We start from the raw sequence: 71,017 nt of genomic DNA, 5'->3' as shown, positions 1-71,017 counted from the left end.
ATATAGTAAATTCTAACAAAATCAGGCTGGCACGGAGAGCACAGACCGAAGGCAAACCTCCAGGAGGCTTTCAGCAGTCGCAGGGCAGCAATAGCACTACAGAAGCAATTAGTTCCTTAAGTTCTTTTAGTGCAGGGCCTTTGGAGGGGGTGGACACTAGATTAAGCCCTGCTTCATTTGCCTATTTATTCAGCTGTCAGAAAGCTGAAAGGGTTAAATGGTCTGTTGGAGAAGAAAGGCTCCCAGAGGCAGCTCTGAGTGACCGTCCCCAGCGCGGGGACAGCCCCGGCGCAGACAGCGCTGGCTCCATCGCCGGCGGCCGCTCTCTGCAGCCCGACCTCATGCATTAAACAGTTAAAAAATGCACTTTCCCCCCCCCTTTCCCAGAAGATGCAGAGCTGCGAGGTGGGGCGGCAGCACAACCTGACTCAGCAAAGGCTCCTGATGTCAGAGCAGCCCCATCGGTGCTGGATTCCACCCCAGCAGAGGCGAGCAAAGCCCGGGGCAGGCTGCACCCAAAGCCAAAAACACGCTCTGCACAATTAGCCCAAATTCAGAAAACGAGGGTTTCTGAGCTGGGGTTCATGTCTGACACCGGGAGAGGCTGTTCCGCAGAATGGACTCCCTGTCTCTAAATAATGGAGAGATTCAGCTTCACATTTGGATCTGGTTTGTATTTGTTCCCTTGCTCCCCTTCCCTGCAGCCGTGCGTGCATCCAAGCCCTGCATCCCAAGGCTGTAAAGATCCCGCGCTGCCCTGAACGCTCCAGCTTGTATTTCCCACATTTCATCAGAGCTACATTTAAAAAGTTAACTCTCCCAGTGAAGTTGTTTTCCTCTGTATGCCTCGACGCACACACTGTGGAGCAGTTTTGTCTGTACCAGGGAAGGTTTTAATTACAGAATCATGTTTGTGGTGCGTGACCAGTTTATCCCCAATATAGGTCACTAATTTGGATTCTCTTTTGGCTAAAGGATCCCTTAGTGCTGTTTACTGTGATGTCTGACAGCCTATATCCAACCCCAGAGCTTTTGCTCTTTCTCTGTGTTGAGATACAAATTTCAGAGAATCTGTTTTCAAGATCTAAGAAATGTGTGTGTTTGGTTGGTTGTTGTTCCAGGATTTTTTTTGCTTGAAGAATTAAAAATGTAACAGATTCAAAGTGTATTTAGAGACAGAGCTCATATACAATCACACACAGAGAGGAGGAATGCCAGTGCTTATGGAGTATGATAGCTCAAAACACAGAGAGAGCATGTAATGCAATTTTGTTATAGCATATCATTGAATTTTGTTAATATAATAACCTGAAATAAAGTATTAAGACAGATTGACATGCCTGGGTAGCACAGCTGAGGATTCAAATATTTAAATCTAACATGTTCTAGCTTGTTCCTAACTGAAATCAATGGAAGTTCTCTTTCACAGCTGATTGCAGTGGGGAAAAATGGATCCAGTTTATGCAGAATAATAACAGGAGGAGGAATGGGCAAGTTCAGCTGAGTTTTCAAATGTTGATTTCTTAGCTCAGATCAGCTCTAATTTCTGTTAGTTTTTTTTTTGGGGGGGGGGTCTTTTAGGGGTGTTTCTTCTTTGTTTTGGTTTGATTTGATTTTTGTTAGAGGAAAAAAAGGAAGATGTTTGGTTCAACATCCATAAATAAAATAGAAATCATCCCAATGCAAGGAAGGAGAGGGGAAAGAGAGTGAAAAACCTGTTTTATCTGCATCTTCCCTTCATGCCTTACACTTGCTTAGCCATTCTTTTCTACTTGCCACTTTATCTACCCAAAGGATAAGACCATATCCTGCTGGCACCCAGGGAATCTTTGGGTCTGGTCACAACTGACACTAAAACTTCAAACCATTGTTTTCTGAGCTCCAAATCTGAAAATATAAATATTGCTAAACAATATCATAGCCTTACACTCAATGTATGGGCAGTCACAATTTTGTACCAGTCACATATCTCTGTTCCAAGACCAACCTGAGCAGGTTGCCTGCTAGTACAATTTTTTATTTTTATTTTTCCAGAACTCTGCAGCCTCACGTTAGCAATTGGAGTCCGGGCATTCGTCCTCCAAACTCACTTCAAAACATTTTAACAACAAGGCAATAGTTCATCTTTCCATCGAGACAACAGAGATGCCCCAGTTAATCACAGCAGAAGGAGGCTCCAACCCAGATCTCATAAAGCTGAAATCTGTTGAAAAAGACTAAACTTATTTCAAAATGTTTCTGCAGAGGGTATTCTCCATCACCCTTCCCTAAGACCATCTCCTTTGATTGACTTAAAACATCATGAAAGTTCTGGGAAATGGAAAACTTCCATAAGAAGGCTCACACAAACACATTTAAAGCTAATTTAAAGTAAATGCAAATTTCCATGCTAAAAACATGCTGCTTCAAAATGCTTGCTCAGATTAAAAGCCGAGTTTTCAAAAATAAAGCTGTAGCAGCTACAAAAGCAGGCTGGAGAATTTTGCTGGAAATAAGGAGGAAACACCTCAGTTTTCCTTCAAACAAAACTGAACCAAATGGATTAATGAATGGCTGGAAAAATTGACAGGAACGATCCTGACATTTCCAATAAGAGCTTTGAAGGGAAGGAAAATGGCAATTCCCAGACCTCCTAAAACAACCCAAAGAAATCCTTTCTGTGATAGAAACCTGGAAAGAGGAAAAATGCATATTCCAAAATACTGCAACACCACTCGGAGAAGGGCAAGAGAAACCCATTCCACTATTTCCAGTCTCCTGACTGTAATTTCAACCTACATGATTTCAGGTTTTATCTGCAAGGCCCCTATGGTTTGTTTAGTTCAGATGGGGGGTTTTGTTTCTTGTTTGGGTTTTTTTGTTTTTTTTTTTGTATTTTGATTTTTTTTCAATTGCTCTTGATAAAAATCCTAACCCTTTCAGCTGCTGAATCCTTCCTGCACTGTGGCACTGCTCGCAGCATTCCCGGGAAGGTTCATCTTTTGTGGGAAACAAAGAGTTGGGGGAGGCAGATGGGAGGGAGCAGCCGCCCAGCCCTGCTCCCCCATCCAGCGACCAGGGGAAGGGACAAGCCCCTTGCGGGCTCCGACCTTGGCGAGGACATTCCGTTTGCAGCTTCCCGGGGAAAGCGAGGAGCCATTCCCTGCTCCGGACGGCTCCTTCGGGCTCTGCTTTTACATTCCAATCAGCTTCGCAGGGCACGGGGCTGGACGCTCACCCCAAGCCACGAGGCGAAGTGTAACTTTGTGTTCCTCAGCTGAAGGAAAACACTGGGAATACAAATTGGAGGCCAAATCGTTTCCTGGCTTTATTTCACTGTAAATTTAAATGGCCTTGGCATTGTGAAGCTCTCTCATTTATTTTAAAAGCAGAAAAGATTTATTCTACCCAGAAGTTGATCAGAGTGGGATGGAGAACAAACAGCACTTGGTTTGCTGTTTTCCTGACAGCCAAAGTCAGGGCTGCCTTTGGGCTGAATTGCAGAGGGCTTTGGGGCACTGTTATTTCCCTTCCAAAATAATCTCATTTTTTTTGTCCCCTGTATTTACTACACATCATCTTCTGACATAACTTGTGGTATTCTGATGTACCATTTACCTCTTTAAAACCCACCAGGTTTTAAGCAGCAGCTTTCAGAACCATCCCTGTATTTCTTGTACATGCCAAATATAAAGGTCCATTCATAGGAATTCAGGTTATTTTGGTGAATGTGGGGTCGATATCCTGGTCACAAACAAAGTGTTTCTATTGAGGACTATTCTGAGACACAAATAAACACTTCACATTAACCTTCTCCCTTTCAGAGATGGAAAAACAGGCTGGGGAAGGAAAAATGACCCAAAGACAAAGAACAGACCTGCGGGGAAGCTGAGCTTACTGCTCATGCTCCTGGCTGGCAGCCCCATCTCCATACCACTATTCAAGCTCTCCATCTTTGCAGGGTATGCAACTGGCATATGGAATTTTTAAAAGCAATTTTGTAAAGATGGGCTTCTATTTCTGTGCATGCCATAGCTTTTAATCCTGAGGCAGAAACAACCAATGCCTGAGTTTTGCATGCATGCATATGCATTACCTGGAAAAGGCAGGCGAATGTCAGTTTTGGGTTTCTACCAAAATCTTCCCTTAGCTGAATTTTTCTCAGAAACCAGAGAACAGACAGAAGCAGAGCCTTTAAAATATGTTTTCAGGATTTAAAATGCAAACTGCAGCCTTTCTTCCTTCCCCACATGTACTGGGGGTAAAATACAATGTCCTGAGGAACTCACAGATCATCCCTAGGTGGAGCGTGGAGTGGCTGAGGTGAACATCTCACCACAGAGGTGAATATTGAACTTGGGCATGAGCTTTCTGTTAAAAAAAAAATCATGTGCAGAGATGGACTGGAGAGAAATAAAAGCAGGGATGAGAGATATTCTTGACTGACCTGCTATTATTTGAATACACATACTCAGACTTACTCTGTGCAGAAAGGTTCCAGCCCCTGGGCCAGCGCTGGATATTAACGACGCAGGAGAGATTTCAAGCTCTGCCTTCAGGGTTGGAGCTGGACTCTCTTTTGTCATATTTTCATATCTCCTTTGTATGCAACCCATTAGCTTAGGCTGTGCAAAGGCTGTCAGGTGTATGAATAGAGCCACGCTCACACTGGATCCACAGGAGAGTGTGGCATCTCTGGGTTTTCAGGGATACTCAGCATTTAGCCAGGGATGCCAGTTGTTGGATTCAGTTATACACGGCTGAGAAATTCAGCCAGTGCCACAAACACCTGATTCACTTGTTTACTGCCCACTCCAATAGGAACTGGCCCTAAAATCTGGTAAAAGTGTAAACAGCCCTCCTTTGGTGGACTAAGATGGATGTGTGTTCATATGTGTTCTTTTAGGTGTTTATTGGCCTAACTGGCTTTTCATTAACTTAAGAGCTCTCTATTAATTTTAATATTCTGAGCATTTCTGACCTTGTAGCTGTATTATCTGATTCTCTCTCTATATATGTGGTCTAGGTCATCAACAGTTTGCTTTCATTCTCCCAACATTACCTTTTAAAATTATTTGAGCAGTCATACAAATTCCTACAGAGGAATTCTGAAAAAATATTGTAGTCTTGATCTTTTCTTGTCTAATTTCTGTGTAGAAATTAGACTTATTGAAATCATGCACAACAAAATAATGTTTTTTCTTTTTTCTCCTTTTGTTTTTTTTAAGCAGAGGACTATTTGGCAAAAAGTCGGTGGCTCTATTTGTATTTTTAGACTTCCATAGGGCTAAGTCCAGTTCTACTAAACCTTGGGGTCTGGATAAACTTTCTCCTTCAGACACAGGCTGGCGAAAGAAAGTAAAGGGGGAAAAAATCCACTTTTTTTGTGAGTGAACTTCTCTTTCCTGTTACTATTTACTCTGACTATAATGAATCACTTGTTTTTTAACCTTTTATTTATATCACCAAGACAGGGAAAGATATTTAAAGTATGGATAACCATCACTTTTCTATTTGTGGCCTATCTAGAAGTTTCCAATGCCTAGATCAAACACCCAGAGATATCGGTGTGGCCCAGGTGTCACCTCCTGCCCTCGACCTGCAGGAGCTGGTTAAGCTCTGCAGACTTCACTGATATCTACCTTTACTTCTGTGAGGTTTTTAATCTTACCCTTGGCTTGGCTCTAACTATGATCTGAATTAAGTGACAGAAAGGTGAAAGGAAGTGATTAATATTGTTTTCAGTGGTGACTGCACTGAGCCCCTCACTCTGAGGGTTCCTGAGCAATGGCATGGTCAGTTCTGCATCATGCAGGATTCAACTCTGCCAATATGCAAGTGGATTATCACACATGCAGAGAAAACAGAATCTGATGGGGAAAAAAACTCCCCAAGAATAAAATCAGGCCATAAAATAATGAATTTTCTGCTGGACTAGAACTGTCATGTCATAGGAAAGGAGCAAACTGAAGGGGCTGAAAATTCAACTCCTCGCCCTTCATCAGAAGGGCAGTGGGGATGCAGGAATGCAGAGCTCTGCCTGTCCCAGCTAAACCTAACACAGACCTTCAGGCATGGAAAACACCCTTCAGACCCTCCATATCTTTGGCTTTCTTCTCACAATCTTCTTGATTTGAAGGGGAGAAAAATCCAGTTGGCATTTGCAAATGGCTGTGATTCAATGCAGCGAAGGGTCTCTACCGCCGCCAGCCTTGGGAACTCCTTGTGCCATAATGAAATCACATCTGCTGCCGAGTGGGGAGTCAGTGAAGGATGGATGAGTGGGGAGATGCTTTCTCAGGCAGGCTGGGCTCTACTACTTCCCGAGTTTAACATCCATGTGCTGCACCATCTGGGGTGTGTGTTGGCCCAGGCATCTGCCCCAGTTACAGTGAATTTTGGGCAGGTGAAGGGGTGGATGAGGGTGGTGCAAGGACCATTTAGAGAGTGAGGGCTATGATCATTTTAGGCACTGTCTCACAAAAAAAACAGTATCACAAATGGATGCCCTGTTTCCAACAAGAGGCTACACCAGGCTTGGGAAAGCCCTGAGAAGTGGATATAAAGGCAAACAATGAATCTCATCACCAATTCATGGTAACAAGTGCCTACAGAAGTAGCACTCTTAACAAATTTCTCCAAGCTCTTAGAGCATCTTAAGAGCAGATCACTGTGCCTCTTGCTTTATGGGTCTATGGAGGATCCGACTGGGTAAGAAATGCACATATTTAAGTTTATGGGAAGATAAACCTAATGCTTAGTGCCCAGCTATGTACATATTTAGCTCTTCACATTATAAGGTATATTCCTGCCATATGGGGCATTCTGGCTGACCAAACCAGAATGAGTTCTGTAATTATTTAATTGCTGTATCAGGATGATACCTGTTATTAACACTATAAATAATAAACAATGTGTCTTAAACAATAAACCCCAAAGAGCAAGTCAGACAAAAGCATGAGAAGAAAAAGAGGGATGTAAAAATATATGTGTCTCTAGTAAAGATGAAACAGTGGCACTGTAGGAGTCAGGGAAATGGAAATACTGGGAAAATAACAGTGTGGTCCCTGGCTTGTGCTGAATCTGCACAAACACACACCATAAGAAATAGAGCATTTGAAATAGTCTCTGTCCTGAGGACTTAAAATTCACGGCTTAGGCTGAGTGAGAAAATGTTTTTATGATCTCTGTCTCTCTTATATCTCACTGAGGAAAGATCTTCCTACCTTGGGGTAGAAAGAACCAAGAGAGTGGATTTTATAGTCTCCAGCTGGATTTTCACCTCCAAACCCACTGAGAAGAGCTTGCTCACAGAAAGGGTTTGCAGAGGGAGGGGGGACAAGGACTGCCAGAGAAAAGTAAAGAAGCAACAGAGACCAATGCAAGAGAAAGAGGAAGGAAGAAGAGAGAGAGATCTCTTTTGAGGTAGAATGGAGAGATGCTTTAGGGGGACAGGCAGGGTATAGATGGCTGGGGGAACAGGGTAGGAGAAAACCAGCAGGGTAAAAGGCAGGGCTGGAATTGATAAAGAAAGGTTTCACTGCCAGTAAGAGTGACATTCAACTAATCTTTCCCTGCTGGCACTGAGCCGAGCCTGGACCTGATATCACCACGGGCAGGTCCTACATGGGCTCCCTGCCATGGCCACCTCTCCAGCTCTCCCTTCCTCTCATGCCTATGGGCAGAGCAAGAGAAGGGGCAACATTTACTGTGTTTTAATTTTATGTAACAAAAGAGTGGCTTTGATAGAAACCACTCAATACCTCCTAACCCCCCACCTCATCTCCTCTCCCAGACAATCTTTTGCCTTTGCTTTTCACTACCTCCACCAAATGAGAAAGCAGAAATTCCTGGAGAGCCTGGTGTGGATCCCCATTTGTCTCCCCACCATCTCCTGCCACTTCCAGCTCTTGAGACACTGGGCTACACCTCTAGCAGCAAAGCAAAGAAAGTGGTCTAACCCTGAAGATTTTCTCTGAGTACCTTGGGAGGAGCTGGGAATTTTGGCACTGAAAATAGGAAAAGAGAGGATAATAATTCCAATAACAACAATAATAATGTTACCTAAACACAGAATTCCATATGAATTAACTGCTCCAACGTCACCTGGTAGATGGCACGGAGGCAGGTGGGACAGACTTCCTCCTTGCTGCCTGTCCTCTAATGAAAGATGCACTTTAATGTGCTGATTACATTTGTACCAACTTCTTTTAAGTGTGAAAGAAATGTAGAAACTCCAGAGATTTGCTGTACTGCTAGAAAAATAATCTTTACTAAATAATTAGCTCAAAGCACTGATTTCTGGATGTAAGTCTTGTGGGGCTTACATGTCAATAATGCTAAGAGATCTTGTGTAGTAGTTTTGGAGTGTTGGGGTTACACCTTGTCCATAATTTCATCAAAATTGTTCAACAAAATATGTAAATTTTTATTCTAGTGTGCCAGTGATGACACATGGAGAAAGAAAAAGTAATTCTTACTGGGACAATGTAGATAGGAGTGCTGGTTTGTACTGGAAAGAATCAGAAGAAGAAGAGGAGGAAAAGAAGTGGATCACTGTGGTACATTAACTGTACAATAACTGCAAAATGGCTGCAAACAGAGGAATGGTATTTATAAAGCTGTCTAGTTTTGAAAAGATCAAAGGCAGAGGTAGAGAAATAATCCATTGGACGTGCCTAATTGCGAAGCGTATATTGCAGGGGGGAAAAAAATTCCCTGCCTGTTTCCCGTGTCTCTGCCTGTTCCCGGCTCTCGGTCTGTGCAGGGACTCACCGGGGAGCGGCCGCAGCCGATCCTGCCGCGTTCCCTGCACGGCGCTGCCCCTGCGACAACCGACAGCCCTGGAGAGCTTTGGAGGACACAGCTCGGAGCAGGTCACAGGGCCACTGGCTGTGACTCCCAGGGCTGTGACTCAAGGGACACATCAGCTAGTTCCTCTCGAGGCTCGCTCAGGGGAAAAAGCCTCTGGGATGCAAACGCCCAAGTGCCCTTTGGTGGATGATGGGAAGAGGAACGATTCCCTTAAAAGACGCCTCCTTCCCCTAAATGCTCGATGGTTGGGTGGGCTCTGCAGGTTATCCACCCCAAACTGCACCCGATCTCCTTCCAAATCCACCGACTGCTGTCCCCTCTGCCCTGGGGACCAGGGAGGGCGGAGGGCGCTGGCTCGAGGGGAGCTTTGCGGGCAGGGCAGGGGCAGGTGGAGGCTGGGACAGGGTGGCAGCAAGAGAGGCAGGAACAGGCAAGACAGGGACAGAAACGGGCAGGACAGGGACAAGCAGAGCAAGGACAGGGCAGGGACAGGCAGGGGCAGGCAGCGCAAGAATAGGCAGGGCAGAAATGTGCAGAGCAAGGGCACGGAAGGACAAGCAGGAATAGGCAGGGCAGGGAGAGACAGAGCAGGAAGGGCAGACACAGGCCGGGCAGGCGCCGTGAACAGTGTCTCTATCCCCGTATTTTGGGGCAAGGGCCGTGTCCTTGTGGGAACGGGGCGACAGAGACCCACCGGAGGTGGCCGCGGAGGGCAGGGAGGGATGGCCGCAGCCCCGGGTGGGGGGGATGGCGAGAGGCGCCGCGGGGCCAAGAACCCCCCCCCGTGCCCCCCAAGCACTGCTGTTCCCAGATGCAAAGGGCAGAAAGCGCCTTCTCTCTGCTCGCCCCGAGGGCTCCCCGGGCCGAGAGCGGGGTCAGCAGCGGCCGGTCCCCCCGAGGGTCCCCCCGGCCCCGGCGCTCCCGCGGCCGCCGCCCCCTCACCTCGGCAAGGAGCTGAGGCAGGAGACTCAAAAGAGCAATTTCACAATCGCCTATTAAAATGAGGCTGGGCGGAATTGCATTTCCCCGTCCCTTTAATCCAATAAGTCAGAACTTCTTAACTGATTAATTACAAAATTAATGAGTAAAATGGCAGCGTTTGGGTGAAGCGGGATGGTGGGGGATTTTATTTTTTTAATGTTGTGCTCTTTAGAAAGACTGATGGAAATAAAGTTACCTCAAAGCATCAGGGTGCTTTGATGCCTATAATAGCAATTTAGTTATTACATTAATAGATTTCCTCTTTATTTTAACAAGGCATTGTTAAATATGGTCTTGTTTTGTCTGAACGAGGAATACTGGAGTTTTCATTTCCCATTATACGAATTCTCGCCATGCAAAGAATTATTTTGCATTATTTCTCCACCTCAAATCTCAGTATTAAAGTGAGATTAACAGCGCATTTCAAGGGGGGGAGCAGAGACAAACCTCCAGAGCCGTGTGTCACGCAGTGTCCCATCACCCCGCCTGCAGCACCAGAGCTTGTGTTTACATACACACTTCTCCCTCTAGAAACAACAGCATCCAACTTACACAACCAACCCCCGAGAGGGAAACCTCTACTCAGAATCCCAAACAGACAGGGCTGATGGTTTGAGATGTCAACAAAGCATCAGGTCTATGCACACTAAATGTATGTTTTGGCCCCTAAAACTCCACCGGAGAAAATACAGAGGTGACGCTGCAGCAGCAAAGACACAGGAGTTTTACTCTGTCATAATCAACTCTGAGGTGCTTTCATTTCAGGGACTGTCATGACTGTCAGAAAGGAATCCAAGGCAGAGATGTCTGCCAGGGTGGTATCTGCAGGTATCTATGGTGGCTTTTCCCCATCGGGGCTCCAGCACAGGATGCTGCAGCTCAGGAGCTGCTGCAGCGTCTCGGAGCAGCGCCGGGAGCCAGCAGGATGCTGTCGGGCTGCTCACATGAGCCGAGTGTGTTTGGGAAGCTCCCTGGGATCAAACAGGCTCCTGCCTCCATTAGCGACTCATACAGTTAGGACAAATATTTAAGGAAAGGTGAAACTCAAAGTAGATGGGAGATGTATTTTCCTTCTCAAAGCACTTCTGGTAAATAAAGGAAGGGGAAAGAGGGATGACAGAGATGCTCAGTAAAGCACAAATGAGTGTTTGCCCCTTCAGCAGTTGCTTGGTGAGTGGCATCAGGCACAGGAAGGTGCCTGTCCACCCTACTGGGACCTTTACTAGTGAGATTGGCTGATTCAGTAAGTGAGAAGGGGAAACCAATACTGTTTTCCCCTATTCCTTAGAGTAAAGCAATCTCTACAGTGCTCACAGTCAGGAGCAGATTCCCAGGGATGGCTCAGGATAAATATATTTTCTAAAAAAAAAAAAAAATCAGAAAAATCAGAAATTCAGTGTGGGTTTTGTTTGTTTGTGGGTTTGGAGGAAGAGGGCACAGGGATGCTCCAGCCCACGGAGTAGGGCCCTCTGGCTCAGCCCTGGCTCAGTCCCAACTCATTCACTGTTCCCAAATGCAGGAATGACTGAGCTAAAACCACTGCTCAACTTCTGCAGTGAAAGCTGAGGGTACAACACCAGAATCCATGCATGAAACAAGGAAACACAGCTATGAACACCTCCGAGGGCAAGACATGTCCTCGTGTACCTGGACAGATGGACAGCAGCTCAGCCAGACCAGCTCAGAACCCACAGGAGCCATAGGAATTTAAAGATACTCTCTGTGAAATATTTCCATAATGTAAATTTGTACTGCAGGCTCTGAATGAGCAATGCAAGTTGTACAGACACAGCTGGGGGGATGTGGAGCACCCAGGGCATTACTCGGTGTGTGAACTCGCACACAGCGTGGCCATACAGATACATGTGCCACTCCCATTATACATTACATATGTCATAATGTAATAATAAACGCTGGTGTATTTAGTACAGCCAGCCAGACAGAGCTATAACGCTGCCCCAACACGTGAACAGTCTTGCATGCGTGGGACAGGGGCTGCAGCTGCCCCCAGCAGTGCCCTGGGGGCATTTGTGCCCATTTTCCCCCCTCCCCAGGTAGATCCATGCTTAGCCACAGGGTGCCCCAAACAGGCAGTGGGGAGTAGGGCAGGGGTGCCAGGCCTGGGGGTTGAGAGCTGTGCAGAGGGATGGGGGGAGCCCTGAGCATCTCCTTCCTGCATTCCCTCCCTCCCCCCCCCCCCCCCCCCCCGCCCCCCGTCCCCAAATAAACATCCACAAATGGGCTGAGTTGAAGGATTTGCAGGGGAAAGCAAAGCTGAAGGGATGGGGATGGGGAAGGAGGGAATTATGGGGACCCTTGGTCGTGGGACAGAATCAGCCAGTTGCCTCCAGCCCTTGCAACCCTTTTCCCAGCGTTCAGGGCCCATTCACAGCCAGAACCCCCTTCCACAGCCCTCACTGCAGGCAGAGCCTGTGCCCCATTTCCCAGAGCCGTTTACCAATGTTTTGCAGAAACCCTGTTAAATAAGGGGCAAGCAGTATTTAAACACAGCACTGTAATTACTAATTCCCCCCCACCTTTCCCTCTCAAATGTTAGGGTTTAATTGGCTCCAAGACGAGGAAGCTACAAGCAGTGTTATAAAATGAACTGACCCCACGAAATGATGCAACATCTGGAGGCAGGGCGGGCAGGGAGGCAAGAGCATCTCTGCAGAGCATCCGTACGTGCAGCCTGCACCTCTGGGAAGGGCCTTACGGAGCTGCATCCCGGCTTCTGCCTCTGAAATCCCGTGGTAAGAAAGAGAAGCCCCTTGGTGCTTACCTGCCTGCAGCGAGGCACGTCCCCATACCACCTGCAGAAGAGGAGCCCTCTCCTTTCAGGCAGCCCTAAAAGATTTCCCTGAAGTCCACTCGGGTGATTATTTTTTTAGAGCTAATCAAGGAAATAAAGTTAAAGAGGAGGAGAGTTCCTCTTGTTTGGGGTCTGATTTGGGAGAAGGAGGGGGTGGGGGGAGTTAAAGAGACCAGTTGCTGCCCACTGCTTTGACCAGTGAGGGATTCAACCCTTATTACCATTTTGTTTTTGTCCAGATTTGCAAGTAGGGCCCCCTGCATTCAAATCATCGCCCTCCATCCTTATTGTAAAGGACAGGCCTTAGTGGGCCCCCTTTGGATTGTCCTCCATTAACAATCCCTTCTTTTGTGGAGGTGTTTCTTTTTCTATTCACACACATCGCTGATGGTACTTCAGGCCCAGCTCTTAAAGAAACTGTTTGCAAAATTATACCTTTCCGCACACTACTCCACAAGGAAGCAGGGAACTGTAGTTAGGAAAACATTATTGAGGCTTGTAATTTAATTAAAAATGCTAAAGCTGGCAAAAGGGAAGGGAGAAAGGTAAAAGGAGCATAAGAGTGCAAAAGCAGGAACCAGGTTTAGTTTCTTTTTAACCTCCACAGTCTCTGAACACCCAGGGCTGGGAGTGTGGGGAAGTGCTCACACTCCTGCCTGTGCACACCCAGTGTGTGTGTGAGCCTGCACGGGAGCACTGGGTGCCCACGGCTGTCCATGTGCCCACACTCCTGGGCCAGGCACAGATGAGCCATCCAGATACCCTTAAGCAAATGATGTTTTTACAATGTGGATGCAAGCTTGGACATGCGTGGACAGAGCCCGGGGGGGGCACGGCTGTGCAGCGAGCGCCCGCAGCTGCCTGGGGCACAGGGCAAAGCCCTTGCCTGGGGTGGGCATGGGGGGGCTGCAGATGTGTATGCTGCCAATCTCCTCCTAAAAACCTCATGTTTCAGGAGTTTAGGCTGAAATACGGGTAAAGGAGCTGCATCCTATTCAGCCTCCTCACTATTAGGAAGGTTCAGAAGCACATCTGCAGTGAGGACACCCTTCCTTTGGTTATTGTTGTTATCCCCGTCACCAACAGATCTGTAAATGTTCAGAGAGCAACACGACTTTAAAAAAAAATCATAATAATTCAGCTGGCGAAGCAGGGCAGAGCCTGACCTCCGGCTCCATGGATGAGTGCTTCGCTGGGACCCCTGCTGAGCCAATGTGGACCTTCAACATCAACTCAGAAATTGGTGTGATTTGCCTGGGAAACCAGCAGTCATAGAGCAACTGGCCTTGACAAGATGAAGAGGAAATGTATAGAAGACGTTTAATGGGTCGCAAAAGGAGGAGGGGGGAGAAACTCAGCCTGGAGTGCCGCATTTTGTGTGTCTGGAGGGGCCCTTCTGCAGGAAGGGAAGAAGCAGAGCTGGGGAGGGGAGACTTTCTCAAGTTGGGCTTCATTTCCCAACCATCAGAAACCATCTGGGAATGCTCTGCTCTGCAAAAGGTTATTTGCCTGTCCCTGGCTGGGACTCAGGCCCGGGCTGGGCTTCCAATAACCCGGTGATTTCTTTAATGTCAGTGAATAGCTGAGGGCAGCCCGGCTGCCGGGGCTTTGTACGGAGACGCGCTGGGCCGGGATTATGCACGCCTAATCGCCTCATTTTCTTCGAGTGATCTGGATGCCGCACTCTTGGGCTGTGGAACATTTTATAAATAGCTGTGCTTGGAGTTAATATGATTTACTGGAGAAAGACCAGTTAAGCAATTCCCCACCTAAGTAGAGCAGTAATGAACAGGCTCTGAAGAAGATGCCTTCCCCACCGGCTTCAAGAGGGGGTGGTCAGGGAAGCAGGGCTGCAGAGGGGTGATGTTTATTTGTGTGCATGCACAGTGTCATTGATTTTTAATTGTATTAAAAGAATTGCAGTAGTCACAGCTGCCTCTAGGACTGGACTTTTCCCTCAAATATGTGTAGTAAAGCTGTGGCCTCCTCCTCCTGCTAATGCTTGTACAGCCACAAAATCCCACTGCAGGAGTGAGCCAGGACAGCAGAGCCCTGACCTACTGCACATCCCTTCCCTTTCTCTTCCCTTTTGCTTTCCTCATCCCTTTCCCCTTCCCTTCCAGAAGGCAAACCAAACCAGAAGATGTCTGTGCTGTCCTGCTCCCCATTCCTCCTGATCTCCATTGTCACAGGTTGCCAGCAGAGCCAGACTCAGACCTGATGGACAGGAGCACCACTTGGCCTGTCCTCTCCACCAGGAAGGGAACAGTGTCTCCAGCCTTGGTCAAGAGAGTCAGCAGTGCCTGGAAATCCTGGAGTGCCAGGGATGCTGAGGGCAGGGCCCCCTGCCACCACCACTGAAGCCCTTAGCTAAGCCCTTAGCAAATACTACCAGGAATGTAGTAAGAACAGCAGTGGAGCCTCATGCAGGGACCTCTCTCCTCCCCATTACCAAGTAAAACACTCTGAGACAATGTTCTGGAACTTGGGGGAGCATAGCTGGCATCAGAGATGCTCCTTAGGGAAGAAGTGGGTGAGCAGCAGGATAGAGACAATGAAAATGACTCTCTTAGAAAATGGAAAAAGGAGAAAATACATGAACTTCAAAGGTGGTGTTGATGTGGGGAAAATGTGAAAAACCTGTCCAAGGTTGGCCTTGGTTTTGAGCCACAGCCAGTGGAGGCTGGAGATGGGAATAAGGTGGTTGGGCCTGAGCTCACCAGCCCAGGCTGGCAGTGGGAGGGCAGCAAGCCTTGCCAAGGGCAGAATTTCATGGGGGGAGGTGGTGGCTCGTTGGTCATATCCCATCTGAGAGATAGGAGACACCTCACCCCATAATGGGAGAGAAGAGGGTCCCCATCCCCACCAGGATGGATCCCTCACCTCAGTTGTACCACTTTGGGCAGGGAAGAGCTGTGCACCCCACTTAGACCAGGCCAGGGGTGACTCCCAGGCACAGAAGAGCTCCCCCAGAGCAGCTCCCACTCCCCCACACCAGGGGATGTCAGACCCCACTCCCAACCCAGCACAAGTGCAGCATCCACACCCCACCACAGGCACACAATAAACAGGACCCCCCCTGCCCCCAGAGCCTTCCAGTCCCTGGCTGTGCCTTCTAGAGATGACCAGAAAAAAATTAGGCTGGAAACTGTCCTGGTGATTGATACAACCAAATAAATATCTCTAGGGAAAGGGGGGGGGGGGGGGGGGGGGGGCGGGGAAGGCAAAAAAAAGCTTTTCTGCAGCGTGGAGCCTGAGAGGGGAAGCAGGTAATTAGCTATGTGATGGAGCAATCCTCTCCTGCCGAGGAAATTCTTGACACCAGAATTCTGCCCTGAGAAACCAAGTGTGACCCAAGTGAGGATTTTTTTTCTCCTTCCCCTTTTTTAAAATTAAGATCATTATATGTTTTTTAAATGTCAAGCCCAGGAAGAAGTGGCGGGGGTGGGGGTTGGGGAGCTGTGGGCATTCTTCACTTCAGAAGCTTGAATGTTTCAAAGTTGCTGCTGTGCTGTTAGCTGATGGCTATTGTGTGTGTTTAAGGCTGGGGGGGCGTGAGGAGGGGGCTCGGACCCCCCGTTGGTGTGGATTTGCTGTCCAAAGACCGTTAGAAAGAGGCAAGAATGAATGAGATTGAATGGAATTGTAATGCACAAGGCCCTCCTCCTTTCTCAAGGAGCTGGGAGGCCAGGAAAGCGAGTCGTGGGGAGAGCAGGCAGCTTTCCTCCACATAGGAAGAGGCTTTGCAAATCAGCAAATTGTATATTTCTAGAGGAAGAGAGAAGGGAGGGGGGTTATTTATTTTTTTTTTTATTACAGATTTGGAGGAAAAAAAAAAAGCCCTGCAGCATCCAAGAAGACCAAAAGGAAACAGAGAAAGGAAAGAGGGAGAGGAGACTTGATAGAAAAATCTGATTCCCAAACCTCTTGTAAGTGTAATTACTTTCTAAGAAAATGAATTGCTTTCTTAAAAAGATTAAAAAAAATTGTAGAAGAATGTCTGAAATTATATCAGGGAGCAAACTCTGTTGATGCCTTTCCTACACAGCGAGATTTCTGGGGCAGAAACCAGAGGCCTAGAATCTGCAAAACCTTTCTCTGAGATTTGAAAGAGATCTGGGCTTCATTTTAAAGAGATTTTGCTTTCTCCTCCAGGCTGTGGGTCAGCCTCGAGGCGATGCTCGGGATGGCGACGGGACACCGATCCCTGAGCGCTGCCCGGTACCTGGGCCGTATCCCGGGGTCGAGCAGACAGACAAAGGCTGTTTATTATTGACTTATTCAGCAGAAATGAGGAGGGGGGTGAAATTTTGGGGTGTTTTATAAGGACTCTGCAGTGTGTGTGCACGCTCTGTGTGTGTGTGTGTGTGTCTGTGTACGTGTGTGTCACGTTGTCCAGGACGGGGCTCAGCGTACGTTTTGTACGGTTTGTTGTGCCAGAGTTGATTTTGGGTTCAATCTTATATATTTTTCTAATGTGGTCATCTGTGCATGGTAGAGTCAGGGTTTGGAAATGGAAGAAAAGTGGAGGCATGTTGCTTGTCTCTGGGATTTCTTTGTTCAGGGAACAGTAGGTGGTAGGTTTAAAAAGGCAGAGAGCGACAGAGAAGGAGAAGAAGAAAGAAACGAAAAAGAAAAAAAATGGCCCTTTGCAAATCATCTGTTTTCTTCTGGGATGTAAAATGCTGCATTAGAGATTAAGGAAGGGCTGTGCTTAAAACAAAATGTCTCACTGAAAATGTTAGTAAAATAGCAGCCAAACGCAGCCTGCTTTTAAAGCCTGGGACTTGGGCAAAAGCTGCAGGGCCGCGGGAGCGGGGGATGAGCCCGGGAGGGTATTTAATGGCAAACTTTAGAGGGGCTGAACTGTTGGTGGGTTTGTTTTAAAGGAGAAATAAAGCCCGCTCGCAGACTGCCGAGCAGGAGCGCTCCCCCCCACCCCCTCCATATGACATCGCTCAGTCACCACCCTGGGGCTTCGCATTGACAGGAGGCTCAAAATACCCCAACCCCGCTCCACCGGGGGAGGGGAGAGCAAAATCAGCCCCTCGGGTTTTCGGGGAGGATCGCGGGGGGAAGGGGCAGGGGAAGCAGCGAGCGCTGCCCGCGCGGTGACAGACGGACAGACCGACAGAGCGAGCTCCCCGCAGGGCCCTTCGGCTGAGCGCGGACCTGTCGGGAAGGGCACGAAGGGAAACACCGCCTCATTTTAGAGGAGAAACAACACGGGAGTGTCCCGTGTGTCCCCCCCCCCCGGACTGACCCGTGCGCCCCCCGCCCCCGCGCTGCACCGCTGCGGCTCCGCGCCTTCAATACCATGGACAGCGAAGCGGGGCAGGGCCGGGCCGGGGGGAGGCCGGGGACCGGGGACAGGGTCCGGGACAGGGGGACCGGGGCCTCGGGGAGGCCGGGCCCAGGCGGGACAGGACGCCGGGAGCCGGGGCTGGGCCGGGGGGAGGCCGCCCCGCCGCCTCCCGCATTCCGAGCATCCCTGGAGCTTGTCCCCAGCCCGGAGCAGCAACCTCGGGGCTGGGTGCGGATGCCGCGTCCGAGCATCCCCCGAGGGCAGGCCCCGAGCAAATGGTAAACCCGAGCGGTTTCCTCCGTGTTAATTTGTTGAGGTTGTTTTCTTTTAAATCGATAAAAGATTGAGAGCCTCGGTCTGCCGAAGTAAATAGGTCAATATGGAACAGGCTCTAAATAAGCAGATTCTTTTTTTATTTAATTTTTTTTTAAGTTTCAGAAGATGAAAAGCAAAGGGAAAATTCCCTTCACTGCATAATATCAAACACTGATTGTCCCTGGTTTGTGCTTGCCATGAACCGCAGCGTTATAAAAGAGGGAGAAGAAAAGGCACACGAACAGGGACAGGGGCTCAGTGCTGTGACTGCCTTGTAAATATGGCTCTTGAGCTTGGAAGGGGATATTTCACCTCTCTGCAGAGTATTTCAGTAGCCAAACGTGGCCCACCAGTTTTTTATGAGCTGCTATTTGAAGGCCGTTTGCCCCTGGCCTGGCCTGGCCTGGCCGGGCCATCAGAGAGGGAGACAACGGCCTCAAAACAATTGTTTTGCTATAGTGGGGAAGGGAATAGATCCCTCTCCCAGCAGTTATTGCCCAGCTGTCCTGGAAAGCTCATACTCTGAGACAGGGAGAGTCTTCCAGCTTTGGAGCAAGGCGCCCTCCATCAAAACAATTGTATCCTGCCTTCCCCCTCCTTGTCCCCTTCCTAATACGAAGGAAAATACCACAGCGTATGGAAATACACATAGGCAAATAATCCTCCCCTGAAAGCTCTTCTAGCGAATACGCATAGCACTGCTGGCCATAAAAGTTCCTGTAGACAAGGATAACGGTGTGGAGAAACCCACAGACCTCCCGTCACAAAAATGAGTGTGAGCGTGCACGTATACACAGTTTTTTGGGGAGTGTGTGTGTGTTTGGAGGGGGAGGGATAAGCAGTTAGCAGTGAAGAAGTGACTTGTTTACAGAAAAATTAAACACATGCGAGGCTTCTGAGCAAGAACACTTCTAACTGGACATAGCCTGCTTGCTGTTAAACACGTTTTCTCTTCCCAGAGATTAAATCTGGTGACCCTAGATGAATAAATAAATAAATAAATAAATCTATCTCAGTGCCTATTTCCATTGTAGCAGCCGCACTGTGATGTCTGTAAGTTTAACCAACAAGAGCCGCAGCAAATCCAATTCTGCTTCCCAGCTCATAAAATGGATATGGTGGAAGGATATAGTGAGACATCAGCTAAACTGCAAGTGCAGGATGCCTGAGAGGGATGGTGCAGCAGGGAGAGAAGCCTGGATACCAGGGCATAGGTTAGAGTAGGTTAAAGGCAGCAAATCTATGCGTGCTTTCTGTGTTTTCCAGAGTAGAAGTGTTAGCATAAAGCAAAAGAAATACTCTCTCTATTTGTCACTTGGAAGTCAAAGCCATTTCCTTCCAGGTCCTTGCTCCTGTGAGTCTGAGCTCACGTAACATTAAGAAAAATCTAGCATTAAACCCCAAAATATAAAATTCGTATCATATATTTAAAGGGAACCTCTTACTTTATATAACTCAGGACACATTGTCTCTTCTAGGAGAGAACGGGGGTGAAATCCTACACATTACTTAAAAAAAAAAAAAAAGAAAAAAAAAGAGAAAAGAAAACACGTTTTAAAATTACATCCATGTCAGCTTTAAAGAAAATTATCGCTGATGTCTTTTTGAGCTTGGAAATATAACTGTAGGATGCAGCTTTCCCCTCCCCCTCTGCCCGTCCACCCCCTCCCTTCTCAACCAAAAAAAAAAAAAAAAGAAAAAGCAACAGAATATATAAAGCTCCTCTGATTAACAGTTTAGGTGCAGAACCCTATTTATAGGGTACACGTTCTCCTGTGCTGCCTCGATCCTCCAGCCCATAGCGGTACATCATTGATGCAGCTGCAAGTGCTCAAAGCTTAAACAATATTTTTTCCAAAAGCCCCAGCAGCCCGCCCGGGAGGAAGGTGGGGACGGGCTGGAGATGGAGTCCTGAATGTTACTCCTCCAGTTTCAAGGACATCTTGCTGATGAGGATTTGGTTAATGGAGGAGAACTTATGTCCTAGCGGTGACGTCATTGGGTCCCAATGTAATCCTCTTGTGCTGAACCCAATCAGCAGATGTGCTGAGAGCCGGGATGCGGAGAAGAAGCTCTAATCCCTTAGACTGGATGAGATCAGCTGAAACAGCCAGGACTAGACCCCAAACCCCTCTGCTAGGAAGATCAAGAGAAAAGGGATAAATTGAGAGAGACGCCTCATAACCCCTTTAAAGAGCTTTGGAGAAGAGAAGAGAAAGATGGGTGGTGCACCAAGTTCATCTTGCTTTTAAAGCCTAGCGGGAGCCTGGTTTTCACTCTGATGAGGTCCTTCTGCATTGTTCCAGGGCAGGAGGAGAAAAGAGGAAAAAAAAAGAGAGAGAGAGAGAAAAGGAAAAAAAAAAAAAAGAGAGGAGAAAAAAAAGTCTGAAATTCAAAGATAATGAGAGACTAGGCGCCTTTCTTATTCATCTCCAGCTTGCCTACACAAAAACAAGCGTCCTGAGCCACGGGAGGGCGTTTGCACTGGATCTGAGCGAGGAGCGGAGTTTGTGCCGCCGGAGCCGCCGGGCGCTGCATCCACGAGTGGGTAAATCCGCTACGAGCGGGGCTCCGGCTGTGAGCGCGGGGCGCGGGCGACAGTGGCGGGGAGAGACCGGCTCTATCGCTGACTTGGAACAGCATCAGGATTTTTTTCTCCCCTTGTGCAAGCGACCTTAATGGGCTTGTGATTTTTTTCTTCCCCTTTTTGACAAAAAGAAAGGGAGGAAGGGGAGGGGGTGAGGATTTTTCAGACGCGATATCTAGAGAGAGAAATCGTCCTAAATTCATATGGCGACTCTAAGTCCGACGACGATCAACGAAACCGGTTTATTTGCTTTACCCCTTTACAATCAATTCAATTTTTTAAATTTTTTTTTCTTTTTTTTTTTTTTTTGCATTGCTATTATTTTTTTAATGGAGCAATTATTGTGCTGAACCGCAGCGGAGCGGAAAGCTGGGAAACGCGTGTTTAACCTCCTCCGGTTTCCCTTCAAGAGGAGAGAAATCGGCTCCTTTGCCTGGCCAGCAAAGAGAAACGCACGAGCGGGATTTACATTTCGCTCTGGGGAGGGAGCGGGGGTCCCCCGCATCTCCCCGCGGGCTGCCTGGGGCTCGGACGGCGGCGGCCCGGCGGGGGGGTGAGATCTGCTCCCGCAGCCCCGGGACCGGGGAGGGCTGTGAAGCATCTCCGGGCGCTTTGCCGCCGCTCCTGCCTCCGTGCCGGGACGCGCCGCACGGCACCGGCAGCCGGAGGTTTGTTGCGAGCAGTCCTTGGCGCTACTAGCATTATAATTATTAGTATTAATGCTATTACTATTACTACCAGCAGCCGCATTTTTCTCTTTGGTAGGGCCGGAGCTCGGGATGTGTCCGCCTGTCCGTCCCTCCACCCCCGGGGCTGCTCCGCGCCGGGCGCTCAGCATCTGGCCGGGAGCGATGCAGCGGGGCGGCTGCGGGGGGGGAGCCAAGCGGGGGGATGCTGACCCCGGCAGGGCGAGGGGATGGCAGCGGCACCCGACCCGCAAGGCAACCCCCTCTCCCCTCCCTTCCTCCGTCCCCCACCGCCCCCGGCCCCGCCGCGCCCCCGCGGCCGCCCAGGCGGAGGGGGCCCCGGGCGGCGGGGAGGGTGGCCGGCGGTCCCGGCGGGGTGGACCCTGCACTGACAGCCTCTCTCTCTTTCTCTCTCCCCCCTGGTCTCTCCCGCAAGCCCCGCTCACCGCCTGCCCTACTCCGAGCGGGGACAGCCCGAGCCCCTCTCTGCGTGTTCACAGCGGACCTTGATTTAATGTCCATACAATTAAGGCACGCGGTGAATGCCAAGAGAGGAGCCTCACAGCTTCATTTTCATGGAAATTGGGGACATAAACCCTCTAATTACACTTAACAACAGCCACGAAGCGATCTATGGAGCATCCTCGGCCTTTTGACAAATAGGAGTAACAATGCGCCAGCGCCCGGCGGGGCAGCTGTCTCCTCGCATTAACGGGGGCACGGGGGGAGGCGGGAGGAGGCCCCGCTCTGGCCCCGCCGGGGCTTGCGGGGGCTGCCGGCGTACAAAGGGCAGGAGGAGCGGCAGGACAATGCGAGCAAAGCTGGGGGGGCCGCGAGCAGGGAGCGCTTCCAGGAGCGGGGCGTGGGTGGGGAGTGACAAGTGGCCCCTCGTTGCAGAGTGAAGGACCCCCCGTTCCATGCAAAGGGACTCCCTCGCCTTCCCAGCCTCCACAATGTCTTTCAGAACTCTCTGAAAAAGTGCCTCTTTGGAGGTTTTTTTGGAGGGAGGTGCTTTTTGCTTCATATTTTCACTTGCTATTTTTTGGTTTTATTTTTGCCGTTACCCCTGCAATGCTCCTCCCTCGGGTAGGGGCTCAGCCATGCAGCCCCTGGCGCTCTGCAGAGCTACAGCACAGGTCCAGGGTCCTGTCCTGCCCATCTGACTGCCCTCATAGCCCCTTTGCAACTTAACTGTTCACAGAACTAAATGATGAGGCTGCTCTTTTTCCAAAAGCAGGGCTGGCAAGGTGTGGGGCTGCAGCACTGTAGCCTCCCCGGTGCCATCTCCAGCCCCGTCACTGCAGCCTGCAAGGTGGCACATATCTCCTTTTGCAGTCTCCAGAGAGACTGCAGTAGCCCACATCGGTTCTTAGATTAGGCTTTAGACCTCAATAAATCTCTGTTGTAAGACTCGTGTATTCAACTTCCTAAAGATATTCCAAAGCTCTAAGTTTGAGCCTCCTGAGAGCTGTGCAAGGGAAGATTTAATTATTTGTCTGCAAAAAGCCTTAGAGCTGGACTCAGCCGCATACACGCAATGCTCTGCACTCCCTCCCCTCTTCATCCCTGCTCCACTTTTATCAGCATTGCGTCTGTCCAAGGAACCAAGGCCACAGACACCTCTATCCTCCACCGCTGGGACACACAACCTTGTCTGCAAAGGAGATGGCAGCAGCAGAGCATTTGCCTTGTTTAGGATGGGGGGCAAAGGAAAACCTTACTGCATTTTGTGGGATTACTTGATTTCATGTGTGAAAAGCAGGTACTTTCAGGTAGGGCTCCTGGGGAAGTGGGGCAAGGAAAGGGAAGAAGCAGAGGATGCGGGCCATGGAGGACAGACAGCAGTGTGGTGCTGAGGGAAGGAGCTACCCCCAGCTCCTGAGGCTGTTCTGTAGCAGAGGTGTTGCACAACCAAGCAGTTGTGAACAGGTCATGCCTCCAAGGCTGGCAAGAGACAGGACTGAGGAAGTACTCAATGCCCATATGGCTACTTGGAGCAATGCAGCGACCCGTTCCTCTCCTAAGGACCTGATCCTGAACGTTGCTCCAGCAAGGCCAGGTACCTGGTAACTGCAGCTGCTCACAGGGCAAGAGGCTGCGAGGTGTAGGAGGGCCCAGCTTCACCAGGAGAGATCTAGAGGCATAGAGATCCTTAAAAGAAGTTGGATTTTTCTCCTCCCTATTTCCTAATAAATCAGCACAAGTACAGAGGTGTTGGAGACCTGCTTGCTCCCACGTCCATCAAGTGCTGCAAGATCACAGGACACATTTTGACCTCATTTGCCCCACCAGAAGTCACAGGTTGTGTGGTCACTGGATTCACTGCTGGAGAAAGGGAGCACCTCTGATCTTTTGCATGTAATTCTGTGGGGGCAGATCTCCAGCCATGGGGTGGTTCTGCTCTTGAACAAGTCCTTGGTTCTTTGCAAAGCAGGTAGGGAGGAACAAGAAGCCAAGCTCAGGGAGACAGATCGCAGTAAACCTAAAGCCAGCATTGACAAAAGGAAGCACTCTAAGGTAATCTGCAGTGCAGCAGGAAAGCTGCTGCCTTCCTTCAGGGGCCACCAAGAGGCCAAGGACAGCTCTAAAGGAATGCAGGTAACAGGGCAGGGGTTGTGTGGGGCCTGATGGACTGGAGTGGGCCTGGTCCCCAGACTGGAGCATAAAAGGGATTGAGGATCAAGATCGGTTATGCCAAGATGGCACAAGCCAGATGCTCATCCTGGACCAGACCCCTCTCTAGGTTTGCAGGGGAGGGTGTTGCACAGATTCCTCAGAAAACAGGACCACATCAATTCTCAAATGCTCTCTTCTCCCTCAGGCTTCCTATATGTCCCCTCTTAGCCGAGAGGGGATTGATTTAGGAGGTTGAATCACTCGGATGTAACCTTCTTCTCCCCACACAAAGCCCACTCCAATGCAACTACATCCTATTTCTCCATTCATTGTCTGGCAACAGCGGGCCCTGTCCCCAGGCTGCAGCTGGAGGTGTCTTGGGAGAACTGTCCCCGGGTGCTCCCGGCTGTGTGTGTGTGAGCCAGCGGCTGCAGCACAGCCCAGGGAGTGTGATTCACATACCCCCCCACCAACCTCTGGGGCCACTGCATTGCAACGAGCCCTTCATGCCAATATGACATCAAAGGAGACAGCAAGAGTCCAATCAGCTGTGCCTGGCAGAAGGAAAAGTCAGAAAGGCTGGCAATGGAGCTGGCCATGCTTTCATGTTGCACGTTCCCTGCTCATACACTGACCCTTTTTAGGTAAGTCAAGGCTCAATGGCCCAGGAGCAGAAGGTTAATGCACAAAGACCTCTGTATGCTCATAAAACTGCCCTCCCCTGCCTGCTCCATCATCTTTTCTGCTCAGTGGTGGATTGTCAGGTTTGCAGGGATATGATCCCACTCCTGTGCTGAAGCCAGCTCCTCAGTCATGGTTGCTGGTGATCCTACAGTGATTCCCAGCTGGCTTGGAGGCTTGATCCAGTCTGCTCAGGTAAAACAGTTGCCCCCACAGCAACATCATTAGTCACACAGCAATGACAACACTGCCACCAAGTACCTCTGGCCACAGGCACCACCTCCTTGACATTCAAAAGGAGGACTTATCCAAGATCAGATATAACCCTGTGCCAGTCACAGCTTTCTTGATGGGAAAACCTTGGGGAATATGAGCTGGTCTTTACAACAATGAGTCTCGACCAGGACAGAATGCTGTGATAGAGTCACCACAGAGGAGAAATTACCACATTATTTCCCCTGTACAGTTCCCCCACACTTTGGCAAGTGACACAGTTTCCTCTCAACATGGGAAAGCACAGCTGGATCCAAGTTGGGGTGAGAAGGAAATATTACCTTCTCTAAGCACCTTGCAGATGTACACAAAGCACCAATCTTCACTCCATGTTCACATGACAGCTGCTCAGGGAATGGCTTTGCCGTTAACTGATTTGTCCTACACAAGTTCTGACACCACTAAGGACAGGTTAAAAAAATCACCTCAGGGCAGGTGGAGCTGCCTTGTCACCCACTGTGTGTGCCTCAGGTTTGAGCTACACCAAGAAATACGGGGGCCACTTGCAAACAGGATAAGGAGAAACCAACCTGGTTGGCCTGATCTTGAGGAAGGTTTGATGACCTGGTTGGATAAAGCCAAGAAAGAAAGAGGTTTATGCATTTGATCAGTGTCAAGTGAATAAAAAGCTGCTGGGGAAACCAGTCCCTTTCCATGGCTGTGTAGGTAATAACAGGCCCAAACTGCAGCAGGAACAAGTCAGGTAATAGGAAAAGAGCCTTCTGGTGGAAAGTATAGAGGAGCACTGGGACAACCTGAGAAGGGGGAAAAATTCCTGCCTGGAAAGATATGGGGAAACATCCAGCAGGAGTCCCAAGGCAGCACTGGTCCCTCCAGCCTCAAGTAGACAGAATCAGAAGCAGAAGGTGGTATCACATCTGTTTCTCCGTGAAGTATGGCAAAGCCCTCAGCCACCTTCAAGTCTTTTCTTAAGCCCATCTGTGTATCCAGAGAGACCTGAAAGGTGACACTGTTGAAGTGACAATGACAGAGCACAATCCCATGTCATCCTTTCACAAGAACATGGTTGAGGCATCCCAACAGCAGTGATCAAATTCAAGCATCATTTTTTTCTCCAGAAAGATAGAAACTCAAGGGTTTTTTTCATCATTCCTATGGAAATAATCCTATTTGGGATTACTTCCTCACACAGTTTGTTCCAAGCCAGCTCAAAACTAATTGAGTGCATTACTAAGGTATAATACCCTCAGGTGACATCCCAGAGGGATTGCTATTTTCTTTCACCTCCTAATAGCTCCCTATTGATGGACTGCACACCTTCCTGGGTATGTTTGCAGAAACAGGAGCACACCAGTAATCACATGTGTGCAGGATTATACGTATGTATATAAATACAGCTTTATCTGAAGCCACATATTTATAATATATGTGCATACACATCGTGTGTATGTATTTTATGGCTGTTCCCTGGCCCAGAGGAATTGCAAAGTCAGACAGGGAAGGATTCAAAGCACTCACTCAAGGACCCTGGAGTCTGCTGTACTCTCAAGGGAGCAGAGAGATTTTTTTAGGCTGTTGGGAATATTCACCTCATCTGCAGCAGAGCTTTCCCAGTCTGGGTTGCTGGGAAACAGTTTTGACACCACGAAGTGAGGGACCCTTAGCACAGCATCCTCCCTCACTGCAGAGCTTGCCTGTATTTTAGAGCAGCTTCCCTGTGCTGTTTGTGGAGCAGCTCCAGGACTGCAAGAGCACAAGGATCGCTTTCACAGCCCTCTAAGTAACCCTTGCCGCCCAGCTTCAGCAGGCAATGCCTATTTAAACTTTTATCACCTTTACTACAAAGAGAGAACCGAGATAAAACCAGCTCCTGCAGAACACAGGAGACAAAAGCGGGACAAAGCCACCGTGCCTCTTGCAAAGGGCCCGGTGACCGCAGGATGGCACCACTGTCGCTTCTCGTCCAGGGACACCAGGGCCGTGCCAGGAGCTGGAAGCAGCGCGGGGAGGGCTATGCGGGGACGCTCCTGCTGACAGACTACCCGGCCTTCGGGCCTCCCAGGTGGAGCTTCTGTCACTGAACCGCCGATGAATGATTCAGTATCCTGGACCTACACAGCCTCTGAGCTATGAATTTGGTTTCACGACTGTGGCTTGAATTAAATTTCATTCTCAACGGAGGAGGCAATTCTGACTCCTCCTGTCAGTCCAGCCCCACTTCTGTGGTCAGAGCCACCTCTCTGCTCTGGCATTTACAGAAACAAGCAGAATTGATGTTCTACCAGATTCTTTAACCCTCAGCCTTTCCATCGTCCCTGTCTCCCACTGGCTTCTCTACTCTGACTCAGCCCTGAAGCTCTCTCTCCTTACAAAGGAAAACCAGGCACTCTGCAGCCTGGTACCCACCCTCATGTCTCCTGGGGCCTGATGGCCCCTCTGCAAAGTGCAGGAGGCTGCTGCGGAAGGGAAGTATCCCTGGCATCGCTCTCCTCCGGGTGGGAGCCATGGCTGCTGCTGGGCACACGGTGGCACTCGCTCTCCATCCCAGCAGTGGCTGCAGGAACCAGCAGCCGATGCGAGATGCAAAGCAGGCTCTGGATGGCTCCTCCGCGTCAGAAGAGGCAAGCCCGGTTCCCTCTCTGCATAACCTGGCTCCTCTCTGCATCCTCAACACCAGCTGACACGTCCGTGCTCGGGTCCTTTGTCTCACAGGCAGCAATTCTGCTTGCCAAGGGCTACCACTTCCACGGACAGGCTGGATGTTGGCAGCTTGTGCCTAAAATGACAAGCCTGGAAGTGTGCAAGGAGCAACCCCCTTCCTGCTGCTCTGCAAAGCACCACTGTCATAAAGCAGTTCACTTGAAGCCCTTCCTCCCTGTAAGGATGGAAGGTTACAGCCTTTACCCAACTCATTTCCAAAGGCTTCCCAGCTGAGAGACACATGAACAGACTCCGTTCTCCATTCCCAGAGGCAGCGCAAGTCTCCTCTTACCCAGCCTTGCCCCTCCCAGGTTAACCCAGCCTGGAGGGAGAATGGATGTTCCTTAGAACTTCACTGCACAGCCTTGTTCCATCACCTCCTTCCCTGAAACCTTGTATCTTTTCCCATATGGAATTGCCACTGACACAGAGAGGTTCATGTTTTGTGCAGAGCAGTGATTTAAGTCTTCTTTGCAGCTGCTGAGCTTGTTTTAGCTATTGCACAACACAAGAGGCTGGCTCCTAGCTCACCTTTCCCCCAACAGCATCTCCAAATGAGGAAAGATATTTAAATGAAACCTACAGAAGTCACTAAAAGTGATTTTTTTCTTTCCCTATCTTGCATTCAGATAGGGAAAGAAAAATAAAAAAAAGGCAGAAGCAAGGGAAAGTAGGAGGGGGTATGTGCACATGAGATAATTTTTCAAGAGCTTGTACATCAGCTCACAGGGGAGAAGACTTGTATCACAAGCTCGTAAATGGGCAATTTCCATTTTAGAGGGGTTGGTACCCTCATAAAAGACTCCCCAGGGTCCTACAGCAAGAGAGGTTGTGCAGTGTCAACGCCAAGGCACAAGGCTGCCAAATCCAGGGGCACCAAGTTATAGGCTTGAAGTGTAAGGCATAAGGAACTGGCACCTGAGCGTCTGGAAATCACTTAAGGGAGGGAGGGGAGAGATGGAACTGGGATGTAACAAAACAGCACTGGAAACTGGTCAGTTTTCCAGCAGGAGGAAATAGGGGCTGTTTCACTGGGCTGCCTGGCAGTCCTGCTGGAAGCACAAACCCCACCCAAGGGTCCCCCTTCACCCAATGCAAGGAACAGCTACACAATCATTTACACTACCAAATCCTGATGCAAAACCCTGCCTCTGAATCCTGTCATTTCACAGCTAAATTCAGGTGCAAACCCCAGAGACAGGAAAGCTTTTGGCATCGTTACAGGAAAAGATCTAGAAGTGCTATAGGAAGTTACATCCCAATTAGCTTCACATCAACGGTGGGGTAAAGCATTACAAAGCATTTAAAAGATCAAATGCAAAAGCACAGCTTGAGTAATAGGGACCAAGGAGATTTCAGCAAGGAACAGTTGTGGTTAATCTGATGGAGCTCTTTGAGGCTGCAACTGCTACAGCAGCCAAAGGGGAGGCAACAGGCAGAACACAATTAGGTTTGCAGCACGCAGTGGACAGGGCTTTGCAAAAGAAGTTAATGACTGAGATGGGGAGTCCCAGAATAAGTGCATGTGCTGTGGCTTAATGCTCTGGAAATTGCCCAGAAACAAAGATGCAAGCAGGAAGGTATTAATGGAAACCTTCTATGTCAGAAGAGAATTATTCCTGGGATGGAGCAATACATCCAGCTTGTCTGGAGCAGAACAAAAGGCAGAGAGGTAAGACAGAGAGCCTCCTAGGGCAGGGGGCTCCACTTCAGTCCTGAACATCATATTCCATGCCCCCCATGCCCCAAATAAACAATTCCTGCTTTTTTTCAAACAACACTGCTGGCATTTTGCTTTTTGTATTTTCTCCATCATTTTTTTTCTGATCTAATGCTGTGTGGTTTGTCAAAGAGTTTTGTTTGATTGATTTTTGGGTTTTGTTTTGAGAGGTTTTTATTTGCTTCAAGGTTTTATTAAACAAAATCAGGAACCCCTTTCAGAACAAACCACACCAGCAGCATGCACAGGTCCCATCTAGGTGGGGAGGGAAGAATGGCATGGCTGTGATCCCATCCTGTGCTTGGAAGCCCAAGCATGAGCTATGCCAGATGGTGCCAACTGGGAGTTATACTCTCCATATCCTTCCCAGCATTCTGCAAATCTGCAGACAAAAGGGAATAGCAGGTGAGGAACAGAAAGGCCTCATTTTGTACCCATTAGCTTTGGTAAGTCTTGCAGTGTAATAGTCTGACATATATGAGAACCAATTCCAAGTGAATGGCACCTAAAATCCATCTCACTTCCCAGGGCTTAGTAACCTGAGGGCAGGGACATAAGAAAAAGCTGCAGTCTTAGTCTTGGTGGTTGTTATACTCACAAGACAGACCAATTCTCACCCCTAGGTACATCAATACAAAGACCCCAGTACAAGAGGTTACATCTGGAAGTCAGGGCCAGGCTCAGGGAATTAAAAAAAAAAAAAGGTAAAATCATTTTGGGTCCTGGAGCACTAAGCCCAAGGGGAAGAGAAACCCCTCCTGGCCCCAGGGCAGCAGAGGACATGCAGGTTAATGAATCTGTCAGCCAGAGGAAGAGGCAAAGCACTGTAGGAGCTCTACAGTTTACCACAAACCAGCTTATTTTCACATGAATTTACTTCTTGATTCAACAGGTGTTAAGAACTCTCGGAACAATTTACCAGTTACATCTGGTAACCTCAGAGTGAGCCATATATATCTATACATTTAAACTAATGCAAAGGCCATGCCCTGCCACAAACATCTCTACAAAGTTATCCTAAATATTCAGTTGGATCTATGGAAAGAGTCAAAGCCCTCAGTAGCTCCCTTTAGCTCTGCTAATGGCCACCAAACTGGCAATGCTGTCAACTCCTTCAGCCTTAACCAAATTAGCACCATGGAGATGATCAGGGTCTCTGTAGTGGGCTTCTTGGCAGGCAGCCTGGTATTACATTTGCTCCAACTTTGCTAATTCTGATTCTTTCCCCTCCACTAGCTGAGAAGCCTGGAGTATAAATTCAATCACTGGAATAAGATATTTTGGTTTTACAGTTAGAGGGTTCAATTAAAAACCAAAGTATGGGCAGGACTGTAATGGGAGGTGAGCAGCCCCCCCTGTGACAGAGAGCTCATGTTGTAAGCCAGTGTTAATACTGGAGAAAAGATAACATTCAATAAAATCCTTATCTTAACAACACTTCTACACTGTAAAAGAATTTCACAGCTTCCCATACCCATCACTTTTTTATTTATTGCAAAGTTATTCCAGGAAGAAAATGCCACCCTTGCAGAATCCCTTTTCCATGGGTGGGCTGGAACCACCCACCACAGGATGTGCTTTCACATCATGGGCAACTGGGCAGGCACCACACCACACCACTTGTCTGGCAAAAACTGTGAAAAAGGGGCTGCTCTCCCTGCTTTGTACCTCTGAGAACAGTCTCTGATGTCTGCTGAGCCTTCCAGAACCTCCTCCCTCCTCTGCTATTTCATTTCATTGCTAATCATCCCACTTTTCTCTTTGTTAGCATCATTAATACCTTTAATGCATTCTTATGAAAAGCACGAGGAGATTGCCAGCTAGTGGAAATCAGCAGCATCTGGGGCTGTGCCAGTTCCCTTCAGCTCAGACACACAGAGATAGTTACCACCTTTCCATTTGTGTGAAGAAAAAGCTATCACTGTTTCTCCATCTACCTCTCTTCTTGGAAGCAAATACATATGTGTGTATACATATCTATGTGTAATACACACACTCATACACATAAAACTACTACACAGCAGAAAAATCCTGGTGTTTGCTCCAGAGTGTGATTTCCTTGAAAAACTAATGGCTTATTATGTGCACGTTCTTACTCTACTGAGGATGAAAAGTGCTGTGGAGAATGGAGTCTGAGAACTCAATGAATTGGAAATGATGACACTGGATCACAAAGAACATCCATTTTAACTATCCAGGACTCTGAGGCTCCTGTTTGTACAACATTTCCTGTGGGCAGAGGTGTCAGAGAGGCACTGCCTACAAATCTCCTTTTCTCTGTGATGTGATGGCTCTAGTAACTAATCTTGCAAACAGACTCAATGTGCAGTCACCAGGCTAGAGATGCTTTCTGCCTCTGGACAAACCTTCCCAGACTGACTAATGGCACAGCTGGGGTCCTGGGAATAATTCAAACACCTTCTTTATTGCTATATAAGCAACAACTGAGGGATGCTGCAACAGCCACAAGCCTCTCAGGAGAGCCCACGTGGGCTTCTCACTGCAGGTGTGCTGTGAAGCTGATGACCAAGCCAAGGCACCATGAAAGGCTGTTCCTTACCAAACCAACAGATTAAAACCAGGAATTCTTGTTTCTTGTCAGAGCAAACAAGGAATTATTACAGTTGTAATATTTTAGTTTTAATTTCTGTTTACAGGTCAAATATATAAAACCAGAGGACATAGATGTTTTCCTCCTCTCCTCCTGTCTTTCCATTTATCTCCAATATAGCCGTGACCTCACACTTTAAAAAATAAATGTGAACTAAAATTTCAAGATTACTTTCATATTTTCCACCTCTCCCTCGACTTTGCTCAGGTTTCTCTTCCCATCCTTTCTGCTGAGCTTGCAGAACTCTCATGTTCCACTTGCAGAACAAGCTTTCTACAGGCTTTATAACTACTACCTCCATGCTCAGAGTATTTCTGAATGAAAAACTTCATCTGCTCACTGACTGCAAAGCACAAAAGCACAGCTTCATAAATGCCTTGTATGTCTTTACTTACCCTCTTCATTACCTCGATGAGGCACTCACTTCACAGAGCATCAGCCCATCAGGAGGAGGTGAGAAGGAAAGGAGCTGTTTGTTCTCTTGAATCATAACAAAGGTCATACTCTCCAGAGCAGATGAGGATTCTGATTATGTTTCTGAGGATGGTTATGCTTCACAAACCACTCTCATTTCACCAGGAGGCTTTTGGAATTGAACAGGAGGAACCTCTCTGCAGTTTGTGATCTGCAGGTTCATATCTTTGCCTGTATTTATTATTTAAAATATCCTAATCGATTAATAATAAGTTTTAAAAACCTGTCTGAAGATCAGTCTGTCTGCCATTCTTTTATGAATAATCTCCTTTATATCTTCCACCATCATATTCTGAATTAGCAACACACAGTGTTTTCCCATCCTCAGCAAGGTCAGCAAGTTCAAGAAGAATCTGAGATGATACCTGGCTCATAAAATTTCTCTTCTTCCCCACCTACTATTTTACTCACATATTACATTTCCCATGGGAGCTCATTAGTGCTGCTCTTTGCTCAGCATCAGGAAAATCTTTTGGAGTTTTCTTTACTCCTGGCTGATTAAAATTGCTTTTTTTTTTTTCTCTCAACTTACTGCCCACCACTCCCCACTTCTGAAGTGGCATTTTTTTAGAGAGAGAAAGCTTTAGGATGAAAACCCCCCACCAAGCTGCTACTCTTGATGCTGCTGAATGAATGAGCTGTCAGGTTCTGCAACCCAAGTGCACAGCCAAGGCACAGTGAAAGGTTGTTCCTTACCATTCCAACAGGTTAAACCCATGAATTCTTTTCCTTGTCAGAGATAACAAGGAATTACTGCAGTTATAATGTTCTAGTTGTAATTTCTGTTTTACAGAGGTCAAGTATATAAAGCCAGAGTCTCCCTCACTTCCAAAATGCTGCATGCCAGAGTGATACAACACATGGTTACACCTCCTTAATTGGTTCTTTTGTTCCATATTTCTGTTGGCTGATCTGACATTACTGAAAAAAGCATAAATCCCTGAACCCTGTGAAATAACCAGCTTAGTCAAGCAGGTACTACATTAAACCCCAAGGCATGACACTGAATTTGGTGTGATTGTGTGACTGTCCAACTGCTGCCCACAGTTCAGTTTAGTTCACACCATGATCTAGATTTTTGATTTAAAGGGAGATCTCAAAGTTTTGCAGCACGGGGACTGAAATAAGTAAAATATGGGAAAAATTCCCAAAACTTGCCAGTGGCTTAAGGCAGAAAACCTGCTTTGGTATCTCAGAATCTAACACTGTCCCAGAAAGGGGATCCTTCCTGGTAACTGCTTCCTTCCTGACACCTCTCCAACAGCGAGCAGCCCTTCTGGCTCCTACCCCAGTCACTGCTCTACCTATGAAAACCTACAGGACAGTACAAAGTAGCTCCTTTAAGGACTAAACTGCACAATCTATGAGCAGAACAGTGCAAAAGTCCTCTACAGTGGTTTTGTTATCAGTCCTACCCTGCCCCTGCCTTCTGGGCTTTGTCCTGTCTCAAGCCTGAGGAGCAGAGCTGGGAGGAATTACAGCTTTTGTGTGTTCCAGAGCACCAGAGAAGATCTGCACGAATTAAACAATGGAATAGAGATCTATAAAATTTACCAGACAGTTGCACTTAACAAATCTCTGTTTTTTCATACCAGATAAAAAGTATCATGGATGTATTTTGAAGTAAGATATTACAGGCCAAAACATCAAAACATCTTGCCCTTTCACCAAAGTGTTTTCAAGAGCTCTGGAAAATCAGCTTTGTTAAAAGTGGCCAAAAGCCTCAGCTGACAGTGTTTGATATTACAAGCATTAACTTGTTGCAGACCTCTGAAGAGTTCTTTCCCCTTAAAATCAGACTATTTGCACTCACTTAACTGTATACTATCAATATTTTACAGACTTATACAGAGCACATTTATATTACAAAAAAAACCCAAAAAACAAAACATACCCTTTGAAGGAGTAGGAAAACCAGTCTCCATAAATCCCCAGAGCTTCCAAAACCACTCTTTCCTGAACATGGTGATTTTTCCCCTGAAGTTTCACCCCAAAGTGGCTGAAGAAGAAGTCACTCTGTCACTGAGTTTAACTTTGAACGTGGTAAATCTGGGCCCACTACATGGCAGGTGCGACTCATTAATTAGAAAATGATCCTCCCCACAGGTGTAGGCAATGACCTGATTTGTTGCTTCTTTAGCCTAATGACTCCCACCCCTTCAAGGTTTCATCAGAATTGGACTAAATGCTGTTTCAGCAAAGTGCCTTCAGCTGCAACAATCTGAAGTTCAGTGTCTCTGCCACCAAGTGCTTTCAGCTGGAGGACGTTGCAGCAGAGCCAACAGCAGCAGGAACAGTTCCTACTCCATCAGTGATCTCTAACTTCTTAGGAGGGTTTGCAGTTCTCTAACTTCCAGGGAGGTGTAGAGCTCTCCTAGGGAGTTAGAAGTTATCAATAATCACCTTGCTTAAGTTACAATTTGCAGATCCACAGAGCAGAGCACAGAAATCAAAGTAGATATAAATAATGAAAAAAGCTCCCTAATAATATCTGCATAAATTGATGGATCATTTACTGACGAAATTTACTTTCTTCCTATTCTCACCCCACAGATGGTGAGGAGGAAAAATAATCAAGGAGGTTGCTTGCAACTTGTATTACTGCCCAAGGCACTGCATTAATAATCTAAAAATACCTGGAGAATGTATATTTGGTAAAACAAGTATTTACACCTCTTTCCCACTGTCTTTGTTATTAAAACCACAGCAAAACACCAGATCCTACTGATTTCGAAGCAGTTGGACATTAGAAATGCATTTGGTGACGACTTTACTGACTGTCTGTTGTCATGGTAACATCCCAGGTAAAAATAATTTCTTGAATAACTTATAAACAGACAGATGGCATAAAACCTCCCACGCTCTCCAATTTGAAGGAGATTCAGTAAAAGACAGTGTTGATGACAGTTCTATGAAGTCCTGCATGTTGAAGAAGGCACATCTCCAAGGCCTTGCTCGTGCTGGCAGTAACTCACCTACAGAACATGAGCACAAGGCAGATCAGGGATGCTACAGGAAGCAAAATGATGAGACACAAGTCAAGTCAGCACTTTTGTGGAGGATCTCCCAAGGGATTGCAAAGATGCCCTGAAATGATGATCCTACATAAAGTGAGGAAATTAGTTGTGTATTGTACCAGGGAACAAAAGCTGGTTATGGAATTGCTGAGGCCCTGCCCTGCTTATCCCAGGCTGGGAAATGAGAACAGCACAGCCTGCCATCACACTGCATGTGCACTATCACTGCAGCTGCAATACGCTATTTTAAAGCATGTTTTTAAATTAACATAAAGCTTTCTGAGGCAGGAAAGCTGTGAAATCAGGGACACTCATACCCCAGACAATCCCATCTCCCCTATACTGGGTCCAAGCACCAGTGTATGTGAACTGGGTTGTACTGTGAGGATGATGTCACCCACCAAACAGTCCATCAGACTGAACCACTTTCAAGAAATCCAAGATCTCCCCTCTGCCAAGTCACACCCCAATTAAGTAATTTCAACATTCTGACTCAACTCTCTTAATTCTAAAAATAGGCTAAACAAGAGCTGTTCCTTCTCAAAGGAGCCGTGGACAAGGCAGGGATCACAGAAACAGCCACAGCTAAACTCACACTATTCTTGGGCAGGATCACAAATTCCAATTAAAAACCTGCACTTTCCCAAAAATAGTGAACAGCTTTCTCCTGAAATGAGCAGATGCTGAGCACTGTTGTCAGAGAAAGCCAGAGCTTTTTCCAAGAGAAACAGATTGTTCAACATAAAGAATTCAAAGTAGTTGAGAGCCCAGGAAAAGGAGCATTAGATCAAAACACACTCTCCCTGTTAGATACTGTCTGTGCTTCATTTTTGCATTTATCTGCTATTTTAACTAAGTTTCCCTTGCTCCTCACAGTTACTTTTCTCAATAGGTTCACAAGAAAAGGGCAGTAACATTACAGTATTTTTGATAGTTTTGTGCTATCTCTGTCTGCAAGTTTTTTAATGGCCACATTTACTGGAATTTCCATCTTCTCTGGCCAAATAAAATCCCTCATTATAAGAAGGAAAACCAATGACACATTGTCACAACTTGGCCATGCTCTCTAGTGCAGTCTGGCCAGTCTAATGCTTAGAAATAAATACAGCTCTCTTTTTCACTGAGATCTCACTAGTATCTTTGAGTAAATTAATACCTTTCAGTTCTCCAAACTAAAATCATTTTGTGAAAAAACACATCTTTCAGTATCATTAGTACTGTAAAAGGTGAACTGAAAAAACTGAATTTTAAGTTTTACATCCCCTATTTCCATCTCCCTGGAATGAGGTAAAAAAAGAAAGTCTGGCCTTATGAGCATGATGTGTTATGGCAGAGTAGTAATCTTGAATATGAGCTTATTTTTGTCTGCCTGCTTCTCTCCTTACACCTCAGTAGAGATTTAACTTGATCATTTTCTCTACAAGCCTAAGTCATTTAAAACCATCATTCACAGCAACAAACACAATCTTCATAAAGATTATTTAGAACTATTACTTTTGGTGTGACTACCTGCAAACGAATGTTTCTTCCCCTAACGATGTAAGTTCACAGCCTCAGAGAAGTGAGGTGTGCTGCTGTCACCAACCAGCAATTGAACCAGAGAAATAATGTCATTTAACTCTGCAATGAGCATTTGGTGCTGCCAGCTCCATTTGGCTTAAAAACAGAAGGCAGAAGTGCTACTGTCACACCCAAACACTAAAAACATCAAGCAAAAGCAAGTCATTTAAGGAGTGAATTTACACACAATTCCAAAAGCATGCAAGCACATTCTTTTAGAACTGCTACTTGGACTAAATAAAGAATAAGTAAGATCTGTGACATGAAGTTATTCTACAAGACCCACTGGAAGAATGTTCTTCCCCCTCACAGTGTAATTTGAACACTTCAAAACAAAAAAAAAAAATTGAGTCATCTCCTGAAATTGCACTGACAGCGGATTGAAAATCGCAATGACCAGCAGCCAGTTCCAACGTGGTCGTGATGGAAGGGATTATTTTACCCACTGTTAAATCTTCTCCCACTTAACTCAGATAGTGCTATACAGCACTGCAGTATCAGGAAAAAATCTCTGCATGCTGAAGCTGTTATGAATGTTTTCTGCTACCCACAAAGCCAGACAGCTGAAACTTTTAGCTGTTCTTTTAATAGTCAAACCAGTTTGAGCTAAAGGCTCCCAATTTGCTGGAGTTTTTTTCTGTTATACCTTTTTATTTTGTTAGACTTCTATCTGAAGTCTGTGGGTATAACACTGCAAAAATTCTTTAGATCTGAAAAAAAAGTAATAAAGTCGTGCAACTAACTTTCCTCTTCAGGGTCCAGATGGAGCCGAGTTAATTTTGGCTCTGGAATCACCAATTAAGTGTTCTGACATAACAACTGAAACTAACAGCAGGTGCTTTTATTAGATGGCAACATGTTTATAAAATGCAGTATTGCTTCAATAAGTCAGTTAAAGATATCAAGTCGAATTACTAAAGTTAGAGCTGGAAAATACAGCCAAGTGCTGGAAAAGAAACTGGTCAGAGCTTTACTTGGATTTGGGAAGTTCTTTTCTCCCCCTGGTGACCCATGGCTGTGCTGCTGCTTTACTTCCAATCCTTTCTTCAGCTTCTCTACCATACAAGGAGAAAGGACAAGTGACAGGCACTGGACATGCACACAGTTCCTTAGAGGAATAGCAACAGTCAGAGCAGCTTGAATGTCCTCTGCAGAGTCCTGTGAAACCTTTCTGGAACCACCAAGTGTGCTGAGAGCAAAGACCTGAGTTACTCAATCAAACCACTTCTCAAGGCAGACTTAATTCACCAGTCAGCATAAAGGGTGATTGTACCAGAGGAAGACAACTGAACATAGGGAAAAAATGAAAATGACATCAGGCTTGCTAAATATGTATTGTTTATTAAGGCTTGTATTCTCCTAGAGGAAAAAGTTAATCTGATGCTGTCCATTACCCCTTACAGGCAGTAACAGTCCAGAGACAGAGTTATACGTTCTAAATACAAGTCTAAATGATACAGATTAAACTTTATTTAAATTGGAGGTCCTTTTGGAGTAAATAGTATTCAGAAGATACTTGCTTTCTAATATAGTAAAAGATCCTCTACAATAAACACGTGCAGATTCAGTGTGCTAGAGCAGCGGACATGAGCACCATTTCCATGCTTAATTGGAACTCCAGTTGGTGACAGGTTCTCCGACGGTCCCCTCACTCCACAAAAACATGACAGCAAATTCAGTTTCTTAAAACAGGTTTTTTTACTCATCCAACAGAAAAAAAAAATTAGACATACACACTGTCAATTTTAAACATCTGAGGCATAATCCATCATATTATCCGTACTATTAGTTCCTACGTTAAAGCTCAGCATTATTGGTATAAAAACTTTAAATGGCATTAGGATTTGGGGGGGTTGGAAGGGAGTAATGAAGGGAAGGATTAAAAATGATCTGCAAGTAACTAATAACACCTGAAAGCTGAAACAGGTTTTAACACATTGTTTAAAACCCCTGCAATGTCGATAGCATCACATTATTATTTAATTAAGCTACAAAAACTGTAAAGCAGAATTATGGCTGAGAGAAAGCGTCTCGCTCACCCTCGGCAGGATATGGAATAACAGATGCACACTGAAGCACTGGCTAACAGAATGTGGAAGGGAAATACTTTCCAGAGAAACAATTTCACTGACAATTTGATTTTCTACTAGACAGAAAAACCCAACATGGCGCATCAGCAGTTTTAAAAGTGTAATTGTACAGATTATAAATAAAGAGGCAGAGCAGCTGCACAAAGTGATCAGAAATTTAAGGGTTTTTTTTTCCATTTCAAAATTCTGAAGTGCAGTATCTTAAGAGGTTTTTTCCAAATGACAAAAAAAAATTTAAAAAATCAATGGATGGTTTCTTACTTCCGCCATGAAGAAAAGGGTTTGGGAGGAGGATAAAGGAAGAATTGTCAGGTATTTTCCATAATCTCTGTATCTGGCTAGGAACATAATTCATGCCAAAATAAAGTCTTTGGGAAGCACTGACACTTTAGTATGCTCATGTATAGGTCCACATTAGGTTAATAGAACTGTTTATCAACTTAAAAAAATAAAAACAGACACACCTTTATTAGTGATTTCTACAGAATTTTACATAGAAAAAAAGATACAAATTAATGCAGATCCACTTGGGCAAAAATAAACTACAATGTACTTAAAGATGCGACAACTTAATTTCCCCTGCACGAGAAGATATATTGGAGCTGAAAGCTTTAGTTTGTCCTGATGCCAGGATACAGCACCAGTTATACATAATTTTGTTTCTCATAGTCGAATTTAATATCAGTTCTAGTATATATATCAAACTGTTTATGTTTATTCTTATTGTTTGTTTCGATTCTGACGTTCCTGCAAAGAGAAAAAAGTTAAGATTTTAGTCAAATGAACAAGCAAAAAGATTTTAGTAGTTTAACAGTACTAATGTGACCCCAGATAATTATACACTTAAAACAATGCTGCTATATTTTATAAATATATTGTTTATACCCAGCAAGCCCAAGGTTTGAGTCCAGCCTCAAGTGGAACATCTGAACAAATACCTGCACAGCCACTTCAAACCGACAGCAGATGAAGGTCAGAGAGAGAAAGGTATGAAATACCAACACTCCTAAGGAGAAAAAGCATCTGCAATATTCTACTTTCTGGATTATTTTAGCTACTGCAGTAGTAGCACAACTAATGCACGAGCAGAAAGCAGATGGCAGATTAGTGAACTCCACAGAACCAGCATAATTTTGAAGTGCACAAATTACTTTGGAGTTTAGTCACACTCAGTAAAAGGAGGGATTTGAGCTGTCTAGAAATTCTGTTCATAATTCTTCCCATCTGCTCAGCTGTTCTGGGAGGCACTGGGAAATACTTGACAAGTCAGGGGGGAAAAAATCAGGTAGAAGAAAAGTTCAGTTTTTGCATGGTCTGATAAAACCCAGCATGGCTGGACTGAACAACCCAAGCACGTCCCACACTGTTCCACCACAGCAGCTGGGAGGATCTTCCAGCCTCTCTCAAAAGTTTCTGCTGGTCACAAATACTGAAAACAGATAAAAGTCACCTAATCCATCCAGCAGGTGGGTCTTCATCTCAGTGAAGTGGTGCTCTCCCAGGGGAGCCTTTGGAGCTTTGTCTGCACAGGGATTACAAACACACACTGAGAATGTCCAACCAAAATAGGGGGGACTTGTCCCCCGAGTGTTTCAGGAGCCCCACAAACTGCACAAGATGCAACAGACAGCAAGACAAAAACATGCTGCTGCTTTCCTGACTCCTGTGCATTCTCCAGCTAAGGGACCACTGCAGACTGGATGGAAAGGGTCCAGCCTTTCCATTTTCCACCTGTCCCAGTGTTGTTTGGAACAGACTATGCAGTGCAGAACTGGCATGGAAAGACTCAGCTCTGCAACTGCATCAATATGGCTCCAAATCCTGTTTCAAGGAAGAAAGTTGTGGACTAGCCCAAGCAGCAACAACAGCCAACTCCTAAAGTAATGCCTTCAGATTCTACTTGTTTTGTGGGATCCTTCTGTATAAAGTTCATCTCAGAATTGCTTCAGTTGCAATATAAAGCTTATTTGCAAATACACCAAACATTATAAATGTAACAGATTGCCTTTGCTGCTTCAGCTGGTCACAGCATAAAAATCAGGAGGTATTTTTAAAAACTGAATATATTGATTTCTGCCTCCAGGAGGAATATTAATATTCCAATTTTCATAATAAAATTAAATCAGTGAAGTCTTGCATGAATTCGTAATCTCTGATTTATGGCAGAAGTAAGAAATAGCAAAACTGTCTTACCAAATCAACAAAACAGATTGTGTAAAGTGGTAGAATTAATTTTAGAAATCTATATTCCTCCTGTCTTTTAACTGCTGACTATGATGAACTGTCAATGACAGCCACTTCTTAGTGGCAAAGCATCAGAACGTATTAGGTGTGGAACGTCAGTACCAATAACATTCTTACGTCTGCCTGACATTTCAAACAAAAGGTGGTTAGAAAGAAACTAGAACTGAATCATATCAGCTCATTTTCAGCCTTCAAAAAAGTAATAGTTCCATGCTAGTTCCATTTCTAAGGTGGCACATCCCATCTAATTCTCCTGCCTTACCATGTTCATCATTCCATTCTTTCCCTCTGCCACCTCCTAGAACTTCTGTTTTCTGTGTAGGCATCCACTGACCCTTTTAATTCTACTTTAAAAGGTCCCACACAAACAGAGACAGGCAACACCTGAGACTGACTTCTAGCTGGTACTTAGAAAGTATGCTCATGGCAGTCAGAAACTCAGCTCAGGCTTTATAATTTAGTAAAAAGTGCTAATTACTGAGCAAGTTCTCAAGCAGTTCCTCCTACCTTGCTGCTTCCTTTCTCTCTTGGGGGCTAATCTGAGTCTTCCTCTTTACAAGTGTCTGAAACCACATAAACTGATGCAACAGTTCTTCGTGCTCTTGAGCACTGGCTGCTTTTTAGAAGCTCTAACTCTCAAATTCTCTTCCTTACTGCTATTTAGCACTACTGCAAGCAAGAACAAACAGTTTTGTAAAAAAACAACAAAGCTTTGCTCATTTTGGTTCTGAAGATCTGGAGCCTTCACAGTTTCTCTTCTCCAGTGGAATTCTCCGGTATCTCACAGGAGAGCTCCTGTTGCATTTGTGCTTTGTGACACTAATGAGTACAGTCTTCAGACACAGGGAAAATGGGTTTTCACAAAATTTGCAGCAGCAGCTTTCATCTTGGAGACACTCATCCCTGTCAAACTTCTGTTCTCTTCAGCTCAGTCTAAAATAGCTTCACCCTTCCTACTAAACTTAAAGTCAATCGGATCAAAGCATTCATCTTCAGACATAAAAATATAAATGTTTTCTTTATACCAGAAGAGTATTAATCTTACAGTTTTTAACTAGAGCTTTGGAGGGAAGGACAATATTCAATCCTTACAAAGTGCTGTGTCCACGAGTGCACTCACAGAAAGCTCACTGAGAGGAATTACACAGGGCTAGAAGAAAATGAGTATTTCCAAGTGCCAACCAGCAACCACGTGCCAGCCAACACTTCTCAGTATTTAATCACCTAAAGGAGAACTGGTAATCTTGGTGATTCGGGAGCTTTCTGAGGCTATGGAGCTCTCACAACAAAACACCAAGGGGTAGACCTTGGAACAGCTGAGTGCCTTGACCCAGATCAGAGGTGACAGCACAGCAGCTCAATACAAACTGTGGCCACCTGCTCAGGTGCAGATCTGTGACAGCTGATCTGTCATCTGTCCTACCATGAGATGCAAATACCAAAACCTACAACAAGTTTATTGTCTTTTCAAGCTTTTTAATTTTGAAAGACAACTTTGTTAGGACTCTGCAAGCATGTTTTTAAGGACTGTTAAAAATTAACACCACATCACACACCACATTACTTTGAAAGAAACTCTCCTGTGTTGCAACCCTTTTACATTTTCAGAGCATGAGTTTAATCACAGAAGTTGCTGTTTGTTGACACTGCAGCACCCCCAGAACTGACTGAAAAAGGCTGGGACAGTCAGGAGATACTCCAGCTTAGTTCATTCCAGATCCCAATATCCTTCTATTACTCCTTTCCCAGGTTCTGGGTCACCAGAATGGGCTTAAATATTTTATTACTACAGCAAATCAAAAGCTGGACTTAAATCCCAGCATGAACAAACCTTCCCTCAATTCCAGATATCGTCTCTCAGCAATACTGGTGATGGTGATGAATCTTTGGCACCTTAATGAGTTTCATCCAGCCCTGTACCTGCCCAACCCTCACTGGATGATCTGGCACCACCACAGAGTGTTCCCACCTTGCTGAGCTCATGCACAGTGGGGCTGGCTCTGCACAAATCAGCTGGGGAAATGCTGGTTAGCAACAAACTGGAGCCATCCACAGAACTGAAATGCCAATGGCTTGCACTGCACAGATCACATTATTGTTTCCTACTAAATATTTGTGTGCAAATGACTTTGTAGCATTCAGGTACTCCCTGTGGTGATTTTTAAGAATTCTGCCCTTTGTGATCACAACAGCAGTGAAATGGAAGCATAAAATTTCAAGAAGTAATTTTACAGTTAAGAGTATAATGAATAAAAGCAGCAATTTGAGAACCAATTAAGATGGCACATATACAACCAACCATCTGAAAATGTCAATTAGGTCTTAACTGGCAGTAAGATTCTTTGAAAATTACTGTCATAGGAACACTAACTTTGTGTAACAGGAAGGTTTTAACATCAATAGCACAAACTTATCAATGATAAGAACTTGAAAGTGTGTGTACACCCTGCAAAAAAACCTCTTCTAGTAATCAGCTAGACTTCTAAAATCTATTTCAGTCAATGAAGGGGAAAAAACTGGCTTCCCAGACAAGTTTCATGGAGTGCAACCTGACAAGCAACATCTCATTTTTCATTCCCTTGCTGTTGATCTGCTCTCCCTCTCTAGTACTATCACCTTCCTCGCTGTACTCTGGTGTCCCATTTTCTAATCTATTCAGAGGTAAAAAATATTAAGACTTCATATAGATTATGTTGTGACTGTGCCATAGAAACTAGACCCTCAGTTTTAACTGAGGAAGAAAAATGCATTATTCTGAAAAAATGATCCTGTTGTAAAGACAGGAGTGAACTAAGGAAGAGTATTTTTCAGTACTTGAACTGAAAGTGGGAATGTTGTGTTTATTAAATCAACCCAAAATGGGAGATCAGCCCAGGAGTTGAACATCAGCCCTGTGAGCTACTACAAAGTAAAGGAATTTCAGTGTTCAGGATCTTCCTCAGGCAGTGAGTTATCTGCACAAGAGCAGAGGTGTATCACTCTCTCCCCAGTCTCACTCCTTAAGCACACACACTGTTCTCCCCTCCAGACTGGGCAGTGAATCACAGGGAGACTCAGCATTAAAGACCCCAAACAATCACCCCCCTCTACACCATAAACCCTCAAAGGAAGCCAAGGCCATCCCACTTAGTCAGGATTCTCTGCTACACAAGTAACACCTCTCCAAGACGCTGGTTGGATTAAGTATTGAATTGCTGATTGTCTACTGAAGGAATGAAGTGTTCAAGTAAAGGCTCTTGGGTTCTACTCTGTGAAACCCCTCAGGGAGTAACACAAGAAAACTTTCCAATTTTAAGCTGTCCTTCCCTGCTGTGCTGAGGTCAGCTGTGCACATCTATCACCACCAGGGAAAGTTCAGCTGCAAAGTTTTGAAGATACTGAACTGTTTTACTCTCATAATTTAAGGGCACATTCTATGAAGGCAGTTTAAAGCAATTTTATCTGCATTTTCAAATGGCAATAAAAACCTTTAAATGGCAATTTTAAAATTTAAGCTGCAGGAACATGCATTAAGTCTTTGCTTTAAAAGCATTTTGAAGCAGGTGTGAGCTGCACTGAACTACCCCTGTCAACAAATGCTGTATTTGCAATGCTAGACAAAAAAAGTTCTATGAAACATTATCAACATCAAGCAAATTTAAGTGTTGCTTAGGTAGTAACTACACATCCCAACTCCTATTATTTTGTCAGGCCATTACTTCTAGACTGGCTTATTAGAGAAAGGGACTCTTGAAGATGAGGTCATGGGATGGAGAGGGACAGGTCTCTGGTGACAGACTTAAGAGCCATGGAAGTGTATGGAAATTTTTACTACACTCTCCCAGTTACTGCCCAAACTTCTCTTGCTATGTCTTCGCTCAAAACTTCAAGAATTAGTAGACAGATTAAACCTGGGAACTGAAAACCTTTATTTATCCAAGTAATACATGTGACTTCAGCAGCAGAAACGCAATCTTTCTAGCACTATTCCAGCAATTTTATGCAACTCTTTCTTTTCCAGAGAGATCAACTGAACAAACAAAATCAGATTTCTTGCTTTTAAAGGTCATGTACAAATTTCAAATACCAGTACAGGTATCAATTTTGATATCCTAGTTCCAGTCAAACAGTGTTAACACCTCGTATTTAAGGCAAAAAACTTAAGTGGCAATCACTGACAGAATCCAATTCTGAAACAGAAACTATTTTCTAAATTATTAACCATTTTAAGATAAAAAAGAAAAATCAAACTCCAATAAACTGGACATCAAGTCCTCTACCTCTATTACTGCTTAGCTTTCTGCTTTGAAACTCAATAGCTATGAAACTTTTCAGACAAATTATCAGTTTGTGTTGTTAAACACACATAAAACCATCAAGACATATTAAGAACATTTCAAATTCCTACTTACATTTTTCCACCATAGCAGCCTCCACATTTCATTTTCCCCATATCTGTGTATAAAATAAATTTTTTAATAGGTTTACCTTCCGCACCACCTCCTCCTCTTCCTGGCGCTTTTCATAATGAGAAAAGTCATCAAAGATGGAGGTCGTGTGCTTGTAAGTAGCAATAATTTTAAGCACTTGTTTCGCTTTTTCTAAGGGCACCTCCTGTGTGTCACGGGAGTTTGTAACGGGTTTGTTGTCATTGTTCTCCAGCCTGATGTGTCGCAGTTGGTTGTTGGGCACATCCTTCACGAAGATCCACTTGACATCAAATTTCCCCTTCCACTTGTCCTGAGACCAGACACCTGCACTGGTGCCGTAGTCCACGGGTGATTTCATCTCTGCTACTCCACAGAAGTGTCCACTGCCATTGACACTGAACAGCAGGTAGACTGGACCCTTGCTGTTCATGGACCGAAAGGCGCTGTCCAGGCGTTTGTTGCCATGCTCTGTACTACACCAAATAGAATACTTAATGGAACGATGAATATCATCCTCAGAATAGCTCTTTATTATGAACACACGTCCATTTTTAAGGTTCCATTCGAAATCTTTAGGGTTATAGCTGTGAGCAGCTTTCAGTTTTTCCAGGACAGGATGGGACTCTCCACTGGGAACAGGGTTGGGCTGAGTGCTGCCAGCTGAGCCGCCGTCGGTACCAGTTCCCCCACTTTGGCCAAAAGCTGCGTTTCTGTTGCGAGGAGCTACCCAGCGATTCTGGGGTGGCTGCTGAGGGGCCTGGTACTGTGGCTGAGTCAATGGAGGAGGCTGAGTTGGAACAGGCTGAACAATTGGTTGCTGTGGCTGTGGAACAGACTGAGGAGAAGGTATCTGTTGGGGGGCAGGAACTTTTGCCACAGGACCCTTATTGTCCCAAGTACCTATGTCCATGTTATGCTTTATAGGGGGAGGAGGCAACGCCCCTCCGATTACAGGCCCAGTTTTTGTTTTCATTTTAGGCTGTGGCTTCGCAGGCTTGCTGGCAATAGCAGCCCAAGAGGTTGGTTTGGATACTGGCAAGTTTACATTTGATCCATTACCAGAGAGGGCACCTGTCATCCCAGCACTGTTAACAACAGAACCGACTGTTTTCACCGCAGAAGTTGTAACATCTCCACCAATCTTAAGTCCAACCATTCCCTGTTCAATACTGTTCATTCCAGGAGCTTTATTTAATGTATCATTATGAAATCCTGTCTGTCCATCCACAATGGTGCCACCCAGTGAACTGGGTGGGTAGCTGTAACTGCTCCCATATGCTGAGCTTTGAGTCTGCTGTCCTTGGGATCCGCTGGTTCCCCAAGCTGAGAAGGCAGGATTTTCAGGGAAAAAGTTAAACCGGTGCTGATAGATGTTATTTCCCAGACCCCCGGGCTGTCCAAAAACAGCATCGTGCATAAAATGATGATCTCCATTACTCAGCTGTCCATAGGTGGTGAGATAAGGGATAGGAGGATCTCCTCCTGTAGACCATGGTGCTTCACTGAGAGAATAGGGGAAGCCAATAGATGGTGGATAATAACTGGACAGGTAAGGATCAGTCATTGATGGATAGCTACTGTTCTGTTAAAGAAAAAGAAAGTCACCAGATAAATAAACTCTTCATTTAGAAACAGCCACAACACTGTTCATCACCAAACAGAAAAGAACAATAGAGACAAGGTAATGTAATTTCTAATTACTGAACTTAGTTCACATTCCAAGAAAGACTCAGGGCTAAAATGGACATTTATAATATAGCCCAAAACTAGTGGCTTACAGATCTTTCAAGTGATGTAACTTAATTACATTACTAATCCCGAGCAACTTATTTTTATTTTTAACTCACCAAACTAAGGATATTTAGAATTTCTAGATTGCTACATGGGAGAAGCTTTAGACTGAATTACCTTCATATGACAACACATAACACATAATAGTACAATCCTCATTGTGGAGTTATTTTGACAGGTCAACAGTTTCCAACAAGCAAATCATACCTCAAGTGGTAAAACATGTAAAGGAACTTGCAGGCTACTGGAAGCAAAGGCTACTAGACAGGAGCACAGCGAGCCCACACACAGGCCAAGTTTGCTACAGCCTGAAGTTGCAGTGCCTGGTGCACCACAGACAAACACATGCAAAGTTGGCACATGGCACGTGCCATCCAAACTGCTGCAGAAAGACCCTCTCCAGCTTTCTGTGCCTCTTCCTCCCTCAGAAGTCAAGTTACAACTGTGCAGGAGTGTTTCTGACTGTCCTTCCAAACAGGCTGTCTCTCCCACTCCATGAAATCAGAGATGCAATGATTATAAACCAGCAGATTCCCCCTGAAATCTCCTCCCTTTCAGCTGTTTTTCAGACCAAACTGAGAAGCCCTTCTATCCACTGACCCTTCTGCTGACTCCTGATTTTGAAGCATTCCATATGATTTTCATATTCAACAATGCAAAAGAATAAAGCCAGAATATTCTAAAGGAGGTTTTATTCCTCTCCAAATAACTGGAAGCACATATCCTGGAGACCTTCCAAAGTGACACTCTAACTGCAATTACCAGTGAGGGGGAGGGAAGGTCAACATCTCCTGTTAATGACTCAAACAGTAGCTCGCCTCTCCTTACTCATAAAGACTATTTTAAGAAAGGGAACTCTTCTTTCAAACTGCAAGATTTCATACTTGAAAAAAAATGTATCTGCAAAACTAGTGGAACTGCACCTGAACTAGGCAATTTTTCAAAAAGTCTGATTATTTCTCAGCCTTTTTTAAGCACAGAAAACCCTCCTTGCTGAGGATAAGAATAACACCCAACTGATACAGATAATTTTTACTGCTCATTTTTCAATGCCTCCTTTCCATGACAGCCCAAAGCCAGAGAAATACATATCCTTACATTCCATACATAGAATGATACCATAATATGCCTCTCCAAGATTTAAACAGCCCAAACTGAACATTATTAATTTTAAAAAGTGATCTCTGCTACTGTTTGTGCTTCCTTTATTTACATGCAAATTCTATCATTAACAAGAGGTACAGAAATCACCTTCCTATGAGATGATCCCCTAAAATATATTGAATTTTCTGAGACTCCCAAGCTACTGTAATCAATATTTAGCATATCAAAACATTTTTCTGAAAGACTTCACTTTGACATTGATATGTGTTATATTTTAAAGTGTTAACACAAGAAAAACCTAAAAACAAATGCAGGTGTAAGGGAGGAGACACAAGTAGTTCTCTGAGATACTTCTGTTTGTATGTTCTACAGATTTAGAATTTAGGACCAAAAAGAGTAAGCTGAGAGAAAAGCAGGTGTTTTGTCCTAGAAATATTTATGCTGAAGGATTCTAGACAATTCCTGTGACTGTCAGCTCCTGTCACACAGCCTGGAAAGTCTCCACAAGGATTCTAACAAGATTAAAGGAAAGTTTCAGCAGGCATCCTTTCCAAACATTCCATCTATTTGAACTGGCTTTATGCCAGAGTGTGTAAAACAAACCCTGACAAAAGTCCTTCCCTGCAACAGCAGAACCTTTATTTCAACAAACTCATCCTTGACCTTTCTGCATCCTTATTCTTTATTAAAACCATCATCAAACAAAAATAACAAACCAACCCAAGCACTGTTAACCAGGAAGGGACTCTCCTTTTCCCCAAAGGATGCTCCTTGCTAATGATTCCATGTTCTCTTGGTTCTGAATGACTTTGGGTGGGGGATGCTTTTCTTGCCCTGTGTAAATCTGTGTATGGATGGTCTGCTTGACTCAGTTCCCTTTGCTCTTTAAAGTACTTTTAGTGCTTTACAGCAAAAAGCTCTCACATCTCTGCATTACCTTCTGCTGCTTGGACACTGGAACTTTCATGGTCAGAAAAGAAGGCACTACCCAGGCACAGTTTTCAACAGAAAGATGGAAGGCAACTACATTTTATTTGCTTTTATATCGTGCTCATACTCATTTTAAAGACCAATCTGTATTTTGAAATGATGAAATGAATACAGTATTACCAACCTGTATTTGATTTCCAATATAAAAAATACTGTTCTGTCAGCTGAGACTTTAATTTCTTAAGTATTTTTCTAAATATCCAATTGCTTTCAAATATTTGTTCTAAGTCATTTGTGTTTTACAGTAATTTTTAAGGGCTGAATAAACCTGGATAAGTAGATAATAAAGCTTTGTTCAGCAACATGGTTGTCTTCTGTACCAAATCTCACAGTCCTAATTAATGCTACTGTCACTTTCCACTTAAAATTGTAAAGAGGACCTACACAATTGTTTCTTGTATCCTGCCAACTTCTCACTGCAGCATAAATAAATTGCTCAGTGGAGCTACATTTTCATAGAGAAAACTTTTATTATAATTATGGAAATTCTAACAGCCTTAACAATTTTTCTATTTAAACCTATAATTGGACTTGTTGACAGCAAAGACAAATTTTCTGTAACTAAATGGTAATAGATGGTTCTACTTTTTTCTGTGTAGTGAAATGTTCAGTATATTTCACATTAGAAAACAGAGCTTGGTTTAAATTACCAATGTGATGAAACTAAATTTCAAAAATTAGAGGAAGGTCAAAGCTTATTTTAAAATTAATGCTGCATTAAAAAATAAAAATTTACTTCCTGTTGTCCCCACAATTTTCCCAGCTTTATACCTCCCACAGTGTGTTAATTCCAGAAGAATGTTTCCCATTGAATTATTTTAACTTTGTGTGAGTCAGGAGAAGGTGTCTGTGCTGCAAGGGAGCTCAGTGATGTCATCACCATTAACACTGGCATCTACCAGCTGCAGGATGAATTATACATTTCCTTTTTAAAATGTAACAGCCTTTCTATCAAGAAATAATCAGGTAGCTCTGGTGTCTCTTTCTGAAATTGTATTTCATACTTGTGAATGAAAACCTTTTGCTTCTCCAGTTTCTGCACAGTTTGTTCACTTTAATGATTTGAATGTTAAGTTAAGAATTACTTCAATCAAAGATATTTTGAATTATAACTGCATTTAAGTCGTGGATGTCAATTTAATGTATGTTATAATGAGAGCTTACATTACAGTACCTTACTCTTAATAACACACCTGTAATTCTTAAGATATTTCAGAGGACATGAAAGAAGAACAATATCTGTTGAATGTAAAAAGCAAGTGGGACAATTCTACAAACCACAGAAAGAGCATGGAGCAAAACTCGCTCCCTGTTCATTTCCAGGATTATGGAACAGAATCAGGAGAGCCCAAAAGCAGAACTTTCAGACTCCCACATGCAACTCCTCTATCAAAGAGCTGTGAGATCAAAGTCTGTCCCAGTCCAGCCTCATCAATAACCTGCACTGAGGAGCAACCAGCTCCCACTGCTTGGAGCACAAACTTCATTTCCACTTGTGGATATGCAGAGTAATATCAGCCTGGGGAGCACAAACACTGGTTGTAACACAATGTGCTGTCACTTCTTTTCCCATTTCTATTTAAGGAATTTGCTCCTTCCTCACAGTCCTATGAACTGAGAGCCAACAGAATGCCTAAGGAAAAAAAAAAAGAAGTTAAAAAGACACTAACCTGATTTGACTGCCCAGAAAGGTAAGGTTCAAAATCGCTGTCGTGAACTGTGTCCTTCTGGTGTAACGAACCATTTTGTACTACAAGGAAAAGGGTTACAGCAGATTTTAACACCACTCAAGAAAGAAGTTCCACTCTATGCTAGTTTACAAAAAGCCTTATTTCTTCTTCAAAGCATGAAAGGTCATAAAAAGACCAAGTGATGACATTTCCCCCCAAAATCTTTATAGTACTGCTTTTAAAATAAAGTTTGAGTAAATTTAAGAGAATTATTAATTAAAAATTCTATGGTTGAGAGCAAGTAGAAAATTCATGTGAATTAACTCCAAACAAAAAATAATTAGTAAGGAGAATTTTGTGAAAAAATATTGGGAAACAACATCTATTGTTCTGGTCCATAATGAGAACACTCAAACTCACAGTCCTCCCAGCGTGTTATTCACTCCTTAAGCTGCCTAAAATAAGATGATGGGATGTTACATTTAATTATGAAATGATGACTTTTAAGTGCTTTGATATCCTGATTATTTTAAGGAAAACTTAAGTTTCAACCTTCTCATCTGTAAAATAGAGATATCTGCCATAATCAAATTCCTACTTCAGCATAAATGAATGTCTGGAAAGCAGACAAAACCCATCCCTGAAATACACACAGACCCAAAAGTACTATCAGATCCCTCTGAATTATTTCCTATGTTTGCTTTAAATTTAAGAAAACAAACACATTATATGAGAGTTGCTGTATTTACCCATTTCATAAAATATAACACTACACCAAACAGGACTTTCAGCAGAAAAGTTCAGGAATTTACCAGAGTATTTCTGCAAAGTTTGTCAGGGAGAGCAGAGGAAAAAGAGCAATTACAAACACTGGAAATGGAGTCAAACTTTCTGCAGCTGGAAGTAGCTGGATTTTTAAGGCAGGTTAAGAGCTATTAAAAAGCATTTATGAGTTGAATATTGTTAGTTTCTAAGCCTGAACAATTACACACTTATTAGCAATCACAGTAACAATCAAGGTATTTTCTTACATGACTTGTTGTTAAGTTTAACTTCAAATGAATCACAGGAGTTGTAAGAAAGGTTATTATCCCACCAGAGGTTAACTACCTTTTATTGGAAACTCTTTAAATTATTAAGATTTTAGGCTTATGTCAGTATCTCAGCCAAGAGAAGAGCTACAACACAAATGCATTCACAGAGCAGAGTGTGCAAAAGTTTGTAAAAATACATTTTGTACAGGGGTATCCTTGTGACCTCATGTAGCAACCTGCTTCACCTTCAGGAAATGAGGAGCTTTATTTAGTACCAACACACAGCCCTCAGCAGCATCAAGTGGGATGCAAGCAAGCTTGGATGAATGGCAGTTTATGTTATTTTGGAAAAAAAAAAGCACATATTCCCTTATTCCCCAATATTTCCCATGCAGATTGAGGGATACATTTCTGCTCCCCTACAATACCTGTGTAATCGACCTGTTACAGTAACAATTTAAGCGACCACATCTGATTATGATCCTCACCTTTATTATCCTGTCCCTTCGGTCTCTGGGAAGCCACGGCACATGATTAAGGAGAAGAAAACAAAAAAGGGGAAATTAAGAAGTTAATTTTAGAGAAACGCTTATATTCTCACAGTACAACAACACACACACTCAGGATCTGAGGACGGAGAAGGGGGTCATAAAAATGGCCAGAAACGTCTTAGGGTTTGTTTGAAGCGAGGCTGGAGCGGCGTGTTCCACGGATCACTCGGCACGGGCCTTCCCGGGAAATGGCCACGGCTCCCGGGAGGCGGCGGGAAGTTGCGGAGGACTCGGCTCCGGGGCCGCCCGTGGGGAGAAGAAAAGCCTCTCGGGGCCTCCCAGCCGCGGGCCCGGGAATCCCCCGGCCCGCCGCTCACCCACTCACCTGAGGGTCAACGCTTGTGGCAGACATAATTCATGTACACGCCGCCGTGGTGCAGCAGAGCGCGCCGGGGCCGGGCCGGGCCGCGGGGCCTGGCGGAGGGGCGGCGGTGCCTCCGCTCCCCTCAGGCGGCGGCCGGGCGGGGAAGGGGCCGGGGCCGAGGGGGAGAGAAAGGGGCCGCCGGGTGCCTGCTCGGGGCGGTTCGCGGTGCGGGGCCGGCCCCGGTGTCTCACATGCCCGCGGGCCGGGCCTGGGGCCGCAGCGAGCGGGGCAGCGGCGCCGCCGACTCCAATGGCGGCGGGCGCCGGGGTGCGGTGACGTCAGCGCCGAGCGCGCGCGGGGCGCGCCGGGAGCGCCCGGACGGGGCGGGAGCGATTGAGGGGGGGCGGCACCACTGCGCGTGCGCAGAACTGAGATGTGAGGGGCAATGAGAGACATGAGGGATGTGAGGGGGAATGGGGGATGTGAGGGGCAATGAGAGACATGAGGGATGTGAGGGGGAATGAGGGATGTGAGGGGCAATGAGAGACATGAGGGATGTGAGGAGGGATTTGAGGGGTGTGAGGGACATGGGTGATGTGAGGGACATGGGGGGATGAGGGATGTGAGGGACATGGGATGAGGGATGTGAGGGGGATGAGGGATGTGAGGGATAAGGGATGTGAGGGATATGGGGGGAATGAGGGACATGGGGAGGATGAGGGATGTGAGGGGGAATGAGGGACATGAGAGATGTGAGGGACATGAGAGGAATGAGGGACATTGAGGGGGATGAGGGATGTGAGAGGCAATGAGGGACCCCCGAGTCCCCTCCTTGCCTCAGATGGGGCCCTTCAGTCTCCTCAGCCTGGGAAGGGGGGACCCATCCCTGTCTGCAGTGACAGGACCCGAGGGAAGGGCCTGGAGTTTGATATCAGAGGAGGTTTAGGTTGGGTGTCAGGAAAAGGCTCTTCCCCCAGAGGGTGGTGGGCGCTGAACAGGCTCCCCAGGGCAGTGGGCACAGCCCCAAGGCTGCCAGAGCTCCAGGAGGGTTTGGACAACAGGGGGGGGTTGTTGGGGTGTCCTGGGCAGAGCCAGGATTAGGACTTGATCTTTGAGAGTCCCTTCCAGCTTAGGATATTCTGTCCTTTCCTCCCTTGGCTTGTGCAAGGCCATCCGTGAGCCTCTTTGCCCACAGGCTCAGGGTCACTGAGGCACAGAATTGCAGAATATCCTGAGAAGGGATGGAGAGTCACAGTATCATTTAGGTTGGAAAAGACCTCTGAGGTCATCAAGTCCAACCCATGACCCAACACTCCCCTGTCAGCCAGACCATGGCACTCAGTGCCACCTCCAGTCTTCCATTAAACACCTCCAGGGATGGTGACTTCACCACTGCCCCGGGCAGTCCATTCCAGTGTCTAACTACTCTTTCTGTGAAGAAATTCTTTGTAAGGTTCAGTCCAAACCTCTCCTGGTGCAGCTTGTATGCTCTAATCCTGTCAACCACAAGGATCATGAAAGTCCAGCTCCTGGCCCTGCATGGAACACCCCCAAGAATCCCTCCATGTGCCTGAGGGTGTTGTCCAAACACTCCTGGGGCTCTCTCAAACTCGGGGCTGTGATCACTTTCCTGGGGAGCCTGTCCTGGTTTGCCCATTGCCCCGGGCACTGAGGGATCCCCATCTCCCCTCACCCCAGCCCGCTGTAACCAGAATGCCCTGGCAGAGGGGCACAGCCAGCCTGACCTCTGGAGCACCTGGGTTTTTAATCAGATTAATTGAGATTTTTTTTCCTTCCACCTGTTTTGGAGAACCTGTGTGGAGTCATCACTCCCATATCCCAGCTTATGTTGATTTCAGCAGGGCAACTTTTAGAAATTATAAAGTCTTGTAGCATCTTCATGCTTAGTTTTGAGGTCAAAGTGGAAAATTCTAGTCCTCACAATCATCCTTTCCTTTAGACGCAGTTAAAACCAGGGTCTTCTCTGTGTTCACCTTTGGAGATTGTTAGTTTGAGTTTGTACTTATTATCACAATAAAATATCTGAAATGAACAGTCCACTTTTGTCCTTTTTCTGATCAGACATCCAGACATAAGGCAGAAAGAGATGTGCTTTCATCCTCAGTGCCTGAAGATGCTTTGGGTTCTCTGCCTTAGGTTGTAAGTAATGATTGATGTGTCCCTAGAATACCAGAATAGTTTGGTTTGGATCATCTCACTCCAATCCCTGCCATGGGCAGGGACACCTTCCACCAGACCAGGTTGCTCCAAGCCCTGTCCAACCTGGACTGTTCCAATTCCATTTGCTGCCATGTAGTTCTGGACCAAGTCAGTAAGTCTGTGCTCTGGAGAGACCCTGACTGAGCTGCAAAGGCTTTCCAGAGAGCAGAGCTTCCCAAACAAACATGAGGACAGCACAGTGAGCAGCATGGAGAGGGGAACACCTGCCTGGAAGGAAAAGGGAAAGGCTGGCTGGGTGTTTGGGTGATGGGCACTGCTCTGAAGTCCGTGTGATTCTGCATGTTCACCAGTCTCGATATAGAAACACTGTGACTATGAATCATCCTCACCATGAGTGCTTGTGGGCAGAATGTTAGAGCTGTGTTTGCTCCAGAATCCCAAGGTACAGGGGGCTCTGCTGTTAGTCTATACCTGTTAGTTTAAGCTGAAAGACAGCATGTCAGGCATACACATATCTGTACACTCCTGAGTCTTTGTGGGAATATTTTTTTTCTCTTGCATTAGGAAAATGTGAATTGTTTTTTCTTCCTGGTAATGTTAAGAATGTCTATCCGTTGACAAGTACATGATCTTCTAGGAATAAAACTAGTAGGACAGAAAGTCTCAGATGAAGGATATAGACAAGGCAAGTATTTATATATACATTATAAACTTTAGAATATTATTGGAGTGTAACATTGTACACCAGAAGGTAACAGCAGGTTTGTTTGATTTTGGCTTAGTTGAGAGAAATATGGTGGTATGCTCTTCTAGTGCAAGAAGAAGTTACACAAACCTCTTTCTTCTTGTGTCAAAACTCTCTGAAATCTCACAAGAGTTCATGTGTAAGTTAGGGAATACTTTTGCTAGTGTTTGGGATTTTTTTTTTAATTTAGAATTTACAGGGATTTTGTGCAGCCTTCTCCGCTATAAGTAGGGAGAGAAATAGAAGATTGCTGTGTTGGAATCATCTCCCTCCTGCACTCTACACCCCCATGGAATGTTACCAAAGCAAGGATCATTTTCATCATTTTAGGGTGCAAAATAAAAGCAGACATACAGAGAAACTGTATCGGTTCTTGTCTCCTGTTTCTTGTGTCACTGACACATTGTTTGTGAAAACATGAGGAGGGAAATCATATGCAAAGAGTGTGGCCTGCGAACAGATCCCATCTGACATCAGCATCACACAGGCTGTTCTCTGCAAGACAAGGAGCTCAACAGAGCAACAACTGAGCAGGAGGACTCTCCCTTGTCTCCCCCTGATCCCCATTGCTGGCAACTCACTCCTGCTGAGATCATGTAGTTTCCATTAAATTGTAAGGTCAGTCTCTCTGCTTACCTTGTAGGTTATCCTCATGCATTTTCCCCTTCAGCTCTTAACAGTGCCCTTCTGTTGTCTTTCTTCCTTGTCTTCCAATCTTGCTATTGATTATTGGTACAGGGACAAAATAAACCTACTCAGACTCGATTTACATGGAGAAAAGCAGATGACTGGAGTGCCAGTAGTTCAATAACAGATCCTTCTCCCTGTAGCCCAAGCAATATTCAGGCAGGTAGGCACATTCTCTGCAATAAAACCAGTCCAAACTATAGCAGAATTTTATTGGAAAATCAGCTGTTCTGTGATTCTTAATGGTTGATTTTACACTCTTTAAATAGTAGGATGAGCTCCACTAGAGTCCTAACAATGCCTGATCAATCCTTCTTTAAAGGTAATTTAATGGCTGAATGGTGGAAGGTACATTGGGCACAAGTGGATAGCAATCTCCTCTGAGGATTTGTTACTTTGATTTGTGAACAGTTTGGAGTAGCAATGCCACTCAGTTTACCTGAGGCTTCATGTCTGCTGTTGTTGTTCCACTTGGCTTTGAGTAGATAGAGGGAATAGAATCCTCTATGGCAAAATCAGAAGGAATTGGGAAATGATCAGTCAGTGAGAGGAAGAGGCAGGAGCAGAGAGGAAGGAGAAGCACAAGTGATCTTTGGGGAAAACTGCCAAATGCTGCTTAGCAAGGGAGGAAGAAAGAGAGGAAGAAAGGGAGGAAGAAAGGGAGGAAGAAAGGGAGGAAGAAAGGGAGGAAGAAAGGGAGGAAGAAAGGAAGGAAGAAAGGGAATATCATTCCTGTTTTCCATGCTCACTGTGGGAACTGTACTTAGCCCTACAGTCCTCTCCCAAAACTGTAATTCATATTCTTAATGCTTGTGCTGCTGCTCAGGCCTCTAAGCAATCCACTTGCTATTTGGATCTTTACATCACTGATCTGCTGAAAACTGAAAATAGTTCATTCAATTTGGGGCAGCATTGAATTTTTGCAGATTTTTTTTAAGTATTCAGACTGTTGTGGGAAACAAACAAAAGAGCAACAAATAATGGGTGGGGTTTGGATTTGTTCTTTTTCCTTTTTTTCCCCTTATGAAGTTTGTGTTCACTGGCAAAGACAAGAAGGGACAGAAAGCCAAGTAAATAGTCAAAAAAAAGACCTTTGAAAAAGGAACTCACGTTTTTCATTTAGTGAAATAAAAAAGTGAGTATTTGCTACAAACACTTACCTTTTGAAAAAGTATTGAGCAGTTTTCAACCCACTCTTCAATAGCAAAAATAGCTTTTATAATAGGCTGGACATTGAAATAATGAAGTTATGAAACAATTTTCCTCATTCCAAGGAAGGAGCATGTTTGCTTCTTTTTCAAATCACAGTAGGATTTTAAGGCCAGTTCCTCTAGTGATTTTTTGAGTATCTGCTGTGCTTTGCAGGTTTTCCTTTTGATATATGCTGTGTTCTGTTCTGTGGGCTGGTGTATTAATAGGATTGGGTTTGAAGCACTTTCATGAATCATGTTGCAAGCTACATTTAGCTATTCCTATTACAATACATAAAGTTTTGAGGCAATCAAATGCCATGGTAGGGGAGACCAGGAAAAAGAATTAGGGCAGGAGATTGAAAGACTTGAATCCTCAGGAAATCACAAAACAGGTATCTGTTACTCACCTGTGCATTAGTTCTGGCAGTCTGTATTTATAGTATGTGAACTTTTTACAAGAGCATGAAGTGATAGGACAAGGGGGAAGGTTTTAAAGCAAAAGAAGAGAGATTTACATTCAATGTTAGGAAGAAGTTCTTTACTCAGAGGGTGGGCAGGCCCTGGCACAGGTTGCCCAGGGAAGCTGTGGCTGCCCCATCCCTGGAAGTGTTCAAGGCCAGGCTGGACAGGGCTTGGAGCAACCTGGGATAGTGGAAGGTGTCCCTGCCCATGGCAGGGGCTGGGAACAAGATCAGCTTTGAGATCCCTTCCAACCCAAACCATCCTGTGATTCTGTGATTTACTCCACAGCAACATTTTACAGGTTTCCTGAATTAATGATTGTTAATATTTGGAGCAATAAATAATTTATTATTATTAATGTGTTAAATTTGTTTTCCATTATTATTGAAAAGTCCACTGAGAGAAGTGCAGCAAGGAAGACATTGATAGGCAGAGAAGATCCATTTAGATGTACTGCTATGGGAAAAGAAAAACCTTGAGCTGGATAAAACAGGAAAGTGAGACTTCTGAGCTTTGCCCTGAGGGAATGACTTTGCGCCTGTCCCAGGGGTGACCAGTCAGTTTTCAGTGTGCCTTGTCATTATTCACTGGGTTGGATCCTGTCCCCAGTGGGTTTGTTTTATGGATGCTGTGGAGCTGTGTCAGGAGCCAGCAATGTGCCCTGAGAGGCAGCTGAGCAGACAGGCACCCTCATGGGTTTCACTGGGGCAGAGCAGTGGCTGCAACTCCCTGCAGAGCAGCAGAGTGAAGGTGTTTTGCTGCAGGAGACCAGCTGACTTTTCAGTGAGAACAAAGCTGAAGGACAACAGACCAGGAACAGCAGGTGGAAGAGGAAAAGCAAGGCCCTAAATGGAGAAACAACAGCAATCATCTACTTCTAGGGCTACTAATTTAATGATTTTGTCTACTCTGCTTCAGGCTGGAAAGCAGTTATATCACAAAGTCTGAATGTTTTAGTCTTAAAAATGGATTCTTGTCTTCATAGTGGTTAACAGTGGGTTTGAGCAAGTGAGAATAGCAATTATGTCATAAATTTCCTTGATATCCATCTCCTTTACACACCAGTTGCAGTGGCAAGCTGTGGCATCTATATTTGTGTTCCAGCCTATTTGTTTCTTCACTTATGCCCACTGATACCTCTTTTACCCCTGCTATAAAAGCCTCTTTCCTCAGTAAACTCTTAATTTATTGGAGAAAGAAAAATAATCATCCTCAAGCTAAACCACCCAGAACAGCTTTGTCCCCTTACAGCTGTGTAGCACCTCGAGGTTAGAGATGCTGAATTCTGCTGGAGTTTTTCCAGGGGATCCAGTCACTTTAGCCCTTTCAAGCTCTTCATCATGCTGTCACCAGCTATAATTTGGCCCTTGTGTTTATTGATTGCTTTCCATCCAAATCAGGCTGACATTAGTGAACATATTTTTGATTAATTATGTTTATATTCCTTTCTTCATCGAGTGTTTCAAATCACTGTCTAGTGATAGCACTGCTGATCATTATCACTGAGCTCTCCTGGACTCCTGATTGATGTTTACTGATTCCCACATTTGTTTGTCATTAGCTCATGACACTCTTCATTTTAAGAAATATTCAGAAGTTCAGTAGAACAACTTCATTCTCTGAAAAAGAACTAAAAATGTGTATGACTTGCTAAAAAAAGATCAGAATTAGTTGAAACAACATGTTACTGTTTGCTTTCCAAATTTTGGTGTGCTAAAATACCACCCCCCTCTCCCCATGATTTATACATGGTGACTTCTATTTACTTGCTCTCAGCACCAGACTTGATTTCACTTCATCATTTTCTGCTGTGCTCATCTCACCAGTTCTCCTGAAATGTTCTCCCCAAACCCACATAAAACCAATCTTAAACCTGTCCTGAAATTTGCATGATGGCAGAATTTTGTGTGTGCAAGGAGAAAACCCCAATAATCCCTGCCAGAATCAGTCAAATGTTGTCAATTAACTTAAAAGCTGCTTTAGAGCTCCTCTGAGATTTATACAGCTCTTCCCTCTGTAACAGTCACACTGGTGGCTGCTCTAGAACAAGTGGAATTTTACACCTCCCAAGATCACCTGTGGGAAGCCCGTGGTTATAGGTAGTACAAGGTGTAGTCATTGCTTGTAAAATGCCTCATAAAATAAGAATTATCCATCATTCTTATTGATTAACAAGTGATTGGCTACAACTCAGTCCTCAAACAGCCTCTGTAGAAGGGACTTTGCTAACTCTGTATTTAGGGTGTTAGGACACATTCTTCAAAAATCAACCTAGGCTTAGAAAGAACAGGATCCATGGAGCAGAAGACAATGTGAAATTATTTTTATATGTATTTTATTATATATAAACTCATTAGGGACAAAAAAAGCCCCAAACCGAACACATTTGCTTGTTTCAAGATCCTGCAAGTGGCCTATATAAGCACTGCCCTCTACTGCTCAGGGGCTTTCATTAACGAGTATTTAATTAAAAAACCTGAACACTGTTCTTTATAATGAAAATGTTTCTACAGACTTGGTGTAAAATAAAAGGACTCTGAATCTTTTTATTAAAAGAAAAATCCTAGTTTATAATTTTTTAGGAACATAAACCATCTGTGTTCTTATGTTTATACAGTTTAGAATAAACTTCATCTCTCAGGCAGAAATATGGTAAAAGAGAACATATTTTCAAGTAATTGCACCTTTCAAAACTACCCTTAAAGTCTTATTTTTTGAATTGTGACCTCAGGAAGGCAAAGGAATAGGAAGATTTCAAAATGTGAAGATATAATCATAGCAAAAGAGTGTTGATTCCCAAAGTCAAGGCAAGACAATCAATTCAAGCTGTCTTGAGAAAATTCTTCTTCCTATTGATCTGTTAATTTTACAGTACATTTTCTTAAGAAATGTAAGGTGCAAAATGCATGTGTGAGAGCAAGTTGGAAAAGTTGCAGAAATATTGTTATTAGAGTCACAGCAAAGTAGTAGGATGGGAGTCATTATATCATGGAATCAGAACACTGTACCTGGTACTCCATTAGGTTTTAACAGGAGCACAAGTCTTAGTTGCTAATATTGTTTTCATCAGGAGTCAAAATATTTTTTTTTGACAAAGTTTGAGCTTCTCTTTGTACCTTTCCATGGTGCCCTCCCATTTATAAGATCAAATGTGGGCTTGTTAGCCAATAGGGAATTTCAGCCCAAACCCAGCCAATTGGAGGGAACAAAGCATTAGAAATTGCCTCTGAGGCAGGTGGGGTCACTTATACCAAGGAGAGTTTCTGCCCTTTTGGGAGAGGTTTTTATGTAGCTGAGAAGAGATTTGTGTGGTGCTTGTGAGAGTTTTAGTTCATGGAAGCATTCTGGATTTTAGTTCATATATTTCAGGTAAAGTTGGAGTTTGTGTTTTGTTTTGGGGTTTTTTAAATACTTGTATTTTTATTGTGCTAATTTTAAGGAACTGTTGGTATGAGCTGTTGTGTTGCTTTGGCTTTATACTACAGTGTAAGTAGGAGGTTGTGTGAGAACATTGTCTTTTAGCATTGCTGTAGCTATTTTAAAGCCTTGGTAGCCAAGAATGAATCTTCTGCAGAGCATGTAAATGTTTTCAGTGCAGGTTAAACATATTAGGGCTCTTCATAAGCAAAAGAGAAATATATTTGTTCTCTTACATTGCATTTCTTTTTTAAAAAAAGGTTTTGGATGGATGTAATAATTTTGGATTTGTTTTCTTGCAAAACTTGCTCTGATATATTTTTCTTAAGTGGAACTAGGCTGAGAACTTGTTCATCATCTTGGTGCAACTCAGCATTTGCTGTAGCTTAAGAGTTATAGCTTTTGTTTTGTTAGGGCTCAATATGGGAGCAGCACTGGCTGTAGCTGTGCCTGATGAACAAGCCTCGCTTGTTTCTCTGTGTTCTGAGAGCAAAATCTGCTGTGCAGGCTGAAAAAAACTGTGTGCTCCTCAGTTTGCTTAGCTTGCAAATTCTGCTGGGTATCAGGGACTAATGGCTTTGGTTTTCTTCTTTCTGTATGGATTTTTCTTTACACCAGTGACATAGATCTTGAGTAACTACTTTAATGTATTAAATAAAGCACAATTTCTAAAACTTTAGAGCCACTTTCTACAACTCTGCTTTCTGTCATTACAGAAGAAAATTCTAGTTGCTGGTGAACTTTCTCTTCCCTGCTGCCTTTCCCTGTGAGATGCATGTGGTTGACCAAGCTTGATTTTGCTCTTGTAACTACTACACAGGTGCTCTCCACTTGTTTGTATTTCACTCTGTGCCTGTTCAAAAGAGTGCACTGCTGTAATTATCTGTTACCTTAATGTGATGTACCAGCTTTGAAAACCTTTAACTTTTTGTATGTGTATTTATATTTTTTTCTTTCATTCAGTATTTGCCTGTGTGATATTTGGGGGTCTGTGTGCCTACAATGCTTGGCCCTGATAACCAGTAGATTGTTATTACTTCTTTGGCATGAGCTTACCTGTTGTGTTAAGTGGAGAAAGGATCTCCAGGCCCCTTAATTACAAAAAAAAAAAAAAAGGAGCTGATTGCACCTACTACGTGTGATGAAGTGGTGACTTCACTCCCAAGGAATTCCTCTGACATAACTAGTTAAGTTGTTCCTTATTCTCAGTTGTCATTCTATGGCATTTTGGAAGTGTCTTTGCCAGCCATGGGGAAAGTATTGGAAGCAGTAGCTGAATTGCAGCTCACACAGGGAAGGGCTGTCACCTTAAGCAGAATGAAGGTTTGGATAATCAGGCACTGATTAACTTCTTTAATTGCACTCTTCCTCTTGCACAGGCAGAAAACAGAAAAAAAAAAGAGAGAATTGTTGATTTAAGAACACTGCTTCATAGAAAGTGCACTAATTATTTTAGGCTGTCCCCTGGAGAAGTTCTTTCCTAGAGATGTTTCTAGATATTCATTGTTTAATTAGGACAATAAGGTTGTGAAAAATGTACTGATGTTCTGTGTAGTGTTTGGCTGTAAACTGGAGATGATGAGACACTTTGTTTGGGTGTGACCATTCTCTGCTTTGTTTTGGCATGCCTGCTGAAATTTGGTTTTAGGGATAAAAAAATTTTAGTTGTAGTTTAAATGCTGAGCAAAATGGGGATTTATCTCACAGATCAAATGCCAAAAGCTGGATTGGTTCAGCTTGGGAGCAGCACAGGTTTTGCCCTCCCCCTTTGCTCTCTGTTCCATCTCTCCTGTAAATTGGCAGAGGAGCTCTGAAAGTGCTGGTCTCTTCCCATCAGACACCAGTGAGGGCTCAGCAAAAGTTGAACAGCAAAGTACAGAAGCACCAGGTCTGTGTTTGGGCTCAAATTCCTAAACAAGCTCAGCTTTGGCCAGAGCAGGAGCTTTCTGGAACATTCATGGGGATGGGGAACAAATAACACAGGGCGAGTGCTGCCTGATGCTGGGGATCCAGCTGACTGCTCTGGGATATCTCCTCCTCTCTTTCAGAACAGGGACATGGGGGATGCAGCACCAGCAGAGGGGACTGAGCAAGGGGCTGCCTCTTTCCAACTCTTTGATTCCAGCATGAGGAGTATGGAGAGGAGGCTGAGGACGTTCCGGCGGTGGCCACGCAGCTCACCTGTGTCTGCCCGAGACCTGGTCGAGGCTGGGTTTTTCTATGTGGGTCCCAGAGATGAAGTGCAGTGTTTCTGCTGTGGTGGAGTCCTGAAGGACTGGAGACCTGGAGATTGCCCAATAATAGAGCACCTGAATTTCTTCCCTTCCTGCAAATACATTTGTGGAGAGAATGCTGGGAACCAAGAGATGCTACATCTTCAGGAGGTCTCTGACACTGTGGATGGGCAGTTCCTCAGTCTCTTCCAGGAGACAGCCCTGCCCAACGATCCGGAATACCCAGAGATGGTCACAGAGGAGATGAGACTCTCTACATTCCAGAACTGGCCACAAAATTCCCACATTTCTCCAGAGCAACTGGCCAGAGCAGGGTTCTTTTACACAGGTAGGTACTCTGGTGAGATGTTCTTAACTCTTATTCAAGTCATCTTTTGAAGGTTTCATGATGTTTTATTGCTTTTACAAATGCCTGCAAGTATGTGTGTTGTAGTTAAAAACTGCACCCTTCCTTCAGCATGTGCTGCTTCACTTGCTGCTTGTGCAGAATTCATTTCAACATTAACTCCTGTTTGGGTACTGAGGGGGCCACTAGTAAGTGAATTCCTTTGCCAGCAGGAGTGGAGAAAGTGATGTGTTTTAAACAGATGCTTTACTGGCAGAAAACTGTGTGATTCAAGATCCATTGAGCCTGTTTATTATTTGCACTTCTAAAAGGCCTTGAGTTTGCTTGGCACTTGGTTCTACTCCAAATAGAGTAGAGGGAGGATTGGGCAGGTATGTGTGTCATGCTGCCTGGTAGCTTGTGACCCAGTTCTGGAATCATCCCAACCAGCTGCAGCTCTGGGAATTCAAACGGGTTTCCTGCCCCTGTAGTGCTGGTAAATGGTCATGTGTTCATCTGTTCTGTCAGTTGCCTGTGTTTTGTCTCTCCCGAGGTTCTCCTCCAGGGTTAGCAGAGCATGAAGTGTCTTAGGGATCAAATAACCTCTTGATATCCCTTTCAGGACGAGGTGATGTGGTGAGGTGCTTTTACTGCGATGGAGGTGTGAGCAGCTGGTCGTTTGGAGATGATCCTTGGAGGGAACATGCCAAGTGGCATCCAGAGTAAGTCAGTCTTGGCTGACAAATGCCCCTTACAGCAAGACCAAAAGATAGGTCATACATTTCACACTGATAGTTTTCTTTCATAGGATAGAAATATTTAGGTCCTCTCACTTTAAAAGCAAAATAAATGCTCAAGCTCAGGTAGAATGGCACAGTTCAGACCTGAGATTTTCTAACTGACCCAGAGCTCATCATCTAAGAGTTCAATTAAAATCACTTTCTTTGACATCAAAGAACAGCTTTATTTATTACTACTCTGAGGTACAAAAAGAAATGTGTTGTAAACCTTGGGTTTCTATAACAGTTCTTGTGTTTATTTTATTTCTGTGAACGGCTCTCTCATCACAGAGATGAGAGAGCAGTTCCAAAGCATGTTACAACTGAGTTCATCTTGGGCCAAACATGAAGATTGAATTAAGGGGGAGGGATCATGAACCTCTTACTGTCAACCTTTGTGCAGCAAGTGAGGGTGGGAAACACCACAACACTCCATCTGTAATGAATATATAGGAGTTTGCTCATAACCCACAGCACCCTTTGCTAAAAAAAAAAATCATGCTACTGCTACTTGCACTTGAGAGATCCTGTACTAATATGTTAAACCTTTCTGCTTCTAGGTGTGAATTTTTATTGCAGTCAAAGGGGAGACAATTTGTTAGCACTGCTCAGGAGACCTTTAGTACCACCCTGCTAGCTCCAGTGAGTCATGTTACATATTTAGTGTGTAGTAGATGGAGGTTTGGCAGATGGGGGAGTTTTGAACCTGCTTCTCTTTGTCAATTTTCAGAGTTATTCCTGGGATCGGACTGAACAAGACTCCCCTCCTTCCCAAGGTCAGTGCTGTAATTACATGGTGGTTTGTTTTCTGTTGAAAATCTTAGTTCTACCATCCCACCCCAGCTACTGTGCAACCTGTAGACATGGTATTTGTGAGATGTTTTGATAGCCTAGAAGCTGCTTCACTTTGGTTTTAGGAAATAGTCTCTAGCTCAAGAGAAAAAATTACTTCTTCTTGTGAGACTTTAGTCTAAGACCAGAGGCACTTAGCTAGTCTAGATAATTGTGTGAGCTTGGAGTTGTGAATGCTCTTGATGTTGCTGTCTGTCTGTAGAGTCTTTCACACTACAACATTTTAAACATGCTTGATAAGACACCAGAGAACAGTTAGATGTTTCTGAAAGTGTTGATCCTGGGGATTATTCCCATTCCTGGAAAATTTCAGTAGGTGAAATTTGGCTCCCATGAGCTTAATTAAGCAAGATTTAAGTCTTTGAACAGGCTGCCAGCTGAATTTTCTGCTTCTGTTGCTACTGATGAATGGCTGAGTTAGACTGAGGTAGCAGACACTTCAATTAGGATGTTCTACTTGATATTCATGGAAACAGTTTGGAGGCTTCTGTTCTGGGATGTGAAAACAGAGATAAAGATTCTGGACTGAGGCCAAACTCAGCTCACTGGTAAGAAGGAGACTTAGTTTACTGATACAGAAGAATAAACCATCCAAAATTAGTCTCTGGGCTCTTATGAAATTCCTTTTGATTAATATACTTGTGAATTGTGTTTAGAAGTAAAAACTGTGAGTCTGGATATTAGTCTGGCTATATAGATAACTTGGAGTGTTCAAGAATGTTGATACCAATTCACATAGAATAGCTTCAGGGGGTGGCAGATTTGGGGCAAAAGTTCTTCCTTTTTGGTAAAGTATCTGCTCACTGCTTTACAGATCCTCTGAGGGTTTGGAAATGCCTGGCTCACCCTTCTCAGGATCAGTGTAACACAGTGCACAATGTCCTACAGATGGGCTTTGACCCCCTGTGTGTGGCAAACCTGATAGAGAAAAAATTCACCCTGGCTGGAGCTTTCTACTTGTCTGAGTCTGAACTGATTTCAGACCTGCTTCAGTCAGAGGAGAGAGCAGGAGGGAGAAGCAGAGCAGTGGGAAGCAGAGGTAGGCCAGACCCCACACTTGCTCTGCATGGGTGTCTCACCTCTTGCTTGACCTTGAGCACTGTTAAGAGGGTCTGTGGGTCTGCCTTTCCTCCTCCTGGGCTGGAATTTCCCCAAGCCTGCCTTTCCTTGCAGGCTGAACGATGGGATTCTGATCCTACAGAAACCTGGAGGAGCTGTGGTGACTGGGCTGTCAGAGACCATCTGTGCCCCCACTTGGCTATGGTGTAGATGTCCTTGATGATTCCTGCTGCCATTAGTCCTGCAGTGGCAACTCCATGATGTGGAGTCTTGTGCACAAATTCTTATCTGATCCAGACAGAGGTGGTTGTCTGAAGCAAAGCTCTAGGATGGATGATTACTCCAAGCCTATTTAAAACTGGATCAATAACTTGATCAGAAACAGCCATACTTCTTGTCTGGATAATATATAATTTCCTTAACTTGTCTATCTTCTGTTACCTGTTTTGTGGAGTCTGTTTGCCAGGTGAAGTTTACCTGGAGGTGCAGTTTCCAAAGCTCCTCTCTCCATAGCATGGCCTGCCATTTCTGTAGCTAACACAGGAAAAAGAAGTCCACAGAATGGAAAATGTGATTGAATAGTAGCACAGGAGCAGGAATGAGCAGCTGATGGCTCTTGCTGCCTGACAGATAAACCAGCTTTCAGGAGACAATATCTTGGTAGGGAGGTCAACCTACATAGTGACTGAAGCACCACAGAGAACGTATCAGCTGCACCAGCCTGAGTGTGTAAAATAAACAGCAGAATAAAGAGGTGTTTAGCCAAAGGCTTCTGAGATCCAGGATATTTCATCTTTTCACACACACTGTCTGGAGAGGGAGAAAGGGACAGCATTTAATACCATCTTCTTTCCTGGTTACACAGATGCTGCTCGGAGGGAGGCTGGAACATCAAGAAGAGAAATGCAATCTGTGCAGCAAAAGGAATCAGGTGCTCTGGGCTGATAGTGGTGGTGGAATTGAGTTTAGGCATAATTGTGATGAGTTTTAGAATAATGGCATCAGTAATCATTGTATTAATTCATTTTTTTTAAATCTTGAAGGAGAGTGTGCACTTACCTGAGTGGTACCTGAACATAAAACCCTTATCAGGAATTAGAGTTCCACTGTGAAGCAGGCTGTTATAAAAAAATCCAGTTTATTGGGATAATTTACATTCCACAGTAAAATGATGTTGTTCTCTGTCCCTGCTCAGTCCAGCACGTGTAGATAAACTGAATCTTGTGTAGATAAGCCAGGTTATAATAACTGTAGTTTTTCAGCTTAAATGAAACTTGTCTGAGAGGCACTTCTGCCATCTCCACAGTCAGTCTCTGAACAAAACAATGAGTAAGTTAGTGTGACTTCCTAAACTGTCAGGGCTGGCACTCTGGAGCTGTAAGAATAATAACAGCTTGGGCTTTTTTTTTTCCTTTGGTAAAGATGAGTCTCAGCTGAGCACAGAAGAGCAGCTGCGCCGCCTGCAAGAGGAGAGGACGTGCAAGGTGTGCCTGGACAGAAATGTGTCTGTTGTGTTTGTTCCTTGTGGCCACCTGGTAGCTTGTGAAGAATGTGCCCTCAATTTGAGACTGTGTCCCATCTGCAGAGCTGTGATCCAGGGCAGTGTGAGGACTTTCATGTCCTGAGCCATGATGAGCCGAAGGGGAAAGATAAGTCTGCACAACTCATTCATAGGAAGAAAATCTAAATAGTTTGCTGCTGGAGCAATCTTATTTGCAGGGTATCTTGGCATAAGTGTAAAAACTCACTACATGTGCCTCCTGTGCACAGTTTCTAGTAAGAGTTGCTGGTTTGATGTACTCTTGCTGTAGGACTGCTCCAGAAAAACTGCTGGGTTCTTTTGTCCTCCAAAAAGAGACTTTTTTTGACAGACTCTTATCCAAAGTCCTGTGTTCTCAAATGAATCTTTGCTCTGCACTGAAATCAAAGGCTGCTTTTAGCAGTCTCTCTGGTTCTTTCTCACTCATTGGAAAGTGGTTTAGAGATTATTTTGCTAGGGCTACCTTCAGTAAGTTTGAGTGAAAATGGGAGTATTTTTTTATACAAAATGCATTCTGTTGAGACAAGAATACTCAGCAGCAATGTGTTGTGGGAAGGGGAGAATCTAACTTTTTCTTCTGAGCTCTTTGCTGTCTTTTCCTCCCTCTTTTTTGTTGAATTTTCAACAACTGATGAAAGGTATCACTAATACTCAAATCTACATAACAAAGTGAAAAAGCCTGGCCTGTAGAAGACTCTCCAACCTCTTCAGTCTCAGATGCCCTCCCCAGGTGAAAGGCTCTTAGCTCAGGGTCACTAGAAGGTCTCCTGGAAGCTTCTGATGTTCTTCTCTGGCTCTTGGGTACTACCCTACTAGAGGACAGCTATGGAAACTTACCTTCTATTTGCTGGTTAAACTGGTGATTCTTATTTAAAATGGAGTAGTCTATCATTTAGCCAAAAAGAGTAGGCTTTGTTCATACTCTAACTTGTTAACTGAGGGGGAAAGGAAAAATATTTTTAAAAGTAAACTGTTCTTTTTCATGGAATAAAATTTTTCCTTTGTTTAACTTAAAGGTCTGAGTATCTGATTCCAGTACAATTCCCTCCTGGGATGGGGGTGTTGGTGGTGTCCTGAAATGTTAGAGTGACATCAGGTTGTAGGTCACTTCTGTTCTTCAGTGCTACATATGCATGAGAAAAGCAGCTGTTCTTACCAGGCTTGAGCTTCCCTCGGAATTCCCAAGGCAATGTGTGGGAATCATAGAATGGTTTGTGTTGGAAAGGATCTTTAAAGCTCATTCATTCCAGCCCCTGCCATAGGCAGGGATACCTCCCACCAGCCCAGCTTGCTCCAAGCCCTATCCAACCTGGCCTTGGACACTTCCAGGAATGGGGCAGCCACAGCTTCTTGGGGCAAGCTGTGCCAGGGCTTCAATACCCTCACAGGAAAGAATTTGGATCCTCCAGATTCTCTTAAACTGCACAGAAGGGATAAGGATGCAGAAGAAGGACCTGATACATGAAACTAAGCAGGTGGGGTATAATTCTGCATCTGCACTCCTTGCAGAGTTTTGTTATGTGCCTCTTGAGTGCATCCATGGAGGACGGAGTCCTGGCTGTGGAGATGCTTCTTTCTGGTTCCAGCTCTGGGTATTGAACAGGATACTGGGCTTGTCTGTGAGTTACTTTAAGGTGTCAGTTGTCCTTGGACCATGTGGGAGGGCAGCTCTCTGCATCCCTGCCTTCAGAAGAACATCATATCAGTGCATCTCTTGGCAAAGGCAAGAGAAATTAGTAGTTGAGCAGTTTAAACTGTCCAACCCTTGGAGGATTTGGTGGGTCTATGCCAGACAGCAGCTTTCATAGAGAACAGACAGAATGTCCCCAACATGCCAAATTAGGTGTTGTGTGGGTTCAAGATGATATTGGCTTTGTTTTGCCTCTATAAATAGCAGCAAAAGCTTGCACTTTAAATAGAAGTGCTAATCCAAGAAGGGAAAACAAACCCAGCTCTGTGCTGGAATAGTGTTACTTCCTCCTGAACTCAGATCAATATGGCTGGAACCAAAATATCAGTGGGACTACAACACTGGAAATGTGGCAACTGTTTCTGGGGCTTCTCTTATGGAACACTTTAAAATCGTGGCTTTTCAACATCTGGAAGGGGTAAGCTGTTTTTTTTTCTATGGGAAGATGTTCCTTCAGAAACAGGTGTGGGTTGTTTTTGGAGCTGTAGCATCTCCAGCAATGCCGGTCCCCAACAGAGGGCACTCCTGAACTGGAGATAAGGGAACCCACCAGAGCAAACCTTTCAGCTGCTCC

General features: G+C 44.8%; 2 protein-coding genes across 3 annotated transcripts; one reads left to right on the top strand and one right to left on the bottom strand.

Annotated features, from left to right (window-relative positions):
* Window positions 1-38,413: 38,413 nt before the first annotated feature.
* Window positions 38,414-53,616, bottom strand: YTHDF1 (YTH N6-methyladenosine RNA binding protein F1). Of its 2 annotated transcripts, XM_071572778.1 has the most exons (5): window positions 53,301-53,616; window positions 52,913-52,937; window positions 51,391-51,470; window positions 45,894-47,417; window positions 38,414-39,929 (listed from the first exon to the last, which is right to left on the bottom strand). In XM_071572778.1, exons 1-5 carry the CDS (start codon window positions 53,325-53,327, stop codon window positions 39,903-39,905), a joined length of 1,683 nt encoding a protein of 560 aa, XP_071428879.1. In that variant the 5' UTR covers window positions 53,328-53,616; the 3' UTR covers window positions 38,414-39,902. The 2 variants fall into 2 exon arrangements, with proteins under 2 accessions (XP_071428879.1, XP_071428878.1); XM_071572777.1 differs by lacking the exon at window positions 38,414-39,929 and having other exon boundaries at window positions 39,942-47,417.
* Window positions 53,617-61,880: 8,264 nt separating this feature from the next.
* Window positions 61,881-68,838, top strand: BIRC7 (baculoviral IAP repeat containing 7). Its single transcript, XM_071573001.1, has 8 exons — window positions 61,881-61,916; window positions 64,013-64,526; window positions 65,146-65,245; window positions 65,863-65,944; window positions 66,033-66,078; window positions 66,969-67,193; window positions 68,079-68,144; window positions 68,636-68,838. Exons 1-8 carry the CDS (start codon window positions 61,881-61,883, stop codon window positions 68,836-68,838), a joined length of 1,272 nt encoding a protein of 423 aa, XP_071429102.1.
* The last annotated feature ends 2,179 nt before the right edge of the window (window positions 68,839-71,017 follow it).

Source organism: Pithys albifrons, chromosome 18, assembly GCF_047495875.1.
Source record: "Pithys albifrons albifrons isolate INPA30051 chromosome 18, PitAlb_v1, whole genome shotgun sequence".
In the NCBI taxonomy this organism is placed as follows: Eukaryota; Metazoa; Chordata; class Aves; order Passeriformes; family Thamnophilidae; genus Pithys; species Pithys albifrons.
Note: the sequence above shows the minus strand (reverse complement) of the source record. Positions and strands in the feature narration are given on the sequence as shown.

Excerpts from the sequence above, each read along its gene's own strand:
- YTHDF1 (XM_071572777.1), bottom strand. The coding sequence starts at position 53,327 with ATGTCTGCCACAAGCGTTGACCCTCAG. Across the intron at positions 52,938-53,300 it reads CCACAAGCGTTGACCCTCAG|AGACCGAAGGGACAGGATAA; the intron begins GTGAGTGGGTGA and ends GTGGCTTCCCAG. Across the intron at positions 47,418-51,390 it reads TTTCTGGGCAGTCAAATCAG|AACAGTAGCTATCCATCAAT; the intron begins GTTAGTGTCTTT and ends TTTCTTTAACAG.
- BIRC7 (XM_071573001.1), top strand. The coding sequence starts at position 61,881 with ATGGAAGCATTCTGGATTTTAGTTCATATATTTCAG. Across the intron at positions 61,917-64,012 it reads TTTTAGTTCATATATTTCAG|AACAGGGACATGGGGGATGC; the intron begins GTAAAGTTGGAG and ends CCTCTCTTTCAG. Across the intron at positions 65,246-65,862 it reads CATGCCAAGTGGCATCCAGA|GTGTGAATTTTTATTGCAGT; the intron begins GTAAGTCAGTCT and ends TTCTGCTTCTAG.